This window comes from Oncorhynchus masou, chromosome 21 (genome assembly GCF_036934945.1).
Source record: "Oncorhynchus masou masou isolate Uvic2021 chromosome 21, UVic_Omas_1.1, whole genome shotgun sequence".
Classification (NCBI taxonomy): Eukaryota; Metazoa; Chordata; class Actinopteri; order Salmoniformes; family Salmonidae; genus Oncorhynchus; species Oncorhynchus masou.
Genome location: NC_088232.1, coordinates 52,480,954 through 52,553,042, shown reverse-complemented (window position 1 = coordinate 52,553,042; position 72,089 = coordinate 52,480,954). Strand labels below are relative to the sequence as shown.

Genomic DNA, 72,089 nt, shown 5'->3' with positions numbered 1-72,089 from the left:
GGGTGTAAGTCAGCTGATGTTGGGGCCATGGGATAACCAAGTGGGGGGGGGGGTCCTTCATCAGCACTCAGAGGTGTCCACAGCTCTGCCTGACTGAAACGCCAGTCTTGTATGTGTTCATGTTCCGACATTAGCCACAGGTGGCACATTAAACAGTCCTGAACAGGAAGCACAACCCCCCCCCCCCCCCCCCCCCGCGGTGTCAGATTTTAAATCCAGAAGACTGTCTATACTTGGGCAAGGGATGGGCATCCGTGAACACACCTGTGTGTGTGTGTGTCCTGTGGGATGCTGGTCTATTAGGTTGATCTGCTACATTGTTTTTTTAGTACATCCACAATGTACTAATTTATACCCACATGAACATTCGGTACCCAGCCTACGGATATCCCTGACCCTCCAAGATTCCCTCGTGTCTCTCTGTGTGTGTGTGTGTGTGTGTGTGTGTAAATGCGTATGCTCGGGGACATGTGAAGGAGCTGTTCTTGAAAGACATCACAAGATGGATTCCTCGTTCACTCTGCACTCACCAACTGATTTTTTTTTGGGGGGGGGGGGGGCTGTAATGCTTTCAACCGGCCCTGGTATGGGGGTGGGTGGGCTGTCCTGCTTTCAACTGGCTCTGGGGAGGGGGAGCTGTCCTGCTTTCAACTGGCTCTGGTGGGGGGAGGCTGTCCTGCTTTCAACTGGGGGGGTACACCAACTAAAATTGAGATTCACATTTAAAAATATTTTTAAAAATCTTCACATTTTCAAACAGTCCATATGTACGCTTTTATAACATACGGAAGTAGTGACACACCAATATGACATTTTTGTCCAATAACTGATATTTTCCTTGCCAAAAACCCCATACCGATTTTATAAAAAAATGCGTCACTACAGTCCCTGGTTTGAATCCAGGCTGTATCACATCCAGCTTTGGATTGGGAGTCTCATAGGGCGGCACACAATTGGCCCAGGGCCGTCCGGGTTTGGCTGGGTTAGGCCGTCGTTGTAAATAAGTATTTGTTCTTAACTGACAACAAATCAAAGTGTATTTGGCACGTGCACCGAATAAAACAGGTGTAGACCTTACAGTGAAATGCTTACTTACAGGCTCTAACCAATGGTGGGTGTGTGTGTTGTAAAGAAATAAAACAGTAAAAAGACTGTATATAGCCTTGCAACTGTTATTTTCAACAGACACCAGTTAGTCAGGCTGATTGAGGTAGTATGTACATGTAGATATGGTTAAAGTGACTATGCATATATGATGAACAGAGAGTAGCAGTAGTGTCAAATAGGGGGTGTTGGGACACAATGCGGTTAGCCAATGCACTGGTTGGTCGGGCCAATTGAGGTAGTATGTACACGAATGTATAGTTAAAGTGACTATGCATATAAGATAAACAGAGTAGCAGCAGCGTAAAAGAGGGGTTGGGGGGGCACACAATGCACTTAGTCTGCGAAACCATTTGGTTCATGTTCAGGAGTCTAATGGCTTGGGGGTAAAAACTGTTGAGAAGCCTTTTTGTCCTAGACTTGGCACTCCGGTACAGTTTGCCATGCGGTAGTAGAGAGAACGGTCTATGACTGGGGTGGCTGGGGTCTTTGACAATTTGCAGGGCCTTGCTCTGACACCGCCTGGTGTAGAGGTCCTGGATGGCAGGCAGCTTTGCCCCAGTGCATACAGCCCAGTACATCACTAACACTCTGTAGTGCCTTGCGGTCGGAGGCCAAGCAATTACCGTACCAGGCAGTGATGCAACCGGTCAGGATGCTCTCGATGTTGCAGCTGTAGAACCTTTTTGACTTGCCTAGTTAAATAAAGGTTACACACACACACACACACACACACACACAGACCAAACATTTATTTTGATGGCATTTACTTAAGTCCCCATTACCAGTAAAACATAACCAAAACCTCTTTTCTCTCTGTTCCATTGTTGAGTCGTTTCATTCTCAACCAGGATTTCTATGGAACTCCGTTTGGGTCTTTGCGTGTCAGAAAAGATGCACGTCAAATCAGGAACTGAATATGACTGCACATCACAATAATTTAATGTATTCATACATTTTTTTTTACACGTATTTATTACACATTTCACTTGTATTTCATACGTCACAACGATTCATCTGTATATGCTGGTAAAGTTGTCTCGCGCACCTACAGTGCTGGTCATAAATAAATAAAAAAGGTGACTAGCTGATGGATGCAAACAATGTTCTTCCCCAAAAACTACATCTGTTTCAGTAGCTATTCTTAGCTAACTATATAGTGTCATCATCTAAAGTAACCCTAGTTTATAAGATGGTTCTTATTTGATTTAATGTTGGTCGGACCCATCTATGTGACGCTAGACACACAATAAGGATTAGCCACAATAGTGGACTGCAGTTAGCCTTCAAATCACACTAGATGTATTAGACTTTAGAATTGCATTGGTGGCATACTTATTTCACTGTACAGCCTTAACCTATGGATGGTGGATCAATGACATGGGGTATTAGTTTGTGGATCAATGACATGGGGTATTAGTTTGTGGATCAATGACATGGGGTATCAGTTTGTGGATCAATGACATGGGGTATCAGTCGACTCTGTGACACCCAGAGAACATTAGCGTCGTAGCTCTTATCGCGGGACTCTGAAACAACTGTGAATTGAGCAACATTTATTGTCAACCTGTGTGTATTGAACAGTATTCCGGAGGAGAAACAATACTGCGCGGATGTTTTTGGAGTCTAAGAACTCTGAAGAGGACTTTGGGGGGGGGATATATCTTGGGTATTGAGTAGACTGTTACACAATTTCATTGATCCCCAATCCTTAGGTAGAGCTGTGCAGTACAATATGAACGTCAATACACACTGACTGTTAAATCACCTCCCCAGTTGCAGTTTGCTCTACAACGCAAATATTTACTTCTTCACAGTTGTGTTCTGTGGGTGTCACCGAGTAGACTGATCCCCCATTTCATTGCTTCACATTCCAACCTTGTTTAACATTATCTAGTCTAAATATGGCATTATTCCACCAATTTGTAACCTTCTGCATCATTTTTAAAGGCAAACCGCAAATTCCACAATTGTGCCTAATCGTTATTGTGGCTAAAGACCCAAACGGCGTTCCATAGTATGTTGTGAAGCTAATAGCAGTGACGTTACTACTGTGTAACTCTGGTAGGGCAACATCTGGTAACGTTAGTGTGTACTGGTGCTCGTACAGTCGCGAAAGCCAACCTCATCCGCGACAGAACGGTTGATTGTCAAGGGCAGTGAATTCTATTATCTTGCCGTTTAATGGATTTCGCCTTTGAGTTTGTCTCACTCAAATGTTCTTGCTCATTCAAATGACTGCTCGACTTGTTTACTACTCAATCCACACAGCAGACATTGTGGGCTAGGTTAGGAATGCTGTGTTGCACGTGTAGCGCAACATTGTACGTGCCGTCATTAGGTATGCACGTCAGCTTTGACATCTGTTTCTCACATTGTCGTTAAACTAGACATTGGGCCTATACCGACGTTGGCATTCTTAGCTAATATCGTCCGCTTCCAATATATCATGCATTCCTATACAGAAGTGCGTTGGTTATCAAGGGGTAAAGTATTGACATGTTTTTTTTTACTGAGAGAGGAGCTTGAAGTTTTCTTAACTGACCATAATTTTCACTGACCTGACTGACGAGTTTCTCACATGACTGGCAAATAGGGGTTTATATAAATAAATAGATAAATCTAAATAAATCTATTATAAATAGATGTTTTTTCTCACCTGAATGATCTGAATCTAGGATTACAGGGACTCTAACGACACTGCTCAAAAAAATAAAGGGAACACTAAAATAACTCATCCTAGATCTGAATGAATGAAATATTCTTATTAAATACTTTTTTTTACATAGTTGAATGTGCTGACAACAATCACACACAAATTATCAATGGAAATCAACTGATCAACCCATGGAGGTCTGGATTTGGAGTCACACTCAAAATTAAAGTGGAAAACCACACTACAGGCTGATCTAACTTTGATTTAATGTCCTTAAAACAAGTCAAAATGAGGCTCTGTGTGTGTGTGTGTGTGTGTGGCCTCTGTGCCTGTATGACCTCCCTACAATGCCTGGGCATGCTCCTGATGAGGTGGCGGATGGTGTCCTGAGGGATCTCCTCCCAGACCTGGACTAAAGCATCTGCCAACTCCTGGACAGTCTGTGGTGCAACTTGGCGTTGGTGGATGGAGCGAGACATGATGTCCCAGATGTGCTCAATTGGATTCAGGTCTGGGGAACGGGCGGGCCAGTCCATAGCATCAATGCCTTCCTTTTGCAGGAACTGCTGACACACTCCAGCCACATGAGGTCTAGCATTGTCTTGCTTTAGGAGGAACCCAGGGCCAACCGCACCAGCATATGGTCTCACAAGGGGTCTGAGGATCTCATCTCGGTACCTAATGGCAGTCAGGCTACCTCTGGCGAGCACATGGAGGGCTGTGCTGCCCCCCCAAAGAAATGCCACCCCACACCATGACTGACCCACCGCCAAACCGGTCATGCTGGAGGATGTTGCAGGCAGCAGAACGTTCTCCACGGCGTCTCCAGACTCTGTCACGTGCTCAGTGTGAACCTGCTTTCATCTGTGAAGAGCACAGGGCGCCAGAGGCGAATTTGCCAATCTTGGTGTTCTCTGGCAAATGAAAAACGTCCTGCACGGTGTTGGGCTGTAAGCACAACCCCTACCTGTGGACGTCGGCCCTCATACCACCCTCATGGAGTCTGTTTCTGACCGTTTGAACAGACACATGCACATTTGTGGCCTGCTGGAGGTAATTTTGCAGGACTCTGGCAGTGCTCCTCCTGCTCCTCCTTGCACGAAGGCGGAGGTAGCGGTCCTGCTGCTGGGTTGTTGCCCTCCTACGGCCTCCTCCATGTCTCCTGATGTACTGGCCTGTATCCTGGTAGCGCCTCCATGCTCTGGACACTACACTGACAGACACAGCAAACCTTCTTGCCACAGCTCGCATTGATGTGCCATCCTGGATGAGCTGCACAACCTGAGCCACTTGTGTGGGTTGTAGACTCCGTCTCATGCTACCACTAGAGTGAAAGCACCGCCAGCATTCAAAAGTGACCAAAACATCAGCCAGAAAGCATAGGACCTGAGAAGTGGTCTGGGGTCCCCATCTGCAGAACCACTCCTTTATTGGGGGTGTCTTGCTAATTGCCTATTTCCACCTGTTGTCTATTCCATTTGCACAACAGCATGTGAAATTTATTGTCAATCAGTGTTGCTTCCTAAGTGGACCGTTTGATTTCACAGAAGTGTGATTGACTTGGAGTTACATTGTGTTTAAGTGTTCTCTTTATTTTTTTGAGCAGTGTATATTCAATGTGCGGGACAAATTTGAGGCTATGATTAAAAAGTTGGAATTGAACTCAAGCTTATGGACGATGTCGAATGTGATATAGCGAAGCACCTGTGTGAGTTGGCTGCACAATTACGCAGGTACTTTCCTGAAATGATGACACAAACGACTGGATTCGTTATCCCTTTCATGCCCTGCCTCCAGTCCACTTACTGATATCTGAACAAGAGAGGCTCACTGTGACCTGTACAAGGACCGCTACTTCCATGCTAGGTACTTCATTATATGTAAATGGCAATAACTTTTTTGGTGTGTGTGTGTGTGTAACCTTTATTTAACTAGGCAAGTCAGTTGAACGTTCTTATTTACAATGACGGCCAATTGTGCGCCGCCCTATGGAACTCCCAATCACGGCCGGATGTGATACAGCCTGGATTTTAACCAGGGTCTGTAGTGATGCGGTGCGTTAGACCACTGTGTGTAGACTATTTAATTGTACTAGTATGTCTACTTTATATAGGTCTCGGTTTGTTTTGGAAAGGAAGGTATCGGCCAAAAAATGTCTGAATGGTGCATCCCTAGTATAAACTTTGCCAAGGTGCATAGAAGCTGTTCTGGCTTGTGGTGGTCCATGTTGTATTTACCAGTTACCTGTATATCCTGTCCAGGAAGTCCACAGACGTAGAGCTGATGAAACTGTGGGTTTGCCCACAACCAGTCAAAAACCATCTCCGGGAAGCTCATCTGCGTGCTCGTCGTTCTCACCCAGGGTCTTACGCCCCTCGATCCTGGAAGTGTAAACACGCCAGACGTCATCAGAAGTGTCCACTTTATTTGAGGGGATAGGGTGTGTTAAGTGTTGATCTTTATTAGCAGTTTGTCATTAAGCAGGAATGTGTCTGTCTACACGGCAGGTATGACCAGTATTAGCAAACCGGCAATACTGCATTAAAGCGAACACTGTCATACACACATTCTCACACACACACACCCCTTCTATTGAATTGGGTGATTGAGCAGCATGCTAATGTGATGATTCAGAGCAATATGAAATCAACTGATCTTGTCTGCACCAGGCTAGGGAGTGGCTCCCAGATTACACCTAATATAACCCTGGATAGGTTAGATCAGGGCTCTTACACCTTGTTTCCTCGAGAGCCTCTCCTGTTTTTAACATTTTTTTATTACATTTGTAACTAACCTTATTCAGCTTATCAACCAGCTAATTATTTTAATCCAGTGCACTAGATTAGGCTTGGAGTGAAAAAACCTACAGCAGGGTAACTCTCCAGGAACAGGGTTGGAATATAAACCTATGGCAGGGGAACTCTCCGGGAACAGGGTTGGAATATAAACCTACAGCAGGGGAACTCTCCGGGAACAGGGTTGGAATATAAACCTACAGCAGGGTAACTCTCCAGGAACAGGGTTGGAATATAAACCTATGGCAGGGGAACTCTCCAGGAACAGGGTTGGAGTCTAAACCTACAGCAGGGTAGCTCTCCAGGAACAGGGTTGGAGTCTAAACCTACAGCAGGGGAACTCTCCGGGAACAGGGTTGGAATATAAACCTACAGCAGGGGAACTCTCCGGGAACAGGGTTGGAATATGAACCTACAGCAGGGGAACTCTCCGGGAACAGGGTTGGAATATAAACCTACAGCAGGGGAACTCTCCGGGAACAGGGTTGGAATATAAACCTACAGCAGGGGAACTCTCCGGGAACAGGGTTGGAATATAAACCTACAGCAGGGGAACTCTCCGGGAACAGGGTTGGAATATAAACCTACAGCAGGGGAACTCGCCGGGAACAGGGTTGGAATATAAACCTACAGCAGGGGAACTCTCCGGGAACAGGGTTGGAGTCTAAACCTACTGCAGGGTAACTCTCCAGGAACATCCCAATTATAGGTCGCTGGTGCAAAACCAAAAAGGTGTCCTCTCTTGCTCTTCTGTCCTCATCCACTCCCCTCATGGATCTGAGATGACTGCACAGTTCAATATAGCTTCTACCGCTTTCACCTGTTCAATCATAGCAGACCTGTGAAGTAGGCTGGAGAGCAGAAGGGGGCCAGTTTAAAAGGAAAACATAATAATAATGGAATGCAGCCCTCCCTAGGTCTACGGAACAAGCTAGAACAGTCACTGAGTTCAAGAGCCGTTCTGTTGTCTGAACCGTCTTCTGAGTTGTTACAAGTGTAACGTGTCCTCATATAGCCTCCTATCGTATGTGTATCTCTATTGTGTCAGGTATTAAGGTGACGTCATCAGATTGGTATGTAGCTACAGTGTCGTGAAAGGCATCACGTCGGTCCGGTTTGGTTGATTTTCCTCCATGCTCTAATTTTATTCGTAATACTGGAGAAATCTGGTTTGGTTCAGTTGCTCTGACTCCACTTCCTGAAACACTGGCAACTGTTAAACATCAGCTAAGGTAATCTGATCTGGCTGTTTTAAGAGTATTTTGTTAGGATCCCCATTTAGCTGTTGCGCATGCAGCTCTTTATCTACTCATCCCGAGGTTCATAGTTGTAGCACAGAGTTTCTAACCCCAGAGGTGCAACATCTCCAGACTTCCACGAACGCTTGCGAAGTAGACCAGGGTTTGGGTTTTTAGAAATCAATGAATAACCCTGTCCAACATGAAGTCTGATGTGTGTTTGTGTGTATTGACAGTGAATAACCCAATCCCGTCCAACATGAAGTCCGAGGCGAAGAAAGCTGCCAAGATCCTCAGAGAGTTTACTGAGATCTCCAACCGCACTGGGCCTGACAAACTCATCCCAGGTGTGTGGGTGTGTGTTCCTGTTCATCTGAGTGTGCTCGTTTTCATCCTGCCCTTACTCTCATCTCTGACTCATACCTAATAATTTCTCTCGTTCTCAGCATGGCTTTATGGTGATGTCATCAGGGTTTTGTCAGGTAGACTCAACAGCCTTGGTTTCTCAAATTACTGCCTCGCCTGGTTCACCAACTACTTCTCAGAGTCGTCTGGATCTCTGACAGTCTCTATGGGGTGCCACAGGGTTCAATTCTCGGGACGAATCTTCTCTGTATACATCAATGACGTCGCTCTTGCTGCTGGTGTTTCGCTGATCCACCTCTACACAGACAACACCATTCTGTATACATCTGGCCCTTATTTGGACACTGCTAACAAACTTACCAACGAGCTTCAACGCCATCCAACACTCATTCCGTGGCCTCAACTGCTTTTAAATGCTAGTAAAATTAAGTGCATGCTCTTCAACCGATTGCTGCCTGCACCATCCCGCCTGACTAGCATCACTACTCTGGCCGGTTCTGACTTAGAATATGTGGACCAAATACCTTGCTGTCTGGTTAGACTGTAAACTCTCAATCCAAAATTACATCTAGAATCGGCTTCCTATTTCACAACAAAGCCTCCTTCACCCATGCTGCCAAACATACCCTCGTAAAACTGACTATCCTACTGATCCTTCACTTTGGCGATGTCATTTACAAAATAGCCTCTAACACTCTACTCAGCAAACTGGATGTAGTCTATCACAGTGCCATCTGTTTTATCATCAAAGCCCCATATACTACCCATCGCTGCGACCTGTATGCTCTCGTTTGCTGGCCCTCGCTACATATTCATCGCCAAACCCACTGGCTCCAGGTCATCTATAAGTCTTTGCTAGGTAAATCCCCGCTTTATCTCAGCTCACTGGTCATCATAGCAACACCCACCCGTAGCACACGCTCCAGCAGGTACATCTCACTGGTCACCTCCAAAGCCAACACTTCCTTTGGCCGCCTTTCCTTTCAGTTCTCTGCTGCCAATGACTGGAACCAATTGCAAAAATCTCTGAAGCTGGAGTCTTATCTCCCTCTCTAACTTTAAGCATCAGCTGTCAGAGCAGCTCACTGTACCTGTTGTACACAGCCAATCTGTAAATGGCACACCCGACTACCTCGTCCCAATATTATTACTAACCCACTTGCTCTCTTGCACCCCAGTATCTCTACTGGTACATCATCATCTGCAAATCTATCATTCAAGTGTTGTAATTTTCTCCTCTGTGGCCTATTTATTGCCTTTATCTCCCTACTCTTCTACATTTGCACACACTGTACATATATTTTTCTATTGTGTTATTAACTGTATGTTTGTTTAACTCTGTTTTTGTCACACTGCTTTGCTTTATCTTGGCCAGGTGGTAAATGAGAACTTGTTCTTAACTGGCCGACCTGGTTAAATAAAGGTGTTCTCAACTGGCCTACCTGGTTAAATAAAAAACCTTTTTTTATTTTGACGTCAGCAGGGTTTTGTCAGGTGACAGTCCTCCTTTCCGGATATGGCAGGTAATTGTGTCATAGCATGCTAGCAGGACCTGCTAATCATTGTGCTTTTTCTCCCTCCAGCCAATATATTAGCCAAATGTCAGGGCCTGGCCATCATCACAGTGATCAAGGCAGGCTTCATGATCACAGCTCGAGGCGGCAGCGGTATAGTCATCGCTCGACTGGCTGACGGACGTAAGTTCACCACCACACACACACACACTATATGGTCATCGCCAGGACATAAGTTCATTACATCCTCCCTCTCACTAGGTTGGTCTGCTCCCTCTGCCATTGGTATAGCTGGTCTGGGCGGTGGCTTTGAGATTGGAGTTGAGGTAGGTTGACCACCAGACACATGAGGGATCCAGCCTAACACTTTCCCTTGCTCTCCTCTTGGGTTAAAAGAACATGTGCGCAGTGTCACACAATAGAAAACATAGGAGTAATTCACTAAGCTCTATTAAGAGGTGTGACTACTGGTAAATAAGTTCATCCAGACATTTGGTTTGACAATTTAGCCCATTTAAAAAATAAATAAAAATCTCCCCATTTTTGTGGTATCCAATTGGTAGTTACGGTCCTGTCCCATCGCTGCAACTCTCGTACGGACTCGGGAGAGGCAAAGGGCAAGAGCTTTGTGTCCTCCGAAACACAACCCAGCCGAGCCGCACTGCTTCTTGACACAACACCCGCTTAACCTGGAAGCCAGCCGCACCAATGTGTCGGATTGCGTGATGGGACAAGGACATCCCTGCCGGCCAAACCCTCCCCTAACCCGGACGACACTGGGCTAATGGGTCTCCTGGTCATGGCCGGCTGCAACAGAGCCTGGACTTGAACCAGGATCGCTAGTGGCACAGCTAGCACTATGATGCAGAGCCTTAGACTACTGCGCCACTCAGGTGGCCAGAAAATTAGCCAATTTTGTTTTGTTAATTTACTGTCAAGCCTCCAGAATTGTTTTGTTTTTCTGGGGGTTTCAATGGTGGTTATAGGCCTAATTACCTATGCATATATTTTGTCCAGGTGGGAGAGGCTTGTGTTTTTTATTACAGAAATCATGAGGAGCCCTTTTACTGTTTGAAAAATTCATGGTCTTATTTGCCCCAGGTGGAATGTACAGATCGCACCAGTGCGACCAATACATTTTTTTGTTCTTGCCCACACAGCCAAGTCAAAGGGTCGCGAAGGGTCAGAAGGTCGCAAAGGGTCAAAAGGTCACAAAGGGCAAAATACAACTAAGTGGTCTGGTTTTCCAACTGTCCTCCTTATTCCCTCATGATTCTGTGACTATAAATCCTGTTTTATTGGGGAAGTTTGTCAAAATGAGTCAATTTAATATATTTTTGTTATCGAGTTCATGTTTCAATATGTCCATGTAGTTTCATTGATTGTTGTGAACTTCACAACTAAAACAGGATTTATTTTCTTACTCGGTTACACAAGCAGGAAGTCAGCTACTTCTTCCCAGAGTGAGCACTGGCTCAGGACATCCTCCCAGAGACGTTTGTTCTCAAGACATCAGAGTGAATAAAGGATGTTCGGATTTATTCGATTTTGAGGAAGTTACCGAAATGTTACACCCCAGACGCCGTGTTCCATCCACACCCTTATCGTGGCTGACTCCAGACGCCGTGTTCCATCCACACCCTTATCGTGGCTGACTCCAGACGCCGTGTTCCATCCAGACCCTTATCGTGGCTGACTCCAGACGCCGTGTTCCATCCACACCCTTATCGTGGCTGACTCCAGACGCCGTGTTCCATCCACACCCTTATCGTGGCTGACTCCAGACGCCCATCAGTGTTCCATCCACACCCTTATCGTGGCTGACTCCAGACGCCGTGTTCCATCCACACCCTTATCGTGGCTGACTCCAGACGCCGTGCTCCATCCACACCCTTATCGTGGCTGACTCCAGACGCCGTGTTCCATCCACACCCTTATCGTGGCTGACTCCAGACGCCGTGTTCCATCCACACCCTTATCGTGGCTGACTCCAGACGCCCAGTGTTCCATCCACACCCTTATCGTGGCTGACTCCAGACGCCGTGTTCCATCCACACCCTTATCGTGGCTGACTCCAGACGCCGTGTTCCATCCACACCCTTATCGTGGCTGACTCCAGACGCCGTGTTCCATCCACACCCTTATCGTGGCTGACTCCAGACGCCGTGTTCCTTCCACACCCTTATCGTGGCTGACTCCAGACGCCGTGTTCCATCCAGCCCCTTAAGATTTTGTTTCTGACGGGAGAATGAACCTGTCAGCAGATATACAGCACATTCGGAAAGTGTTCAGACCCCTTGACTTTTTCAACATTTTGTTACAGTACGTTAGACTTATTCTAAAATTGATTTAAATTGTTTTTTTCCCCCTCATCAATTTACACACATTACCCACATAGTGACAAAGCAAAAACAGGTTTTTAGTCATTTTTGCAAATGTATAAAAACAAATTAAAAAATATAATCATATTTACATAAGTATTCAGACCCTTTACTCAGTACTTTTTGAAGCACCATTAGCAGCGGCTACAGCCTCGTCTTCTTGGGTATGACGCTGCAAGCTTGGCACACCTGCATTTGAGGAGGTTCTCTCATTCTTCTCTGCAGATCCTCAAGTGCTGTCAGGTTGGATGGGGAACGTTGCTGCAGAGCTGTTTTAAGGTCCTTCCAGAGATGTTCGATCGGGTTCATGTCCAGGCTCTGGCTGGGCCACTCAAAGACCTTCAGACTTGTCCCGTAGCCAATCCTGCATTGTCTTGGCTGTGTGCTTTAGGTTGTTGTCCTGTTGGAAGGTGAACCTTCGCCCCAGTCTGAAATCCTGAGCACACTGGAGCAGGTTTTCTTCAACAATCTCTCTGTACTTCATCTTTGCCTCGATCCTGACTAGTCTCCCAGTCCCTGCTGTTGAAAAACATCCCCACAGCATGATGTTGCCACCACCATGCTTCACCGTAGGGATGGTGCCAGGTTTCCTCCAGACGTGACGTTTTGCATTCTGGCCCAAGAGTTCAATATTGGTTTCATCAGACCAGAGAAACTTGTTTCTCATGGTCTGAGAGTCTTTAGGTGCCTCTTTGCAAACTGTAGGTATCATTGGAGTCAACATGGACCAGCATCCCCGTGGAACTCTTTTGACACCTTGTCGAGTTCATGTCCCAATGAGTTGAGGCTGTTCTGAGGGTAAAAAGGGGGCATCTCAATATGAGGAAGGTGTTCCTAATGTTTTGTACACTCAGTATATGTGTAGGAATTAGAGTGATGTAGAGGCTTGCCTTTTCTGTCCATCAGGTGACTCACTATGTTTCTGTTTCGGTGTTTTGTAGCTTTTGATTGTTATCTGGTTGCTGCCAGGTAGCTGCCAGTCTCTCTCTCTCTCTCTCTCTCACTCACTCACTCACTCACTCGCGAATCAAAGCAGTATTGTTCTCTCTGTCCTCGGCTGTCTGAAGGGTATTCATGTGTACAGAGGTAACATGTATTAACGGACCAAATCTCTATTTTTTTATGTAAATGTCATGTGTTAGAAGGGTCAGTTCACCATTTTACTATTTCTCTTGTTCATCCAAATGTCAAATGTCAAATCACTTAGTCGTTGTGTAGTATGAACAAAACGCTCCAATAAACACAAGGGGCTTTGTGGTGTCTAAAATGACTTATTTGGAGCTTTTGTTTGTATTTCTCAGGGCCCCAATCAAACTAAATTAATAAACTAAATACTACACAAGGATGAGGAAGTGATTTGCTGTTTGGGGTTAAGTTTCTCAAAAGCAAGTGAAATCACTTATCTTGACACTCCCATAACATGCCATTTTACAGTTGAAGTTGGAAGTTTACATACACTTAGGTTGGAGTCATTAAAATTAGTTTTTCAACCACTTCACACATTTCTTCTTAACAAACCATAGTTTCGGCAAGTCGGTTAGGACATCTTTGTACATGACAGGAGTCATTTTTCCCAACAATTGTTTACAGGCGGGTTATTTCCCTTATAATTCACTGTATCAGAATTCCAGTGAGTCAGAAGTTTATATACACTAAGTTGACTGCCTTTTAAACATCTTGGAAAAATGATGTCATGGCTTTAGAAGCTTCTGACAGCCTAATTGACATCAATTGGAGGTGTACCTGTGGATGTATTTCAAGGCCTACCTTCAAACTCAGTGCCTCTTTGCATGACATCATGGGATAATCAAAGGAAATCAGCCAAGACCTCCAAAGAAAATTGTAGACCTCCACAAGTCTGGTTCATCCTTGGGAGCAATTTCCAAACGCCGGAAGGTACCACATTCATCTGTACAAACAATAGTACGCAAGTATAAACACCATGGGACCACGCAGCCGTCATACCGCTCAGGAAGGAGACTTGTTCTGTCTCCTAGAGATGAAAGTACTTTGGTGCGAAAAGTACAAATCAATCCCAGAACAACAGTAAGGGACCTTGTGAAGATGCTGGAGGAAACGGGTACAAAAGTATCTATATCCACTGTAAAACAAGTCCTATATCGACATAACCTGAAAGGCCGCTCAGCAAGGAAGAAGCCACTGCTCAAAAACCGCCATAGAAAAGCCAGACTACGGTATGCTACTGCACATGGGGACAAAGATGGTACTTTTTGGAGGAATGTTCTCTGGTCTGATGAAACAAAAATAGAACTGTTTGGCCATAATGACCATTGTTATGTTTGGAGGAAAAAGGGGGAGGCTTGCAAGCCGAAAAACACCATCCCAACCGTGAAGCACAGGGATGGCAGCATCATGATGTGGGGGTGCTTGCTGCAGGAGGGACTGGTGCACTTCACAAAATAATGTCATCATGAGGAAGGAAAATTGTGAATATATTGAAGCAACATCTCAAGACATCAGTCAGGTAGTTAAAGCTTGGTCGCAAATGGGTCTTCCAAATGGACAATGACCCCAAGCATACTTCCAAAGTTGTGGCAAAATGGCTTAAGGACAACAAAGTCAAGGTATTGGAGTGGCCATCACAAAGCCCTGACCTCAATCCTATAGAAGATTTGTGGGAGGAACTGAAAAAGCGTGTGCGTGCAAGAAGGCCTACAAACCTGACTCTTTTACACCAGCTATGTACCGCTGCATAGCCCATCTGTAAATAATCCACCCAATCTACCTACCTCATCCCCATGTTGTTTTTATTTACTTTTCTGCTCACCAGTATCTCTACTTTCACATTACCATCTGCTCATCTTTCACCCCAGTGTTAGTTTGTTAAATTGTAATTACTTCTCTACTATGGCCTATTTATTGCCTTACCTCCTTACTCCATTTGCACACACTGTATATAGACTTTCTTTTTTCTCTATTATGTTATTGACTGTGCGCTTGTTTATTCCATGTGTAACTCTGTTTGCGTCGCAGTGCTTTGCTTTATCTTGGCCAGGTCAGTTGTAAATGAGAACTTGTTCTCAACTGGCCTACCTGGTTTAATAAAGGGGAAATAAAAAATAGAAAGCTCTGTCAGGAGGAATGGGTCAAAATTCACCCAACTTATTGTGGGAAGCTTGTGGAAGGCTACCCAAAACATTTGACCCAAGTTAAACAATTTTTAAAGCAATTCTACCAAATACTAATTGAGTGTGTAACCTTCTGACCCACTGGGAATGTGATGAAAGAAATAAAAGCTGCTCTCTCCCCTTCTCCCAGTCTGCCCTTTCCTTCTCCCAGTCTGCCCGTCCTCTCTCCCCTTCTCCCAGTCTGCCCGTCCTCTCTCCCCTTCTCCCAGTCTGCCCGTCCTCTCTCCCCTTCTCCCAGTCTGCCCGTCCTCTCTCCCCTTCTCCCAGTCTGCCCGTCCTCTCTCCCCTTCTCCCAGTCTGCCCGTCCTCTCTCCCCTTCTCCCAGTCTGCCCGTCCTCTCTCCCCTTCTCCCAGTCTGCCCGTCCTCTCTCCCCTTCTCCCAGTCTGCCCGTCCTCTCTCCCCTTCTCCCAGTCTGCCCGTCCTCTCTCCCCTTCTCCCAGTCTGCCCGTCCTCTCTTTCCTTCTCCCAGTCCGGACCTAAACACTACTCTGTCTCTGTGTGTGTCTAGGTATCAGACCTGGTGGTGATTCTGATGCAGCGCAGGGCAGTGGATTCTTTCTCTAAAGGAGGGAACCTCACTCTAGGGGGCAACTGTACTGTGGCGGTAGGACCGATGGGGAGGTGAACAAACACACACACACACACACACACACACACACACACACACACTCATAATCTTGGTTCATGTTTGGCCTAAACCAGTCAGGGTCCAACCATGGCTCATCCTTCTTGATGTGTTCCAGCCCTGAGGCTGTGGGTTAGGGGCTCCCCGAGGCTGTGGGTTAGGGGCTCCCCGAGGCTGTGGGGTTAGGGGCTCCCCGAGGCTGTGGGGTTGAGGGCTCCCCGGGGCTGTGGGGTTAGGGGCTCCCCGGGGCTGTGGGGTTAGGGGCTCCCCGGGGCTGTGGGGCTCCCCGGGGCTGTGGGGTTAGGGGCTCCCCCTTATTTAAACTGGACGCTTTGTGGACACTTGAATGTCTGAGCAGGGATTGTGGAGGGGAAATGGTTTTGTGACGTGTTTTGAGTTGGGGTAGTACAGTGCCTTGCAAAAGTATTTGGCCCCCTTGAACTTTGCGACCTTTTGCCACATTTCAGGCTTCAAACATAAAGATATAAAACTGTATTTTTTTGTGAAGAATCAACAACAAGTGGGACACAATCATGAAGTGGAACGACATTTATTGGATATTTCAAACTTTTTTAACAAATCAAAAACTGAAAAATTGGGCGTGCAAAATTATTCAGCCCCCTTGAGTTAATACTTTGTAGCGCCACCTTTTGCTGCGATTACAGCTGTAAGTCTCTTGGGGTATGTCTCTATCAGTTTTGCACATCGAGAGACTGACATTTTTTCCCATTCCTCCTTGCAAAACAGCTCGAGCTCAGTGAGGTTGAATGGAGAGCATTTGTGAACAGCAGTTTTCAGTTCTTTCCACAGATTCTCAATTGGATTCAGGTCTGGACTTTGACTTGGCCATTCTAACACCTGGATATGTTTATTTTTGAACCATTCCATTGTAGATTTTGCTTTATGTTTTGGATCATTGTCTTGTTGGAAGACAAATCTCCGTCCCAGTCTCAGGTCTTTTGCAGACTCCATCAGGTTTTCTTCCAGAATGGTCCTGTATTTGGCTCCATCCATCTTCCCATCAATTTTAACCATCTTCCCTGTCCCTGCTGAAGAAAAGCAGGCCCAAACCATGATGCTGCCACCACCATGTTTGACAGTGGGGATGGTGTGGTCAGGGTGATGAGCTGTGTTGCTTTTACGCCAAACATAACGTTTTGCATTGTTGCCAAAAAGTTCAATTTTGGTTTCATCTGACCAGAGCACCTTCTTCCACATGTTTGGTGTGTCTCCCAGGTGGCTCGTGGCAAACTTTAAACGACACCTTTTATGGATATCTTTAAGAAATGGCTTTCTTCTTGCTACTCTTCCATAAAGGCCAGATTTGTGCAATATACGACTGATTGTTGTCCTATGGACAGAGTCTCCCACCTCAGCTGTAGATCTCTGCAGTTCATCCAGAGTGATCATGGGCCTCTTGGTTGCATCTCTGATCAGTCTTCTCCTTGTATGAGCTGAAAGTTTAGAGGGACGGCCAGGTCTTGGTAGATTTGCACTGGTCTGATACTCCTTCCATTTCAATATTATCGCTTGCACAGTGCTCCTTGGGATGTTTAAAGCTTGGGAAATCTTTTTGTATCCAAATCCGACTTTAAACTTCTTCACAACAGTATCTCGGACCTGCCTGGTGTGTTCCTTATGCTTCATGATGCTCTCTGCGCTTTTAACGGACCTCTGAGACTATCACAGTGCAGGTGCATTTATACGGAGACTTGATTACACACAGGTGGATTGTATTTATCATCATTAGTCATTTAGGTCAACATTGGATCATTCAGAGATCCTCACTGAACTTCTGGAGAGAGTTTGCTGCACTGAAAGTAAAGGGGCTGAATAATTTTGCACACCCAATTTTTCAGTTTTTGATTTGTTAAAAAAGTTTGAAATATCCAATAAATGTCGTTCCACTTCATGATTGTGTCCCACTTGTTGTTCATTCTTCACAAAAAAATGCAGTTTTATATCTTTATGTTTTGAAGCCTGAAATGTGGCAAAAGGTCGCAAAGTTCAAGGGGGCCGAATACTTTCGCAAGGCACTGTACTTGCTGTGTGTTGACAGAAGAAGTGAGAGCTGTAGAAGTGGTTGATGTTTTATAGGGTGTGTGTGAGAGGGGTTGCTCTTGTTGTCACAGGTTAATCATTGTCTATGAGTAGAGGTGGAATGCTGCCTGAAGCAGACTCCCTCTCAGTCTTTATTTAGAATGACACACCAGATTGGGTAATTAAAATAAGCATACAGGTATCATCAAACAAGGAGATGGGGTGATGGTGGTGGTGTGTCTGTTTTTAAATATAGCAACAATAAAACAATGAGAGGTTAATGTCAGATGGGAGTGCCTTTTCTTTGTTCAGGTGACATTAACGACATGGGACCTCCCTTTTGCACACACAGACACATGTCTGGGTTTCTTAATTTTAATTTCACCTTTTTAGTTAACTAGGTAAGTCGGTTAAGAACAAATGTCTTATTTACAATGACGACCTGAGACGTGGTCCCGTAATATTTGATTGTTTCTGATGTCAGGGAAGTTTTTTTTTAATGGTCTCCTTCAATACTCATCGCTAATTAGTGGGATTCTGATCAGTGTACCAAACTCAACACTCCAATCTTCCTCTATCTCTGTGTGTGTGTGTGTGTGTGTGTGTGTGTGTGTGTGTGTAGGAACGTGGAGGCTGATGTAGCCCTACGTAGTACCGCAGCAGTGTTTACTTACTGTAAGTCCAGAGGGCTGTTTGCTGGAGTCTCTCTGGAGGGATCCTGCCTCATAGAACGCAAAGACACCAACCGCAAGTACGTTACACCCCGTGTGTGTTGTAATATTGTGTGTGTGTTGTAATATTGTGTGTGTGTTGTAATATTGTGTGTGTGTTGTAATATTGTGTGTGTGTTGTAATATTGTGTGTTTTGTATTAATGTGTGTGTTGTATTAATGTGTGTGTGTGTGTGTTGTATTAGTGTGTGTGTGTTGTATTAGTGTGTGTGTGTTGTATTAATGTGTGTGTGTGTGTGTTGTATTAATGTGTGTGTTGTATTAATGTGTGTGTGTGTGTTGTATTAATGTGTGTGTTAGGTTCTACTCCCAGGACATCCGTGCGTCGGCCATATTGAATGGAGATGTAGAACCTCCCCCAGAAGCTGATGACCTGTACTGTGTCCTGGAGAGCTACACAGATAAATACACTACTGAGTGGACAGCCAAACACCTAGCGCAGAAGGTACTATATTATTATTATTATTATAGTACACTACAGAGTGGACAGCCAAACACCTAGCGCAGAAGGTACTATATTATTATTGTAGTACACTACTGAGTGGACAGCCAAACACCTAGCGCAGAATGTACTATATTATTATTATAGTACACTACTGAGTGGACAGCCAAACACCTAGCGCAGAAGGTACTTTATTATTATAGTACACTACTGAGTGGACAGCCAAACACCTAGCGCAGAATGTACTATATTATTATTATAGTACACTACTGAGTGGACAGCCAAACACCTAGCGCATAATGTACTATATTATTATAGTACACTACTGAGTGGACAGCCAAACACCTAGCGCAGAAGGTACTATATTATTATAGTACACTACTGAGTGGACAGCCAAACACCTAGCGCAGAAGGTACTATATTATTATAGTACACTACTGAGTGGACAGCCAAACACCCAGCGCAGAAGGTACTATATTATTATAGTACACTACTGAGTGGACAGCCAAACACCTAGTGCAGAAGGTACTATATTATTATTATTATAGTACACTACTGAGTGGACAGCCAAACACCCAGCGCAGAAGGTACTATATTATTATAGTACACTACTGAGTGGACAGCCAAACACCTAGCGCAGAAGGTACTATATTATTAAAATACACTACATGACCAAAAGTATGTGGACAGCTGCTCGGCAAACATTTCATTACAAAATCATGGGAATTAATATGGAGTTGGTTTCCCCCTTTGCTGCTGAAACAGCCTCCACTCTTCTGGGAAGGCTTTCCACTAGATGTTGGAAACATCGCTGCTATAACAGCCTCCACACTTCTGAGAATGCTTTCCACTAGATGTTGGAAACATCGCTGCAGAGACTTGCTTTTGTTCAGCCACGAGCATTAGTGAGGTCGGGCACTGATGTTGGGCGATTCGGCCTGGCTCACAGTTGGCGTTCCAATTCATCCCAGAGGTGTTCGATGGGGTTGAGGTCGGGGCTCTATGCAGGCCAGTCAAGTTCTTCCACACCGATCTCGTCAAACCCTTTCTGTATTGACCTCGATTTGAGCACAGGGGCATTGTCACGCTGAAACAGGAAAGGGCCTTCCTCAAACTGTTGCCACAAAGTTGGAAGCACAGAATCTTCTAGAATGTCATTGTATTCTGTAGCATTAAGAGTTATCTTCAATGGAACTAAGAGACCTGAATCATGAAAAACAGCCTCAGACCAAACAAACCCAGATTCGTCCGTCGGACTGCCAGATGGTGAAGTGTGATTCATCACTCCAGAGAACGTGTTTCCACTGCTCCAGAGTCCAATGGCGGCGAGCTTTACACCACAAGAAAACCCATTTTGTGAAGCTTCCTAATGAACAGTCCTTGTGCTGACGTTGTTTCCAGAGGCATTTTGGAACTTGGTAGTGAGTGTTGCAACCAAGGACAGATTTTCATGAGCTTCAGCAATTGGCAGTCCTGTTCTGTGAGCTTGTGTGGCCTACCACTTCGTGGCTGAGCCGTTGTTGCTCCTAGACATTTTTACTTCACAATAACAGCACTTACAGTTGACCCGGGGCAGCTTTAGCAGGGCAGAAATTGGACGAACGGACTTGTTGGAAACGGGCATCCTATGACGGTGCCACGTTGAAAGTCACTGAGCTCTTCAGTGCGGGACATTCTACTGCTAATGTTTGTCTATGGAGGTTGCATGGCTATGTCCTCCACTTTATACACCTGTCAGCAACGGGTTTGGCTGAAATAGCTACATCTGCTCATTTGAAGGAGTGTCCTCATACTTTTGTGTGTTTGTATATATCACAGGAGGCTGTTGGCACCTTAATTGGGGAGGACAGGTTCGCTCTCTTCCAGACATTATGAGCCACCCTCCTCTCAACAGCCTCCTCTGGAAATATACTGTCTATTATATATGGTTCTGGATACCACTGACTGAACACTGTATTTACATCACATTTGAGCTACTTACAGTTTGTTGCATTCATATTGACATAGCAGGTAGGCACGGCAACCACATCTCCCAGTCATAGTAAAACCTTCCTCAAGAAAGCGGCCATTATCAGTCGGTAAGAAACGGTCAGGAAGGTTTTCACGGCAGTAGTTTTATATTGATAAATGTACTGATGGACACTCTGCTGGATCTATAGGATTACTGCATTGTTGTGTATTATAGAATACTACTGTCTTTTATATGGCAGACCATCAAACCCGTATGTTATAGAATACTACTGACTTTTATATGGCAGACCATCAAACCCGTATGTTACAGAATACTACTGTCTTTTATATGGCAGACCATCAAACCCGTATGTTATCGAATACTACTGTCTTTTATATGGCAGACCATTTAACCCGTATGTTATAGAATACTACTGTCTTTATATGGCAGACCATCAAACCCGTATGTTATAGAATACTACTGTCTTTATACAGCAGACTAATGTCTAATGTAAATCTACTCCTAAAGAACACTCCTTACCCCCAGGACACTGTCTACCCCTTAATGTGTACCAAGCTCTAATCCACAGCACCATGTTGGTCTACCCGGCTAATTGAGGATGTGTATGGTTGGTGTGTACCCTGCTAGTTGGGGATGTGTATGGTTGGTGTGTACCCTGCTAGTTGGGGATGTGTATGGTTGGTGTGTACCCTGCCATTTGGGGATGTGTGTGGTTGGTGTGTACCCTGCCGGTTGGGGATGTGTGTGGTTGGTGTGTACCCTGCCGGTTGGGGATGTGTATGGTTGGTGTGTACCCTGCTGGTTGGGGATGTGTATGGTTGGTGTGTACCCTGCTAGTTGGGGATGTGTATGGTTGGTGTGTACCCTGCTAGTTGGGGATGTGTATGGTTGGTGTGTACCCTGCTAGTTGGGGATGTGTATGGTTGGTGTGTACCCGGCTAGTTGGGGATGTGTATGGTTGGTGTGTACCCGGCTAGTTGGGGATGTGTATGGTTGGTGTGTACCCTGCTCTTTGGGGATGTGTATGGTTGGTGTGTACCCTGCTCTTTGGGGATGTGTATGGTTGGTGTGTACCCTGCTCGTTGGGGATGTGTATGGTTGGTGTGTACCCTGCTGGTTGGGGATGTGTGTGGTTGGTGTGTACCCTGCTAGTTGGGGATGTGTGCCCGGCTAGTTGGGGATGTGTGTGGTTGGTGTGTACCCTGCTGGTTGGGGATGTGTGCCCGGCTAGTTGGGGATGTGTGTGGTTGGTGTGTAACCTGCTTGTTGGGGATGTGTGTGGTTGGTGTGTACCCTGCTGGTTGAGGATGTGTATGGTTGGTGTGTACCCTGCTAGGTGGGGATGTATACACTGCTAGTTGGGTATGTGTGCCCGGCTAGTTGGGGATGTGTATGGTTGGTGTGTACTCTGCTAGTTGGGGATGTGTATGGTTGGTGTGTACCTGGCTGGTTGGGGATGTGTACCCTGCTAGTTGGGGATGTGTGCCCGGCTAGTTGGGGAAGTGTATGGTTGGTGTGTACCCTGCTGGTTGGGGTTGTGTGTGGCTGGTGTGTACCCTGCTAGTTGGGGATGTGTATGGTTGGTGTGTACCCTGCTAGGTGGGGATGTGTATGGTTGGTGTGTACCCCGCTAGTTGGGGATGTGTATGGTTGGCGTGTACCCTGCTTAGTCGAGGATGTGTGTGGTTGGTGTGTACCCTGCTAGTCGAGGATGTGTACCCTGCTATTTGGGGATGTGTATGGTTGGTGTGTACCCTGCTGGTTGGGGATGTGTATGGTTGGTGTGTACCCTGCTAGTTTGGGATGTGTGTGGTTGGTGTGTACCCTGCTAGTTGGGGGTTGGTGTGTACCCTGCTAGGTGGGGATGTATACACTGCTAGTTGGTGATGTGTATGGTTGGTGTGTACCCTGCTAGTCGAGGATGTATACACTGCTAGTTGGGGATGTGTGTGGTTGGTGTGTACCTGGCTGGTTGGGGATGTGTATGGTTGGTGTGTACCCTGTTAGTTGGGGATGTGTATGGTTGGTGTGTACTCTGCTAGTTGGGGATGTGTATGGTTGGTGTGTACCTGGCTGGTTGGGGATGTGTACCCTGCTAGTTGGGGATGTGTGCCCGGCTAGTTCGGGAAGTGTATGGTTGGTGTGTACCCTGCTGGTTGGGGTTGTGTGTGGTTGGTGTGTACCCTGCTAGTTGGGGATGTGTATGGTTGGTGTTTACCCTGCTAGGTGGGGATGTGTATGGTTGGTGTGTACCCCGCAAGTTGGGGATGTGTATGGTTGGTGTGTACCCTGCTAGGTGGGGATGTGTATGGTTGGTGTGTACCCCGCTAGTTGGATGTGTATGGTTGGCGTGTACCCTGCTAGTCGAGGATGTGTGTGGTTGGTGTGTACCCTGCTAGTCGAGGATGTGTACCCTGCTATTTGGGGATGTGTATGGTTGGTGTGTACCCTGCTGGTTGGGGATGTGTACCCTGGTAGTTGGGGATGTGTACCCTGGTAGTTGGGGATGTGTACCCTGCTAGTTGGGGATGTGTATGGTTGGTGTGTACCCTGCTAGTTGGGGATGTGTATGGTTGGTGTGTACCCTGCCAGTTGGGGATGTGTATGGTTGGTGTGTACCCTGCCAGTTGGGGATGTGTGTGGTTGGTGTGTACCCTGCTAGTTGGGGATGTGTGTGGTTGGTGTGTACCCTGCTAGTTGGGGATGTGTGTGGTTGGTGTGTACCCTGCTAGTTGGGGATGTGTATGGTTGGTGTGTACCCTGCTAGTTGGGGATGTGTATGGTTGGTGTGTACCTGGCTGGTTGGGGATGTGTATGGTTGGTGTGTACCCTGCTAGTTGGGGATGTGTGTGGTTGGTCTCATGCTTCTCTTCTCTCTCTCCTTCCATTCCTCTGTTTCTGGGTTGGGGATGTCCCTGTTAGTTGGGGATGTGTATGTGGTCCTCCAGCTAGACCCCTGGTTGGGGATGCTCCTTGGTGTGTACCCTGCTAGAGGGGATGTGTATGGTTGGTCTGTACCCTGCAGTTGGGGATGTGATGGTTGGTGTGTACCCTGCTAGTTGGGGATGTGTAAATATGTGTACCACACACATGTGTAGTGCCCTGCTGGTTGGGGATGTATGGTCGGTGTGTACCCCTTGATGTGTATGGTTTGTGACCTTTTGCCACATTTCAGGCTTCAAACATAAAGATATAAAACTGTATTTTTTACCCTGTGAAGAATCAACAACAAGGTGGTTTGACACAATCATGAAGTGGAACGACATTTATGGTGGATATTTTGGGGATGTGTATTTTTGTAACCTCAAATGGTTGGTGTGTACTGGCTGGTTGGGGAAAATGGTTGGTGTGTACCCTGCTGGTTGGGGATGTGTATGGTTGGTGTGTACCCTGCTAGTTGGGGATGTGTATGGGGTACCTGTGGTTGGGGATGTATGGTGGTGTGTACCTGGCTGGTGGGGATGTGGGGGTGTGTACCTGGCTGGTTGGGGATGTTGGTTGGTGTGTACCCTGTGGTGTGTACCCTGCTGGTTGGGGATGTGTATGGTTGGTGTGACCCTGCTCTGGGGATGATGGTTGGTTGTAGCTAAATGACTAATGATAAATACAATCCACCTGGGGATGTGTAATCAAGTCTCCGTATTGGGGATGTGTATGCACCTGGCTGTGATAGTCTCAGAGGTCCGTGAAACCGCAGAGGCATTATGAAGAATAATGTGAACACACCAGGCAGGTCCGTGATACCCTGTTGTGAAGATGTGTAGTTTAAACCCTGGTTTGGGATGTGTTTGGTTGGTGTGCACCCTGCTAATGGAGGATGTATACACTGCTAGTTGGGGATGTGTGTGGTTGGTGTGTACCCTGCTTGTTGGGGATGTGTGTGGTTGGTGTGTACCCTGCTAGTTGGGGATGTGTACTTGGTGTGTACCCTGCTAGTTGGGGATGTGAATGGTGGTGTGTATCAGTTGGGGATGTATGGTTGACCCTGCACTCTGGGGATGACCTGGTTGTGTGTACCCTGCTAGTTGGGGATGTGTCCCGGACTCAGTTGGGGATGTGTGCAAGGTGTGTACCCTGCTGGTTGGGGTTGTGTGTGGTTGGTGTGCCCATGGTCCCTGCTGGTTGGGGATGATGGTTGGTGTGTACTGCAGTTGGGTATGTGTGTGGTTGTTGTGTACCCTGCTAGTTGGGGATGTGTGGGAGACCCTCTGTGGGGGTTGGTGTGTACAATGCTAGTTGGGTATGTGTGTGAAGTTGTGTACCCTGCTAGTTGGGGATGTGTATGGTTATGTGTACCCTGCTAGTTGGGGATGTGTGTGGTTGGTGTGAACCTGGCTGGTTGGGGATGTGTATGTTTGGTGTGTAAAGATAGTTGGGGATGTGTGTGTTGTTGTACCCTGCTAGTTGGGGGTTGGTGTGTACCCTGCAGTTGGGGATGTGTGTGTGGTCACCAAACATGTGGAAGGTGGTACCCCACTGGTCAATGTGTGTGGTTGGTGTGTACCCTGCTAGTTGGGGATGTGTTTGGTGTGCCCTGCTTTGGGGATGTGTATGGTTGGTTTGTACCCCGCTAGTTGGGGATGTGTATGGTTGGTGTGCCAAATGGGGATGTGTATGGTTGGTTTGTACCTGCTAGTTGGGGATGTGTATGGTTGGTGTGTACCCAGCTAGTCGAGGATGTGTTTGTGGCCTGTGTACCCTGCTAGTCGAGGATGTGTACCCTGCTAGTTGGGGATGTGTATGGTTGGTGTGTACCTGCTGGTTGGGGATGTGTACCCTGGTAGTTGGGGATGTGTACCCTGTTAGTTGGGGATGTGTATGGTTGGTGTGTAAAGCTGGTTGGGGATGTGTGGTTGGTGTGTACCCTGCTGGTTGGGGATGTGTGTGGTTGGTGTGTACCCTTCCAACTGGTTGGGGATGATGTGTGGTTGGTGTAAACAAAATCTACAATGGAATGGTTCAAAAATAAACATATCCAGGTGTTAGAATGGCCAAGGGATGTGTAGTCCAGACCTGAATTGGGGATGAGAATCTGTGGAAAGAACTGGGGATGTGTACTGCTGTTCACAAATGCTCTTGGGGATGTGTATCACTGAGCTCGTAGCTGTTTTGCAATGGAGGAATGGGAAAGAATGTCAGTCTGGTTGGGGATGTGTATGGTTGGTTTGTAAACTGCTAGTTGGGGATGTGTGTGGTTTGTCATACCCTCAAGCGACTTACAGCTGTGATCGCAGCAAAAGGTGGACGCTCCTGCCACAAAGTATTAACTTAAGGGGGCTGAATCATTTTGCACGCCCAATTTTTCAGTTTTTGATTTGTTAAAAAGTTTGAAATAACCAATAAATGTCGTTCCACTTCATGATTGTGTCCCACTTGTTGCTGATTCTTCACAAAAAAATACAGTTTTATATCCTTATGTTTGAAGCCTGAAATGTGGCAAAAGGTCCCAAAGTTCAAGGGGGCCGAATACTTTCGCAAGGCACTGTGTGTATATATATACACACACACACACACACACACACACACACACACACACACACACACACACACACACACACACACACACACACACACACACACACACACAGTAGTGGTTTTATACCAGTAGCAGCATGCCTGCTTTGTAGTCAGTGACACCTTGTCTGTGTGGTTTGGCTACAATTCTTTGTCCATAAGGAAATTTCTATGACTTTGACTGATATGTAACTGTCTGTGATGTGTTACAGCAGTGAAGCCCTCCCTCTATCCAAGCGTCTCTGCTTTCAAATCTGGTAGCACAGGTGAGTGACCCTTTCCCTAAACCCTTCATCACCAACGTCCTCACCACCCTCTCTTGTTGGAACACAGTCAGTGCACCTCTTCTCTAGATCTTTACTGTCATGGAGATTGTGTTCTCCGTTAACTTAGTTTCTAAACCAGGAATCTGCAACCCTGTTCCTGGAGAGCTAACCTCCCCTTGTTTACACTACAACCCTAATCTAGCGCAAAAAAAACAACAAATCCACCATGCGGATCTAAGACTAACGTGCTTCTGTGCAGGTTGAATCAGGTTACTGACGGGTTGAGTCAGGTTACTGACAGGTTACTGACTGGTTGAGTCAGGTTACTGACTGGTTGAGTCAGGTTACTGACTGGTTGAGTCAGGTTACTGACGGGTTGAGTCAGGTTACTGACTGGTTGAATCAGGTTACTGACGGGTTGAGTCAGGTTACTGACGGGTTGAATCAGGTTACTGACTGGTTGAGTCAGGTTACTGACTGGTTGAGTCAGGTTACTGACTGGTTGAGTCAGGTTACTGACTGGTTGAGTCAGGTTACTGACTGGTTGAGTCAGGTTACTGACTGGTTGAGTCAGGTTACTGACGGGTTGAGTCAGGTTACTGACGGGTTGAATCAGGTTACTGACGGGGTTGAATCAGGTTACTGACTGGTTGAATCAGGTTACTGACTGGTTGAATCAGGTTACTGACTGGTTGAGTCAGGTTACTGACTGGTTGAGTCAGGTTACTGGTTACTTGAGGGCTGGAATTACTAGTCAGGTTGAGTCAAATTACTGGGTTGAGTCAGGTTACTGACGGGTTTACTGAGGGTTGAGTCAGGTTACTGACGGGTTGAGTCAGGTTACTGACGGGTTGAGTCAGGTTACTTAGGATGGAGAAGTGTGTGGGAGGGGTGATTATTTTCTTAGTCTTTCTCCCTCTTTCTCTCCCTTTGTCTGTTACTCTCTCTCCTTTCTTCCCTTTTTTCTCATCTCTCGCTCTATCGCCAGGGCTGTCATTACTCCTTCTAATGTCTGTGGTAGTCTTGGGCTGTGGCCCATTGACTGTATGGCAGTAGCTGCCCCCATTCTGGTTGGTGTTTGATCATCCTTCAGTGACCAGGGGAATGCTTTCATTTACACAGTGGCCGACCACCATGCCAAAACACACCACTGTTGACACGGCACGAGATAAGTGTGTGTGTGTGTTTTCGCTGCAGGTGAAGTGTGACATGAGGGGAAGATGGGTAGAGATTGTTTGTTTTCTTGGTGATGTATTAAACTGTGACCTCAAGTCCAGCCAAAATAAACATACTGGCTTCACAATGCACCCTGGGTAATAAGACCAGCTGTGTGTGTGTGTGTGTGTGTGTGTGTGTGTGTGTGCAGAGCACACTTCAAACGCAGTCGTCACACACCCCTCTAGTTAACGAGTGAGTGAGTGAGTGAGTGAGTGAGTGAGTGAGTGAGTGAGTGAGTGAGCTAACTAGAACTGCTACTTGGGAGGGTGTGTGACGACTGTGTTTGAAGTCTGCTCCGCACACACACAGCTGGTCATATTACCCAAGGTGCATTCTAGTTAGCTTGCGCTCTCTCTCTCTCGTTATCTTTCTCACGCTCTCTCTCTCTCTCGATCCTTCTCTCGCGCGCTCGCCCGTTTTCATTCGCTCGCTCGCTATCCCTCCCTCGCTCGCTGCCATCAGTCAGGATGTGGCCTAGAAGTTAATTGACAGCATGCCAGGGCAGATTGCAGAGGTCTTGAAAAAGAAGGGTCAACACTGCAAATATTGACTCTGCATCAACTTCATGTAATTGTCAATAAAAGCCTTTGACACTTATAAACACTTATAAAATGCTTGTAATTATACTTCAGTATTCCATAGTAACATCTGACAAAAATATCTAAAGACACTGAAGCAGCAAAGTTTGTGGAAATTAATATTTGTCATTCTCAAAACTGTACATAGTCAAAGCTTTCCTTCATTTTGGCTCAGTCACAGTGGTCAGGTATTCTGCCACTGTGTACTCTGTTTTAGGGCCAAATAGCATTCTAGTTTGCTCAGTTTTTTTTGGTTGATTCTTTCCAGTGTGTCAAAATAGTTAATTTTGTTTCATCATCATTTGGTTTGGTCTAAATGTGTTTCTGTCCTGAGGCTCTGTGGTGTCTGTGTTTGTGAACAGAGAATCAGCTGGCTGACGGGACTCTTCTATAGGTTCATCTCTGTAGGTCAGGGCTTTGTGGTGGAATGTGTGGGCATTCCTTTTAGGTGGATGTAGAATTGAACAGCTCTTTTCTGGATGTTGATCACTATAGGCCTAATTCTGCTCTGCTTGGTGTTTTGTGTTGTACACCAAGTATATTTTTGCTGAATTCTGCATGCAGATTGTGTTTGGTGTTTGTCCAATTTGGTGAATTATTGGTTGATGAGTGGACCCCAGACCTCACAATCATCGAGGGCCATGTGTCCTAGAACTGATTGAAGTATTTTTAGCCAGACCCCCTCTGCCATATCCTCTGTCTCTGCCTGCGCTCTCTGCCTGCGCTCTCTGCCTGCGCTCTCTGAGCTCTCTGTCTCTTGTCTCTCTGCGCTCTCTGCCTGCGCTCTCTGCCTGCGCTCTCTGCCTGCGCTCTCTGCCTGCGCTCTCTGCCTGCGCTCTCTGCCTCGCTCTCTGCCTGCTCTCTGCCTGTCTCTCCTGCGCTCTCTCTGTCTCTGCCTCTGCGCTCTCTGTCTCTGCCTCTGCGCTCTCTCTGTCTCTTGTCTCTGCTCTGCGCTCTCTGAGCTCTCTGTCTCTGCGCTGTCTCTCTGCGCTCTCTGTCTCTGCGCTGTCTCTCTGCGCTCTCTCTGTCTCTTGTCTCTGTCTCTGCGCTCTCTGCGCTCTCTGAGCTCTCTGTCTCTTGTCTCTCTGCGCTCTCTCTGTCTCTTGTCTCTGTCTCTGCTCTCTCTGTCTCTTGTCTCTTGTCTCTCTCTCTCTCTCTCTGTCTCTTGACTCTTCTCTCTCTTCTCTCTCTCCCTCTCTTCTCTCTGTCTCTTCTCTGTCTCTTCTCTCTCTCTCTCTCTCTGTCTCTTCTCTCTGTCTCTGTGTCTCTTCTCTCTCTCTGTCTCTTCTCTCTGTCTCTCTCTCCTCTCTGTCTCTTCTCTCTCTGTCTCTCTCTCTCTCTCTTCTCTCTCTCTCTCTCTCTCTCTGTCTCTTCTCTCACTCTCTGCGCAGGTATTGCCCTCTGGTGACAGTCGCTGTTGTATTTCTGTTTCAGAATCCTATAAGAGAAGTCCAAGTAGCACAAGGACAGTCCAAAGCGATTATGGTATTTATTATTAGGATCTATGTGGTCTGACACAACAGAAAATACGTTAAGACAAAAATACTTCACAATTTACATTTAAAGACAGTTCTAATACCTGAAAGGTAACATTTAATGTGGGAAACCGTTGAATCGTATCCGTTTTCACGCTCAAGTCTGCCGCATTGTATGTGCAACATTCCCTCAGTACAGGTTGATTTGAGAATGTTGCATGTAATGACTTGGATGTGCATTCAACAAGGCCTGCTGTTCACTGAATACACCTGTGATCATCTGACTGTTCCTAGGCGGGGTCGGGCCGTGGGACGCGGGGCCTGTCGTCGTGACGGCGGTACACCCGTTCACAGGGCAACAGCCTGGCGACCTGAGCTTCAACCCTGGCGACCGCATCACTGTGGTTACCAAGACAGAGTCGCAGTATGACTGGTGGGAGGGAACGCTGAACGGACGGACCGGAATCTTCCCCGCTAACTTCGTCTCCTACCCCTGAACGAACACACACACACGGACACACACAGACACACACACACACACGGACACACACACACACACACGGACACACACACGGACACGGACACACACACGGACACACACACACGGACACGGACACGGACACACACACACACGGACACACACACACGGACACACACACACGGACACACACACACGGACACACACACACACACACACACGGACACACACACACACACACGGACACGGACACACACACACACGGACACACACACACGGACACACACACACCGACACACACACACACGTACACACACACACACGTACACACGGACACATGGACACTTATATTGTTGGGAGTAATGTTTTCAACACACTACATGGACACATGATGTCCCACACTCCCAAACACGAACATTCTCCACAATGTTCAAGACTCACCAACTGACTCTGTTTACTGCAGTTCAGGGGAAGGTCTTCCTATAGGACGGTATGTGTAGCCACGCTGTCTTCCTATAGGACGGTATGGGTAGTCACGCTGTCTTCCTATAGGACGGTATGTGTAGCCACGCTGTCTTCCTATAGGACGGTATGCTGTCTTCCTATAGGACGGTAGTCACGCTGTCTTCCTATAGGACGGTATGGGTAGTCACGCTGTCTTCCTATAGGACGGTATGGGTAGCCACGCTGTCTTCCTATAGGACGGTATGGGTAGCCACGCTGTCTTCCTATAGGACGGTATGGGTAGCCACGCTGTCTTCCTATAGGACGGTATGGGTAGCCACGCTGTCTTCCTATAGGACGCTGTCTTCCTATGGACGGTATGTAGCCACGCTGTCTTCCTATAGGACGGTATGGGTAGTCACGCTGTCTTCCTATAGGACGGTATGGGTAGCCACGCTGTCTTCCTATTGGACGGTATGGGTAGCCACGCTGTCTTCCTATAGGACGGTATGGGTAGCCACGCTGTCTTCCCATAGGACGGTATGGGTAGCCACGCTGTCTTCCCATAGGACGGTATGGGTAGCCACGCTGTCTTCCTATAGGACGGTATGGGTAGCCACGCTGTCTTCCCATAGGACGGTATGGGTAGCCACGCTGTCTTCCTATTGGACGGTATGGGTAGTCACGTTGTCTTCCTATTGGACGGTATGGGTAGTCACGCTGTCTTCCTATAGGACGGTATGGGTAGCCACGCTGTCTTCCCATAGGACGGTATGGGTAGCCACGCTGTCTTCCCATAGGACGGTATGGGTAGCCACGCTGTCTTCCTATAGGACGGTATGGGTAGCCACGCTGTCTTCCTATTGGACCGTTCCTACCTGAACTTTACTCTTTGGCTCGCTATAGTCCAGTTCATTAAGGTCAGCCTGCTTTTGAAACCGTTCAAAACAGGGAGGGACCTACCTGAATTTGACCAATAGAAACTCTTGTTTTCATTGCAAAAAAAAAATGTTTTTCTACAGTGTTTTGATTAATGAATACACCCCCAGATGTTACCAGCCAGCTCTGTTAACTTCTAGAGACCCGAACCACGCTGGAAAGGGTGATGTAGAAAGACTATATATATCCGAGCCAGTGCAGTTTGGGTCGGCAAGATCGTGTGAATAAGGTGCCAGTTTTAGAGCAGTGAACAGAGTAAAGCTATCACCGACGCTGCTACTCTTGTTACTGTTATATTCTCACTCACTATTTTATATGCCTTACGTCAAGTCACAAATTGGTTTGACAAGGGTGTTTGACATATATTACAATGAAGTCAATAGATAATTAGATTTTTTTGTTTCTATAAAATGCATTATAGATCATCTGTGCCTGCGGGTTATTTTATGTTCTGAAGTTTCTGGGTTTATGTACAGTATTTTTCTCCGTACTGCCGTTTTGTATGATGCTGGATCAAAAGTATTTAATATAAAATAATCTGTTTTATTTTAACATCTGTATGTAATGATAGTTTGTACGGATTTCTCTCTGAATGTGTGTGTGTGTGTGGATATCTATTAAAGAACCTTGTCTGTAAGAGGTGTAGTTTGTCTTCTGGCCACAGGAGGGCGATGTACTCCTGTCTCTACTGCCAATCAGGGTGCTGTCAAATCAAATTGTATTTGTCACATACACATGGTTAGCAGATGTTAATGCGAGTGTAGTGAAATGCTTGTGCTTCTAGTTCCGACAATGCAGTAATAACCAACAAGTAATCTAACTAACAATTCCTAAACTACTGTCTTATACACAGTGTAAGGGGATAAAGAATATGTACATAAGGATATATGAATGAGTGATGGTACAGAGCAGCATAGGCAAGATACAGTAGATGGTATCGAGTACAGTATATACATATGAGATGAGTATGTAAACAAAGTGGCATAGTTAAAGTGGCTAGTGATACATGTATTACATAAGGATGCAGTCGATGATATAGAGAACAGTATATACGTATGCATATGAGATGAATAATGTAGGGAAAGTAACATTATATAAGGTAGCATTGTTTAAAGTGGCTAGTGATATATTTACATTTCCCATCAATTCCCATTATTAAAGTGGCTGGAGTTGAGTCAGTGTCAGTGTGTTGGCAGCAGCCACTCAATGTTAGTGGTGACTGTTTAACAGTCTGATGGCCTTGAGATAGAAGCTGTTTTTCAGTCTCGGTCCCAGCTTTGATGCACCTGTACTGACCTCTGACCTCGCCTTCTGGATGATAGCGGGGTGAACAGGTAGTGGCTCGGGTGGTTGATGTCCTTGATGATCTTTATGGCCTTCCTGTAACATCGGGTGGTGGTAGGTTTCCTGGAGGGCAGGTAGTTTGCCCCCGGTGATGCGTTGTGCAGACCTCACTACCCTCTGGAGAGCCTTACGGTTGTGGGCGGAGCAGTTGCCGTACCAGGCGGTGATACAGCCCGCCAGGATGCTCTCGATTGTGCATCTGTAGAAGTTTGTGAGTGCTTTTGGTGACAAGCCGAATTTCTTCAGCCTCCTGAGGTTGAAGAGGCGCTGCTGTGCCTTCTTCACGATGCTGTCTGTGTGAGTGGACCAATTCAGTTTGTCTGTGATGTGTATGCCGAGGAACTTAAAACTTGCTACTCTCTCCACTACTGTTCCATCGATGTGGATAGGGGGTGTTCCCTCTGCTGTTTCCTGAAGTCCACAATCATCTCCTTAGTTTTGTTGACGTTGAGTGTGAGGATATTTTCCTGACACCACACTCCGAGGGCCCTCACCTCCTCCCTGTAGGCCGTCTCGTCGTTGTTGGTAATCAAGCCTACCACTGTTGTGTCGTCCGCAAACTTGATGATTGAGTTGGAGGCGTGCGTGGCCACGCAGTCGTGGGTGAACAGGGAGTATAGGAGAGGGCTCAGAACGCACCCTTGTGGGGCCCCAGTGTTGAGGATCAGCGGGGAGGAGATGTTGTTACCTACCCTCACCACCTGGGGGCGGCCCGTCAGGAAGTCCAGTACCCAGTTGCACAGGGCGGGGTCGAGACCCAGGGTCTTGAGCTTGATGACGAGCTTGGAGGGTACTATGGTGTTAAATGCCGAGCTGTAGTCGATGAACAGCATTCTCACATAGGTATTCCTCTTGTCCAGATGGGTTAGGGCAGTGTGCAGTGTGGTTGAGATTGCATCGTCTGTGGACCTATTTGAGCGGTAAGCAAATTGGAGTGGGTCTAGGGTGTCAGGTAGGGTGGAGGTGATATGGTCCTTGACTAGTCTCTCAAAGCACTTCATGATGACGGAAATGAGTGCTACGGGGCGGTAGTCGTTTAGCTCAGTTACCTTAGCTTTCTTGGGAACAGGAACAATGGTGGCCCTCTTGAAGCATGTGGGAACAGCAGACTGGTATAGGGATTGATTGAATATGTCCGTAAACACACCAGCCAGCTGGTCTGCGCATGCTCTGAGGGCGCGGCTGGGGATGCCGTCTGGGCCTGCAGCCTTGCGAGGGTTAACACGTTTAAATGTTTTACTCACCTCGGCTGCAGTGAAGGAGAGACCGCATGTTTCCGTTGCAGGCCGTGTCAGTGGCACTGTATTGTCCTCAAAGCGGGCAAAAAAGTTATTTAGTCTGCCTGGGAGCAAGACATCCTGGTCCGTGACTGGGCTGGATTTCTTCCTGTAGTCCGTGATTGACTGTAGACTCTGCCACATGCCTCTTGGGTCTGAGCCGTTGAATTGAGATTCTACTTTGTCTCTGTACTGACGCTTAGCTTGTTTGATAGCCTTGCGGAGGGAATAGCTGCACTGTTTGTACTCGGTCATGTTACCAGACACCTTGCCCTGATTAAAAGCAGTGGTTCGCGCTTTCAGTTTCACGCGAATGCTGCCATCAATCCACGGTTTCTGGTTAGGGAATGTTTTAATCGTTGCTATGGGAACGACATCTTCAACGCACGTTCTAATGAACTCGCACACCGAATCAGCGTATTCGTCAATGTTGTTATCTGACGCAATACGAAACTTGTCCCAGTCCACGTGATGGAAGCAGTCTTGGAGTGTGGAATCAGCTTGGTCGGACCAGCGTTGGACAGACCTCAGCGTGGGAGCTTCTTGTTTTAGTTTCTGTCTGTAGGCAGGGATCAACAAAATGGAGTCGTGGTCAGCTTTTCCGAAAGGGGGGCGGGGCAGGGCCTTATATGCGTCGCGGAAGTTAGAGTAACAGTGATCCAAGGTTTTCCACCCCTGGTTGCGCAATCAATATGCTGATAAAATTTAGGGAGTCTTGTTTTCAGATTAGCCTTGTTAAAATCCCCAGCAACAATGAATGCAGCCTCCGGATAAATGGTTTCCAGTTTGCAAAGAGTTAAATACCCCATTTTTTACCTTCTGGCTGTAATATCAGTTATCAATATATATATATATATATATATATTACTGATATTACAGCCAGACCAGCCATGCTTGCACCAATCCAATGCTTTTAAAATGCATGACACGGGCATATTAGGTGAAGGTAGAAAATGGGACAGCACCCTGATTGGCAGTAGAGACAGGAGTACATCGCCCTTTTTTTTATATATATATATTTTTTAAAGTCAAATTTCCACTTGCCAACACACCACTCACAAACACGGTCATCCGTGTGTGTGTAATGATTGTCCAGGGTGAGTAATGTTCTACTTTGGAATAGTAGATTATTGCCCTGGGGAAAAGACACATGCATTCTTATGAAATTGAGAATTCCATATTTTTTTAATTTAATAGCAAAGAACAGAACATCTGTACAGGATAACATTCCTCGCCGTCATGGGCCGATAAGACAGCAGAGACAGGCATAATCTGTCATATCACGTCTGGCTCTGACACCGGACAGGACAACGTTCCTACACACAACTACAGACGCATGCTGTTATGGCACAGTGATGCCATCTGTTGGTAAACGTTCATTACTGCAACTCTTGTGTTTTACCGGGGTACTTGAGATACCCGGGTGTGTTGTGATGTACTGAACAAGACTGGTTACTCGCAACAATGCCTCTGTCTCGTCATTTAACATTCAAACACATGCGTTCGATACCGAACACGGCAACAAGACCACACCCCCTTTTAACAATAAGACGGCCTCCATCTCCCGTCAACTCAACATCCCTTGCACCTTAGTGACATATTTTCCACACTGTGTTTCATGTTAACGCAGTAGGAATGTCTGCGAGGGAAGTTAACAGTGTAGAAACGACGGTAAGGTAAGGAATAGTTGTAAAAGAATAACACTAAACATTAACACACACACGGAACCTCCCTGTTTATCCAAAGGCCCGTTTGGTACGTTTCCTCGCATCAGAATCACACATGCTTTGTTCTCTTGCAAGTTGGAACCAAGGAACTGGCATTTTCTAACTGTTTGTAGTTATTCGCGTTCAAACCAATTAGCAAGTTTACCATTTCGGAATATCCTAGGCCACGATACACACACACACGCACACAGATACACACACACACGCACACAGATACACACACACACGCACACAGATACACACACACACGCACACAGACAGACACACAAACAGACAGACAGACAGACACACACAAACAGCTCTGTGTTAAGTCCAATGCAGCAGTCTTTCAATGTCAAATCATTTCTGGTTAATTAATTATATTACCGTAATAAAAATTGTTTTATTTTTTTGCAACAAAAAAATTGTCAACCAAGAATTTTGCTAGGACTGTCTTGAGTGTGAAGAGGAAAACTGAAAACTACAGTAGCTGTTATTGGCAGAGAGGTTTGGAACTCTCTCTTGTTATTGGTCAATTTACCGCATGGTGATGTCACCATGGAAAGCCAAAACTCCCGCCCATACAAAACTGCTGATTTAGGTCATAACACTGATAAAACATAAACACTGTAAAAGTGTGAATGTGTTTCATAAACTGTTATACTATATGATGCAAAACACAGGGAAAACTGAATTTTTGACACCACTGGGCCTTTTAAAGAAAGTAGGGCCCTATAAAATCTGCCTTGCAGATGGAATCACGGAATCCAGACATTTTAAAATGGAATTCAACAATATTCAAGCATTTCTTGAATTTATTTTATTTGCCCAAGTCAATATGGATCGGCGTTCCATCAACGGGACAAAATCATTCCGCGCGTTATATCAAGATCGCAGATTTTAGAGGAACAACAAATGTCGGAACATAGAAGTGTCTTATATCGGCTGAAAACTTAAATTCTTGTTAATATAACTGCACTGTCTAATTCACAGTATCTATTACTGTGGAAAGAAATGCCATACTATTGTTTGAGAGCTCCAACAAAAGACTTTCTTCAACGTGATAGGTTTGATAAATTCACCACTGAATGTGAAATGTGGACTTACATTCTGAAATCTTGCTCTGATTTATCATCTAAAGGGTCCCAGAAATTTTACATGAACATGAAGTGTCAATGTCTTAGATAAAATCCTTTTTCATATCCTAAAAAGGTCCATACGCACAATCAATTTATTTGTATTTCCACTCGTTTTTTGCAAAGAAAGTCATCTGTGAAAATCTCACTCTAAACGTAGTAAAAAAAACACTGGTATTTGTATATTTTCTTCTACCAGATCTATTGTTTTATATTCTTTGTTTTATATTCTCCTACATTCATTTCACATTTCCACAAACTTCAAAGTGTTTCCTTTCAGATGGTTTCAATAATATACATATCCTTGCTTCAGGTCCTGAGCTACAGACAGATAGAGTTGGGTATGTTATTTTAGGTGAATTATTTTTTAAAGGGGCTGTCCCTAAGAAGATTTAAAATATATGACATTAACAAAGTTCATCAATGATTGGTATTTTCCTGCAATTGTCTGAAAGGGCACAGGAAAGCCCCTGTGTGTGTGTGTGTGTGTGTGTGTGTGTGTGTGTGCTCCTTAGTGCAGCCGTTAGCGATGATGCTAATAATAACCATCTGCTGATAGATCGGAAGGCTTTTCCGAAAAGAAAAAAAAAACTTCACAACTAAATGTGAACTACAATGCAGCCTCTGCCGATCTGGCAGAATGATCTCATGGTTATGTACATCAATCCAGTAGCCATTTTGTTTTGTAAACTGCATCACATGAGCGCTACAGAAACACAGCTAACCAAACAAAGGCTGTTCTTAGATTTTTCACAGACCTCAAAAGTGGTTTTAAGCTTTGTTGTGGCACTTAGAACATCACATGTTGTTATTTTCCTATTTTAAAAAGGTGTGATTTGAGAGAGAACTATTGAAAAATTCTATGAAATTTGGGGAAAAATAAAACAAAATCAAGCAAAGGAGAATGCAGATTTTTATAGGGAGCTAAGAATGTTCTCCACAGGCTGGGACAGACCAGATCACACAGATTTAAGGTTTAAACAGTAAAACCAGGGTCATGTTCATTTGGGCACAACGTGACAAAAAAAAAATGATTAGAACTTATTGGAAACTGTTCGGCTAGTATCTCAGTGCTCCATGGACCTTTTAAATACATGTATCAACAGCGTGTGTGTGTGTGTGTGTGTGTGTGCAGAGTGTTTTAATTTGAGTTGGGTTCCTGTGGGTGGTGGGAGGGTTTCTCGGGGTCTGTGTCTCCCAGGAACGGACAGGCCTTGTCAGCTGGGGTGTCCACTGAGCGCCTGTCAGGAAATACACATCTCAGCTGGAAAGACGTTCACATGTGTCTCTATTGAACATATTTCTTGGTCCAGGACTCTCTGAGTAGCAGGTCGCAATACACGCTGGACACAAATTGGTTGAATCATGTTGTTTCCACATAAAACAAAATTATTAAATGTAATGAGGATGAATCAATGTGGAAAACTAATCGAATTTGCAAAAAAGTAAAACGTCCAATATATATATATATTTTTAAAACATTTAAACCTGAAATGAAATGACGTGATTCACATTTAGTTTGATTTCATGTAGATTTCACGTTAAGTTGACAACTCAATTAAATGTAAATACAAATGTGATGTTTAACTGGTGTCTGTGCCCAGCTGGTAGGGACTGAAACAGGTCATTACACATGGTAGAAGGGAAGGGGGGAGTGGAACGAGAGAGGTGGGGAGGGGGTAAATAGTTAACCTAAAATAAGAAGTTATGTAACACTGAGATATACACACACTGACAGACACACCAGCTTTCTGAACTCTTGAGTATAGGTCATAGCATTTCATGCCAGCTGCTGTTGACAAACTGAAGAGAGCTAGACGACTTCAAGTGTGTAACACTCACACTCAAACACACACCATTTCGCTCCACAGTAGCAAGCAAGGTATGTGTATGGCTACATGTGTTTGTGTTAGTGTGCGCACAACTTGTGCATTTGGGTGTGTGTGTGTGTCAAAGGTCTCTTACCTTGTGAAGCATGATGACCAGGCTAATGGGAGGTGAAGCCTGGGTTGTCTGTCACAGTCCTCCAGCGAATCAGGGAGCGGCACACCGCTGGTCTCCGGTAGCAACAGACACAGTCCCGCTCCGACAATGGGGCCACTCCCATAAAGAATCATAGCGGCCAATGGGATGGTTTCTCCTCTAGGACTGATTACCGCATTGAGGATACACCCCACTCTGTAACACAGACACACCAAGCCCACACACTTCTGTCTGAAACACACACACACACACACAGTTAAGATACAGCTTGCCCGTACAACTCAAACATACACATATTGCACAAACAGAGATACACACACATACACATCAGGTATTACTCAAGCATGGAGATAAGATGACCTTTGACCCAGGCGAGTGTGTGAGGTCAATAGATACGTGCTGTGTGTCTGCTGGGTTGCGATAGGGACTTGTCCTGTCAGGGGTCAGACACAGACACACTCCGTACCTGATGAGCGTAGGGAAGAGCTCGATGCCGTAGAGTATACACACAAACACACTGGTCTGCATACACAGCTTCCCCACCAGGGCCAGAGCCATCACCAACCCTGGGACAGCTACACACACACACAGTGTTGGATCACTGGAGGTCGTGTCGATGTGTTTGTTGTGTGTGTGTGTGTGTGTGTGTGTGTGCGTGTGTTTACCGTAGAAGCGTGATGCGAGCAGGGACAGCAGGCAGAAAGAGCCACTGAGGAGCAGGGACAGCATGCTGATTGGGCGTCTGCCACAGCGGGCCAATAGGAATGGGACGAGCAAGCAGGGTGCCTCTGATAGGCCGCTGAAGAACTGAGACAGGAAGACATCCACCCCGAAACGCCCGACATTCAGACAGATACCGTAGTACGTCAGGGCTGACGTTAGCCTAACACACACACATACACAGTGGGGAGAGACAGCATCATACACAGTGGGGAGAGACAGCATCATACACAGTGGGGAGAGACAGCATCATACACAGGGCGGAGAGACAGCATCATACACAGTGGGGAGAGGAAGCATCATACACAGGGCGGAGAGACAGCATCATACACAGTGGGGAGAGACAGCATCATACACAAGGCGGAGAGACAGCATCATTCACATGGCGGAGAGACAATCAGACACAGTGGGGAGAGACAGCATCATACACAGGACGGAGAGACAGCATCATACACAGGGCGGAGAGACAGCATCAGACACAGTGGGGAGAGACAGCATCATACACCGTGGGGAGAGACAGCATCAGACACAGTGGGGAAAGACAGCATCAGAAACAGCATCAGAGACAGCATCATGCACAGTGGGGAGAGACAGCATCATACACAGTGGGGAGAGACAGCATCATACACAGTGGGGAGAGACAGCATCATACACAGTGGGGAGAGACAGCATCATACACAGTGGGGAGAGACAGCATCATACACAGTGGGGAGAGACACATCATACACCGTGGGGAGAGGAAGAATCAGGGGCATCATACACAGTGGGGAGAGACAGCATCATACACAGTGGGGAGAGACAGCATCATGACACAGTGGGGAGAGGAAGAATCAGAAACAGCATCAGAGACAGCATCATACACAGTGGGGAGAGACAGCATCATACACAGTGGGGAGAGACAGCATCATGCACAGTGGGGAGAGACAGCATCATACACAGTGGGGAGAGACAGCATCATACACCGTGGGGAGAGGAAGAATCAGAAACAGCATCAGAGACAGCATCATACACAGTGGGGAGAGACAGCATCATACACAGTGGGGAGAGACAGCATCATACACAGGGCGGAGAGACAGCATCATACACAGGGCAGGAGAGACAGCATCATACACAGTGGGGAGAGACAGCATCATACACAGTGGGGAGAGACAGCATCATACACAGTGGGGAGAGACAGCATCATACACAGTGGGGAGAGACAGCATCATACACAGTGGGAGAGACAGCATCAGACACAGTGGGGAGAGACAGCATCATACACAGTGGGGAGAGACAGCATCAGACACAGTGGGGAGAGACAGCATCATACACAGTGGGGAGGAGAGACAGCATCATACACAGTGGGGAGAGACAGCATCATACACAGGGCGGAGAGACAGCATCATACACAGTGGGGAGAGACAGCATCAGACACAGTGGGGAGAGACAGCATCAGACAAATGCTGTAGAACAAATGGAGTACAGCGGTAGAACACATGGAGTACAGCGGTAGAACAAATGGAGTACAGCGTTAGAACACAGAGGTAGAACACAGCGGTAGAACACATGGAGTACAGCGGTAGTACACAGCGGTAGAACACAGCGGTAGAACACATGGAGTACAGCGGTAGTACACAGCGGTAGAACACAGCGGTAGAACACATGGAGTACAGCGGTAGTACACAGCGGTAGTACACAGCGGTAGAACACAGCGGTGGCTGTAGAACACAGCGGTAGAACACAGCGGTAGAACACAGCTGTAGAACACAGCGGTAGAACACAGCGGTAGTACACAATGGTAGAACACAGCGGTAGAACACAGCGGTAGAACACATGGAGTACAGCGGTAGAACACAGCGGTAGAACACGTGGAGTACAGCGGTAGAACACAGCGGTAGAACAGAGCGGTAGAACACATGGAGTACAGCGGTAGAACACAGCGGTAGAACACAGCGGTAGAACACAGAGGTAGAACACAGCGGTAGAACACAGCGGTGACCTGACAACCTCTCTTTTTTTCTACACACTTTCAGTGAGCTACAAAAGTGACACATGTTGTTTTATCTCTGTACTCCAGCACTTTGGATGTTAAATGATACTATGACTATGAGGTTAAAGTCCACTGACAGCTTTAATTTGAGGGTATTTTCATTGTGATAGTTGTGCTAGGAATATGGGACCAAATACTAAACTTTGGGCACTTTTTAATACACAGAATTGAATTCGTCCCAATTACTTTCCATCTCCTAAAATGGAGGTACTGTGTACAAAAAGTGCTGTAATTTCTAAACAGTTCACCCAATATGGATGAAAATACCTTCAAATTAAAGCTGACAGTCTGCACTTTAACATCAGTCATTGTATCATGTTGTTACGGTCCCATAAGACAAACTATAAATGTAAATAACTGACAAACAATACAAAACGGAATCAGGTGGATTTTAGGAGGGGTTCTCAACGACACTACTGGGGGTGTCCACCGAAAAGTTGACAAGCAAAAAGAGTCTGGGTCCTAAAAGACACCCACCATGAATGCCCATTAAATTTGCCCCATAAAACACAAACCAAAATAAACCCCTACAAACCAACTTTGAATATGGAGCTAAAAGACAGTGGGGCAAACCAAAAAGGGGAGAAAACAAGATTAAAGGCTTTGTTTTTATCACACTCAAAAAGGAGGCGCTAAACCGTGGTCAAGCACTTCCAACATCTCTCAAGAACTAACTGGAGCAGTGGGCCACTCTTCAATATCACCTGGGCTAGCGCAGGTGATACACCTTCCCACTAACGAGATGGACAACCCAGCGCAGGTGATACACCTACCCACTAACGAGATGGACAACCCAGCACAGGTGATACACCTTCCCACTAACGAGATGGACAACCCAGCACAGGTGATACACCTTCACTAACTGGACAACCCACAGGTGATACACCTACCCACTAACGAGATGGATAACCCGGCACAGGTGATACACCTACCCACTAACGAGATGGACAACCCAGCACAGGTGATACACCTTCCCACTAACGAGATGGACAACCCAGCACAGGTGATACACCTTCCCACTAACGAGATGGACAACCCAGCACAGGTGATACACCTTCCCACTAACGAGATGGACAACCCAGCACAGGTGATACACCTTCCCACTAACGAGATGGACAACCCAGCGCAGGTGATACACCTTCCCACTAACGAGATGGATAACCCGGCACAGGTGATACACCTTCCCACTAACGAGATGGACAACCCGGCACAGGTGACACCTACCCACTAACGAGATGGACAACCCAGCAATGATACACCTTCCCACTGGAGTACAGATGGACAACCCAGCACAATACACCTTCCCACTAACGAGATGGACAACCCAGCGCAGGTGATACACCTACCCACTAACGAGATGGACAACCCACCCAGGTGATACACCTTCCCACATGGATGGACAGGCCCAGAACAACCCAGGTGACTACTCTTGTCCTAACAGATGGAAACCCAGTGGTGATACACCTCCCACTAACGAGATGGATAACCCGGCACAGGTGATACACCTTCCACTGGACAACCCAGCACAGGTGATACACAGTGTGTCTGTGTCCAGGGGGACCCAGCACAGGATCCCTTCCCACTCTGTCTGGACAACCCAGCACAGGTGATACACCTTCCCACAACATGGACCCAGCACAGGTGATACACCTCCCACTAGGATGGACAACCCATAGGTGATACACCTTCCCACTAACGAGATGGACAACCCAGCACAGGTGATACACCTTCCCACTAACGAGATGGACAACCCAGCACAGGTGATACACCTTCCCACTAACGAGATGGACAACCCAGCACAGGTGATACACCTTCTGTAACGAGATGGACAACCCAGCACAGGTGATACACCTTAACGAGATGGATAACCCAGTGGTGATACACCTTCCCACTGTGTGTGATGGACAACCCAGCACAGGTGATACACCTTTGTGATGGACAACCCAGCACAGGTGATACACCTTTAACGAGATGGACAACCCAGCACAGGTGATACACCTTCCCACTGAGATGGACAACCCAGCACAGGTGATACACCTTGTGATGGACAACCCAGCACAGGTGATACACCTTTGTGATGGACAACCCAGTGGTGATACACCTTCTCACTAACGAGATGGATAACCCAGCACAGGTGATACACCTGTAACGAGATGGATAACCCGGCACAGGTGATACACCTTCCCACTGAGATGGATAACCCAGCACAGGTGATACACCTTCCCACTGAGATGGATAACCCGGCACAGGTGATACACCTGTAACGTGATGGACAACCCAGCACAGGTGATACACCTTCCCACTGCAACCCAGCACAGGTGATACACCTTCCCACTGAGATGGACAACCCAGCACAGGTGATACACCTTCCCACTAACGTGTGGACAACCCAGCACAGGTGATACACCTTCCCACTAACGTGATGGACAACCCAGCACAGGTGATACCCTTCCACTAACGGTGATAGACAACCCAGCACAGTCCCTTCACACTAACGAGATGGACAACCCAGGATGTGTCTCCTGTACTCCTCCAGAGTGTCCAGCCTCTTCTTCAGGAGCAACCAGTGAGGAGACTCAGGAATGGAGCTGAGAAGGGGAGATTCATGGCTGAGAAGGGGGTGATTCATGGCTGAGAAGGGGAGATTCATGGTTGAGAAGGGGGAGATTCCTCAAAATATAAATGGCTGAAAAACCTGTAACACTGGAGTACAGAGCCAAAACATGGCTCAGAAGGGGAGACCCACCCAATGTAACTCATGGTGACCAGAGAGTAGAATGGGGGATTCATGGTCCGCAGTGGGAAAGTGTGTTTCCCTCCTGGGTTTGCGTGTCTGCCTTTGGTATGTGTGAGTGCCAGTCTCAGTGTGTCTGTGTCCAGGGGGACTTGTTGAGGTCCTTCCCCTCTGTCTCCAACAGCTGTGACAGAAACACATGGACCTGAGTCTGCGTCTAGGAACACTGATTAATACAGACATGGTGTGAGAAGGGGTGTGATTCATGGTGTGAGAAGGGGTGATTCATGGCTGAGTGGGGTATTTGTGTGGGTGTGATTTGTGGCTGTGTGTGTAAGTGTGTGTATTTGTGTGTGTGTGTGTGTATTTGAGTGGGGTGTGTATTTGTGTGTGTGTGGTGTGTGTGAAGGGGGAGATTCATGGTGTGAGAAGGTGTGTGGGTGTGAGTGCGTGGTGCGTGCGTGCGTGCGTGGTGTGTGTGTTCATGGCGTGAGAAGGGGTACTCCTCCAGATCTTCTCATGGCTGAGAAGGGGGAGATTCATGGCTGAGAAGGGGGAGATTCATGGCTGAGAAGGGGAGATTCATGGCTGAGAGGGGGAGATTCATGGCTGAGAAGGGGGAGATTCATGGCTGAGAAGGGGGAGATTCATGGATGAGATTCATGGGAGAGATTCATGGCTGAGAAGGGGGAGATTCATGGCTGAGAATGGGAGATTCATGGCTGAGAAGGGGATTCAGATTCATGGCTGAGAAGGGGGATTCATGGCTGAGAAGGGGGAGATTCATGGCTGAGAAGGGGAGATTCATGGCTGAGAAGGGAGAAGATTCATGGCTGAGAAGGGGGAGATTCATGGCTGAGAGGGGGAGATTCATGGCTGAGAGGGGGAGATTCATGACTGAGAAGGGGGAGATTCATGGCTGAGAAGGGGGAGATTCATGGCTGAGAAGGGGGAGATTCATGACTGAGAAGGGGGAGATTCATGACGGAGAAGGGGGCTGAGATTCATGGCTGAGAAGGGGAGATTCATGGCTGAGAAGGGGAGATTCATGGCTGAGAAGGGGGAGATTCATGGCTGAGAAGGGGGAGATTCAGATTCATGGCTGAGAAGGGGGAGATTCATGGCTGAGAAGGGGGATTCATGGCTGAGAAGGGGAGATTCATGGCTGAGAAGGGGGAGATTCATGGCTGAGAAGGGGAGATTCATGGCTGAGAGATTCATGGCTGAGAAGGGGAGATTCATGGCTGAGAAGGGGGAGATTCATGGCTGAGAAGGGGGAGATTCATGGCTGAGAAGGGGAGATTCATGGCTGAGAAGGGGAGATTCATGGCTGAGAAGGGGGAGATTCATGGCTGAGAAGGGGGAGAAGGGGAGATTCATGGCTGAGAGAGGGGGAGATTCATGGCTGAGAGGGGGAGATTCATGGCTGAGAAGGGGGAGATTCATGGCTGAGAAGGGGGAGATTCATGGCTGAGAAGGGGGAGATTCATGGCTGAGAAGGGGGAGATTCATGGCTGAGAAGGGGGAGATTCATGGCTGAGAAGGGGGAGATTCATGGCTGAGAAGGGGGAGATTCATGGATGAGAAGGGGGAGATTCATGGCTGAGAAGGGGGAGATTCATGGCTGAGAAGGGGGTGATTCATGGCATTTCAGTACAGGTTCACTCACACTCTCTCACCTGGTTTCAGAGGAGACTTAGGGTTGTGTGTGTTACTCACTAGTAGAGAGGCAGACAGAGGATCTGTGGTATGGCCAGTGCCAGGTGTAGCTGTGTCCAGGTGTGTGTTACTCACTAGTAGAGAGGCAGACAGAGGATCTGTGGTACGGCCAGTGCCAGGTGTAGCTGTGTCCAGGTGTGTGTTACTCACTAGTAGAGAGGCAGACAGAGGATCTGTGGTATGGCCAGTGCCAGGTGTAGCTGTGTCCAGGTGTGTGTTACTCACTAGTAGAGAGGCAGACAGAGGATCTGTGGTACGGCCAGTGCCAGGTGTAGCTGTGTCCAGGTGTGTGTTACTCACTAGTAGAGAGGCAGACAGAGGATCTGTGGTATGGCCAGTGCCAGGTGTAGCTGTGTCCAGGTGTGTGTTACTCACTAGTAGAGAGGCAGACAGAGGATCTGTGGTATGGCCAGTGCCAGGTGTAGCTGTGTCCAGGTGTATGTTACTCACTAGTAGAGAGGCAGACAGAGGATCTGTGGTATGGCCAGTGCCAGGTGTAGCTGTGTCCAGGTGTATGTTACTCACTAGTAGAGAGGCAGACAGAGGATCTGTGGTATGGCCAGTGCCAGGTGTAGCTGTGTCCAGGTGTATGTTACTCACTAGTAGAGAGGCAGACAGAGGATCTGTGGTACGGCCAGTGCCAGGTGTAGCTGTGTCCAGGTGTGTGTTACTCACTAGTAGAGAGGCAGACAGAGGATCTGTGGTATGGCCAGTGCCAGGTGTAGCTGTGTCCAGGTGTGTGTAAGGTACGCCAGTGGTGCCAACGCCATCATACCCAGGCTGAAGGAGAAGGACAGGAGGGCCGGGGGCCAAATACGATACCTGGGAAGACTCCATTCCACACCTACACACACACACGCACGCACGCACGCACACACACACACACACACACACACACACACACACACACACACACACACACACACACACACACACACACACACACACACACACACAGTTAAATCCATGCCCACAGCCGCATGGCACGATGCACACACACACACACACACACACACACACACACACACACACACACACACACAGTTACGGTAGGGTAGATGTGTTACCCAGGCTGAAGCTGCAGATATTGATACAGCAGCAGGAGACCCCGGCCAGACAGCGCAGGGTGAGGAAGAGGATGGCGTGAGGAAGGACTGCCGGCAGCACAGCAGCCACAGCATGGACACACACACACACCAGCAGTACCACTCGCTTACCGTACCTAGTCACACACAGACACACACACACACGACATCCATGTGTTACAGTGTATAATTTACTGTGTGTGTGTGTGTGTGTGTGTGTGTGTGTGTGTGTGTGTGTGTGTGTGTGTGTATACTACCATTCAATGTCCTTGTTTTTGAAAGAAAAGCACATTTTTAGGTCCATTAAAATAACATCAAATTGATCAGAAATACAGTGTAGACATTGTTAACGTTGTAAATGACTATGGCTGATTTTTAATGGAATATCTACATAGGCGTACAGCTGCCCATTATCAGCAACCATCACTCCTGTGTTCCAGTGGCACGTTGTGTTAGCTAATCCAAGTTTATAATTTTAAAAGGCAAATTAATCATTAGAAAACTATTTTGCAATTGTGTTACAGTAGCACAGCTGAAAACTGTTGTTCTGATTAAAGAAGCAATAAAACTGTCCTTCTTTAGACTACGTGAGTATCTGGAGCATCAGCATTTGTGGGTTCGATTACAGGCTCAAAATGGCCAGAAACAAAGAACCTTCTTCTGTATCTCGTCAGTCTATTGTTGTTCTGAGATATGAAGGCTATTCCATGCGAGAAATTGACAAAAACTGAAGATCTCATACAACGCTGTGTACTAGTACTCCCTTTACAGAACAGTGCATACTGGCTCTAACCAGAATATAAAGAGGAGTGGGAGGCCCCGGTGCACAACTGAGCAAGAGGACAAGTACGTTAGAGTGTCTAGTTTGAGAAACAGACACCTCACAAGTCCTCAACTGGCAGCTTCATTAAATATTACCCGCAAAACACCAGTCTCAACATCAACAGCGAAGAGGCGACTCCGGGATGCTGGCCTTCTAGGCAGAGTTGCAAAGAAAAAGCCATAACTCAGACTGGCCAATGGAAAGAAAAGATTAAGATAGGCAAAAGAACACAGACACTGGACAGAGGAACTCTGCCTAGAAGGCAGAAGTTGCCTCTTCACTGTTGACGTTGAGACTGGTGTTTTGTGGGTGCGAGACCCTGTGGCTTGTAGGCCTCTCCAGGTCTTGCACCCACGTTGAAATTTGGTTGAGGATCGGTGATGATCTGAGGTTGTGAAGGATGCATACATCAAGCCAAGTACAAGCTTTGTCCTGGAAGAAAACTTGCTTCCTTCTGCTCTGACAATGTTACCCAACTCCGAGGATTGGTTTTCCCAGCAGGACAATGCTCCATGCCACACAGCCAGGTCAATCAAGGTGTGGATGGAGGATCACCAGATCAAGACCCTATTATGGCCAGCCTCCAGACCTGAACCCCATTGAACCCGACTTCAACTGTATATATACACTGTGTGTGTGTATATGTGTACTGTGTGTGTGTGTATATGTACTGTGTGTGTGTATGTAACCACCTGTCAGAGAGAGATCCTCCAAAGAGAGATCCCAGCAGAAGGCCGGCCATGTACATGGTCTGACTGTACGACAACACCACTGGATCCAAACACACTTTGCCCTGTAACACAAACGCACATGCACGCACGCACAGATGTTTGTGCTAGATAATGTTCTAGTAATCTAGTTGCAACACTGACTATTTATTGCCACACACACCTAATAATGAAATGTGTTGTTTTACAAGTTCAGTCATAGCAGTACTCAGGGTCAGTCATAGCAGTACTCAGGGTCAGCCATAGTAGTACTCAGGGTCAGCCATTATAGTACACAGGGTCAGCCATAGTAGTACTCAGGGTCAGCCATAGTAGTACCCAGGGTCAGCCATAGTAGTACTCAGGGTCAGGCATAGTAGTACTCAGGGTCAGCCATAGTAGTACTCAGGGTCAGCCATAGTAGTACTCAGGGTCAGCCATAGTAGTACCCAGGGTCAGCCATAGTACTCAGGGTCAGCCATAGTAGTACTCAGGGTCAGCCATAGTAGTACTCAGGGTCAGGCATAGTAGTACTCAGGGTCAGCCATAGTAGTACTCAGGGTCAGACATAGTAGTACTCAGGGTCAGCCATATTAGTACTCAGGGTCAGCCATCGTAGTACTCAGGGTCAGCCATAGTAGTACTCAGGGTCAGCCATAGTAGTACCCAGGGTCAGCCATAGTACTCAGGGTCAGCCATAGTAGTACTCAGGGTCAGCCATAGTAGTACTCAGGGTCAGGCATAGTAGTATTCAGGGTCAGCCATAGTAGTACTCAGGGTCAGCCATAGTAGTACTCAGGGTCAGCCATAGTAGTACTCAGGGTCAGGCATAGTAGAACTCAGGGTCAGCCATAGTACTCAGGGTCAGCCATAGTAGTACTCAGGGTCAGCAATAGTACTCAGGGTCAGCCATAGTAGTACTCAGGGTCAGCCATAGTACTCAGGGTCAGCCATAGTAGTACGGCACACTGGAGTAAATTAGGGTTAAGATTTGCATGGTTCTGATAACGGTTCCGACTGACATTTTAGCTTATAAATTGATCTGTGGACACTGTAGATCGAAATGGCATGAATTGAGCAGTAGCCCTGATAGTAATGGGAGCCCTGATAGACCTGGTAGCCCTGGTAGCAAGTTAGCCCTGGGAGCCAAGGTAGCCAAGTTAGCCCTGGTAGCCCTGGTAGCAAGTTAGCCCTGGGAGCCAAGGTAGCCAAGGTAGCAATGGGAGCCAAGGTAGAAATGGTAGCCCTCTGAGCATGGTAGCCCTGGGAGCCATGGTAGCCCTGGGAACCAAGGTATCCCTGGGATCCGAGGTTGGCATGGTAGCCATGGTTACCAAAGATAAATCTAGACTTGGTTTCCTCTATCGTAATCGCTCCTCTTTCACCCCGGCTGCCAAACTAACCCTGATTCAGATGACCATCCTACCCATGCTAGATTATTTTATTTTTCACCTTTATTTAACCAGGTAGGCTAGTTGAGAACAAGTTCTCATTTGCAACTGCGACCTGGCCAAGATAAAGCAAAGCAGTGTGACACAGACAACAACACAGAGTTACACATGGAATAAACAATAAACAAGCCAATAACACAATAAACAAATCAATGACACAGTAGAAAAAAGAAGGTCTATATACAGTGTGTGCAAAAGGCATGAGGAGGTGGGTAATAAATAGGCCATAGGAGCGAATAATTACAATTTAGCAGATTGACACTGGAGTGATAAAAGAGCAGGTGATGATGCGCAAGTAGAGATACTGGTGTGTAAAAGAGCAGAAAAGTAAATAAAATAAAAACAGTATGGTGATGAGGTAGATATATTGGGTGGGCTATTTACAGATGTACAGTGCCTTGCGAAAGTATTCGGCCCCCTTGAACTTTGCGACCTTTTGTCACATTTCAGGCTTCAAACATAAAGATATAAAACTGTATTTTTTTGTGAAGAATCAACAACAAGTAGGACACAATCATGAAGTGGAACGACATTTATTGGATATTTCAAACTTTTTTAACAAGTCAAAAACTGAAAAATTGTTGGTAGATTTGCAGTGGTCTGATACTCCTTCCATTTCAATATTATCGCTTGCACAGTGCTCCTTGGGATGTTTAAAGCTTGGGAAATCTTTTTGTATCCAATTCCGGCTTTAAACTTCTTCACAACAGTATCTCGGACCTGTCTGGTGTGTTCCTTGTTCTTCATGATGCTCTCTGCGCTTTTAACGGACCTCTGAGACTATCACAGTGCAGGTGCATTTATACGGAGACTTGATTACACACAGGTGGATTGTATTTATCATCATTAGTCATTTAGGTCAACATTGGATCATTCAGAGATCCTCACTGAACTAATGGAGAGAGTTTGCTGCACTGAAAGTAAAGGGGCTGAATAATTTTGCACGCCCAATTTTTCAGTTTTTGAAAAATGATTGTGTCCCACTTGTTGTTGATTCCTCATAAAAAAATACAGTTTTATATCTTTATGTTTGAAGCCTGAAATGTGGCAAAAGGTCGCAAAGTTCAAGGGGGCCGAATACTTTCGCAAGGCACTGTACTATGTACAGCTGCAGCGATCGGTTAGCTGCTCAGATAGTTGATGTTTAAAGTTGGTGAGAGAAATAAAAGTCTCCAACTTCAGCAATTTTTGTAATTCGTTCCAGTCACTGGCAGCAGAGAACTGTAAGGAAAGGCGGCCAAATGAGGTGTTGGCTTTGGAGATGATCAGTGAGATATACCTGCTGGAACGTGTGCTACGGGTGGGTGTTGTTATCGTGACCAGTGAACTGAGATAAGTCGGAGCTTTACCTAGCATAGACTTATAGATGACCTGGAGCCAGTGGGTCTGGCGACGAATATGTAGCGAGGGCCAGCCGACGTGCGCATACAGGTCGCAGTGATGGGTGGTATAAGGTAATTTGGTATCAAAACGGATGGCACTGTGATAGACTGCATCCAGTTTGCTGAGTAGAGTGTTGAAAGCTATTTTGTAGATGACAATGCCGAAGTCGAGGATCGGTAGGATAGTCAGTTTAACGAGGGTAAGTTTGGCGTCGTGAGTGAAGGAGGCTTTGTTGCGAAATAGAAAGCCGATTCTAGATTTGATTTTTGATTGGAGATGTTTATTATGAGTCTGGAAGGAGAGTTTACAGTCTAACCAGACACCTAGGTATTTATAGTTGTCTACATATTCTAGGTCGGAACCGTCCAGGGTGGGTATGTTAGTCAGGCGGGCGGGTGGGTGCGGGCAGCGAACGGTTGAAAAGCATGCATTTGGTTTTACTAGTGTTTAAGAGCAGTTGGAGGCCACGGAAGGAGTGTTGATTACGGAGATGTAATTTAGAGATCGGCAGGTAAGGATGCTCCCACTGGTTGATGCTTATTTCTAAAACCCTCTTAGGCCTCACTAACCCCTATCTGAGATACCTGCTGCAGCCCTCATCCTCCACATACAACACCCATTCTTCCAGTCACATTCTGTTAAAGGTCCCCAAAGCACACACATCCCTGGGTCGCTCCTCTCTTCAGTTCGCTGCAGCTAGCGACTGGAACGAGCTGCAACAAACACTCAAACTGGACAGTTTTATCTCCACCTCTTCATTCAAAGACTCAATCATGGACACTCTTACTGACCATTGTGGCTGCTTTGCGTGATGTATTGTTGTCTCTACCTTCTTGCCCTTTGTGCTGTTGTCTGGGCCCAATAATGTTTGTATCCTGTTTTGTGCTGCTACCATGTTGTTGTTGTGTTGGAACCATGTAGTTTTACTGCCATGTTGTGTTGCTACCATGCTGTGTAGTTATGTGTTGCTACCATGCTGTGTAGTCATGTGTTGCTGCATGATATTTTGTTGTCATATGTCTCCCTTTATGTAGTGTTGTGTTGTTTCTCTTGTTGTGATGTGTGTTTTGTCCTATATTTTTATTTATTTTATTTATTTTATTTTTAATCCCAGCCCCCGTCCCTGCATGTGTCCTTTTGCCTTTTGGTAGGCCGTCATTGTTTCATTTTTTATTTATTTTTTACCTTTATTTAACTAGGCAAGTCAGTTAAGAACAAATTCTTATTTTCAATGACGCCCTAGGAACAGTGGGTTAACTGCCTGTTCAGGGGCAGAACGACAGATTTATACCTTGGGGATTTGAACTTGCAATCTTCCGGTTACTAGTCCAACACTCTAACCACTAGGCTACCCTTGTAAATAAGATGTTGTTCTTAACTGACTTGCCAAGTTAAATACAGTTTAAATAAATGAAATCATGATTTATGAGTGTATCTCTTCCGCCTGTGTGACGTTGGTGTGAAACCTGACACCACTTGAATCTGGGATGTCCCTCCTACCATTTAATTCGCTCTTCCAACTGTCTATCAACTCCTGGCTAACCCCTACATTACAGCCACTGACAAAGTACGGGACTCTTCACAGGTTAGGAGAGCATTTTCACAAACCCTAACCATTTCCCTAACCTTAACCTCAGTCTCCTAACCTGCAATGCTAATTCTCCTAACCTGCTATGAAAATGTATCGAAGTGGAGTTTCCTGACAAAAGAGCACATGCTTGCAATCCTTACATCATAGCGCAACAGGCTGGTTTCGTTGCTCTAACACAGGATTATGCGCAATAAATGTGATTCACATTATTTTTTTAAATATATATATATTTTAAAGTTAAAAACAGTGTAACGAGTGCGCTGAGAGTCGGGAAGCAAGTTCATGGAGATTTAGAAATAAAACAAACAATGAACACAAAACACAAACAATGCACCGAAATGACAACAGAGTCAATAACACCTGAGGAAAGAACCAATGGGAGTGACAGATATAGGGAAGATAATCAACGTGATGGAGTCCAGGTGAGTGTCATGAGGCACAGGTGAGCGAGACGATGGTGACAGGTGTGCGGGATAATCAGCAACCTGTTGACCTAGAGGCTGGAGAGGGAGTAGACGTGACAAACAGTCCATTTATATTTTCCAACGGGGCTATACATTTGGGAGAGGTGTTTTTCTCGCCTGAGTAGCCTCGTTTCACTGCCAGAAATAAAATGAAACCATCTAGTGTTCAGTGAAATAACAACACAATGTAAAATACAGGAAGTCTAGTCAAGTAATTAACATCCAATCACATTAACCGTTACTCTCTCGCGGGAATTCCACTAACGGTCCTTATGAAGCCAAACGTATCTGCTGCTCATGTTGGTATCTGCACTGATGGCGAAAAAGCCATGACAGGGAGACATAGTGGAGTGGTAACGTGCGTGCAAGCAGTTGCTCCCGACACCACTTGGGCACACTGCAGCAGTCACCGAGAGGCTCTTGCTGCCAAGGGAATGCCTGACAGCTTGAAAGATGTTTTGGACACTACAGTAAAAATGGTTAACTTTGTTAAAAAAGCAAGGCCCCTGAAATCCTGTGTATTTTCTGCCTTATACGACAAGCTTAAAGTTTTCTTTACTGACCATAATTTTCACTTGTCTGACCGCATGATGACGAGTTTCTCACACGACTGGCAGATAGGGGTGATGTTTTTTCTCACCTGAATGATCTGAATCTAGGATTACAAGGACTCTCCACAACTATATTCAATGTACGGGACAAAATTGAGGCTATGATTAAGAAGTTGGAGCTCTTCTCTGTCTGCATTAATAACAAGGACAACACACAGGTCTTTCCATCATTGTATGATTTTTTTGTGTGCAAATGAACTCAAGCTTATGGACAATGTCAAATGGAGTCTGACAATTTAGGGCCTTCCTCTGACACCACCTGGTATAGAAGTACTGGATGGCAGGAAGCTTGGCCCCAGTGATGTACTGGGCCGTATGCACTACCCTCTGTAGTTCCATGCTGTCAGAGGCCGAGCAGTTGCCATACCAGGCAGTGATGCCTCCCTATAGGCTGTTTCGTCACTATCGGTGATCAGGCCTACCACTGTTGTCATTGGCAAACTTAGTGATGGTGTTGGAGTCCTGCCTGGCCGTGCAGTCGTGAGTGAACAGGGAGTACAAGAGGGGATTGAGCACGCACCTCTGAGGGGCCCCTGTGTTGAGGATCAGTGTGGCGGATGTGCTGTTACCTACCCTTACCACCTGGGGGCGGCCCGTCAGGAAGTCCAGGATCTAGTTACAGAGTGAAGTGTTTAGTCCCAGGGTCCTTAGCTTAGTGATGAGCTTTGAGAGTGCTATGGTGTTGAACGCTGAGCTGTAGTCAATAGATAGCATTCTCACATATGTGTTCCTTTTGTCCAGTTGTGAAAAGACCGTGTGGAGTGCAAAAGAGATTGCATCAACTGTGGGTCTGTTGGGGCGGAATGCAAATTGGATTGGGTCTAAGGTTTATGGGAAAATGGTGACCATCCTTTAAAAGCACTTCATGGCTACAGATGTGAGTGATACTGGTCGGTAGTCATTTAGGCAGGTTACCTTAGTGTTCTTGGGCACAGGCTCTATGGTGGTCTCCTTAAAACATGTTGGTACTACAGACTCGGACACGGAGAGGTTGAAAATGTCAGTGAAGACACTTGCCAGTTGATCAGCGCATACTCACAGTACACATCCTGGTAATCCGTCTGGCCCTGTGGCCTTGTGAATGTTGACCTGTATGAAGGTCTTACTCAAATCGGCTAAGGAGAGCATGATCACACAGTCTTGAAGAACAGTTGGTGCTCTCATGCATGTTTCAGTGTTATTTGCCTCAAAGCGAGCATATAAGTAGTTTAGCTCATCTGGTAGACTTGTGTCACTGGGCAGCTCTCGGCTGTGCTTCCCTTTGTAGTAATGGTTTGCAAGCCCTGCCACATCCGATGAGAGTCAGAGCTGGTGTAGTATGATTCGATCTTAGTTCTGTATTGACCCTTTGCCTGTTTGATGGTTCGTCGGAGGCCATAGTGTGATTTCTTATAAGCTTCCCTGGTTAGAGTCCCGCTCCTTGAAAGCAGCAGCTCTAGCATTTAGCTCAGTGCGGATGTTGCCTGTAATCATTGACTTCTGGTTGGGGTGTGTACTGTCACTGTGGGGATGACGTCATCGATGCACTTATTGATGAAGTCAATGTCTGATGTGGTGTACTCCTCAATGCCATCGGAGGACTCCTGGAACATATTCCAGTCTGCCAGCAAAACAGTCCTGTAGTTTAGCATCCACTTTCTTTATTGATCTCGTCACTGGTGCTTCCTGTTTTAATTTTTGCATGTAAGAAGGAATTAGGAGGATATAATTATGATCAGATTCGCCAAATGGACGGAGAGCTTTGTTCGTACTCTGTGTGTGGAGTTAAGGTGGTCCAGAGGTTTTTTTTCTCCTCTGGTTGCACATTTAACATGCTGATAGAAATTTGATAAATAGATTTAAGTTTTCCTGCATTAAAGTCCCCGGCTACTAGAAGCGCCGCCTCTGGATGAGTGTTTTCCTGTTTCCTGCTTTTGCTTTTGCTTTTATTCTCCTGCTTTTATTTTCACATTTCCACAACCTTCAAAGTGTTTACTTTCAATTGATACCAATAATATGCATATCCCTGCTTCAGGGCCTGAGCAACAGGCAGTTGAATTTGGGTCATTTTAGGCAAAAATCTAAAAAAAAGGGGTAGATCCTGAGCAAATAGTTATTTACAATGACGGCCTACCGGGGAACTGTGGGTTAACTGCCTTGTTCAGAGGCAGAACGACAGATATTTACTTTGTCAGCTCGGGAATTCAATCCAGCAACCTTTCGGTGACTGTTCCAACGCTCTAACCACGAGGCTACCTACCTCATCTCAGTACCCCACACATACAATGATCAGTTAGGTCCCCCAGTCGAGCAGTGCATTTCGAACACGGATTCAACCACACAAAGCAGGGACATTTTCCAACGTCTCACAAAGAAGGGCACCTATTGGTAGATAAAAAAAGCAGACATTGAATATCCCTTTGAGCACGAAGATATTCATTACACTTTGGATGGTGTGGATGGTGTGGATGCAACCAGTCACTACAAAGATACAGGCGTCATTCCTAACTCAGTTGCCGGAGAGGAAGGCAAACACTCAAGGATTTCACCATGAGGCCAATGGTGATTTAAAACAGTTACAGTGATGGTGTTGGAAAAACTGAGGGGGGATGAACAGTAGTAAGTTCACAACACCTAATTGACAGTGAAAAGAAGGAAGCCTGTACAGAATAAAAATATTCCAAAACATGCATCCTGTTTGCAACAAGGCACTAAAGTAAAACTGCAAAAAATGTGGCAAAGCAATTCACTTTTCTGTCTTGAATACAAAGTATTATGTTTAGGGGAGTACCACTCAGACTTCATCATGTAATGGGTATCCTTGAAATCGTTAAAGACTGGTGAGTTTTTCAGAATAAAAATAAATGGAATAGAGCTAAGCACAGGCAAGATTCTAAAAGAAAACCTGGTTCAGTCTGCTTTCCATCAGACACTGGGAGATGAATTCAACTTTCAGCAGGAGAATAACCTAAAACAAAAGCTCAAGTCAATACTGGAGTTGCTTCTTAAGGCTAGGGGGCAGTATTCAGAAGTTTGGATGACTGATGTGCCAAAAGTAAAGTGCCTGTAACTCAGGCCCAGAAGCTAGGAGATGCATATAATTGGTAGCATTGGTCAGAAACCACTCTGAAGTTTCCAAAACTGTTAAAATAATGTCTGTAAGTATAACAGAACTGATATGGCAGGCGGAAACACGAGGAGAATCCATCCAGATTATTGTTTTAGGTCACAGTCCATTCAAATGCTTGTCTATGGGATATTCATAGGAATTCCTCCCAGATTGCACTTCCTATGGCTTCCACTAGATGTCAACAGTCTTTAGAAAGGGTTTCAGGCTTGTTTTTTGAAAAATGAATTAGTAGTTGTAGTTTTTCAAGGTGGCTCTCATTTGGACTGCAGTCTTGTGGCGCTCATGGATGAGGGTGTGCACCTCGTTATTTATCTCTGGTATTGAACATTCAGTCTTAACTTCTTCGATATAGGGGCGCTCTTTTAATTTTTGGATAAAAAAAACGTTCCCGTTTTAAACAAGATATTTTGTCACGAAAAGGTGCTCGACTATGCATATAATTGACAGCATTGGAATGAAAACACTCTGACGTTTCCAAAACTGCAAAGGTATTGTCTGTGAGTGGCACAGAACTAATGCTACAGGTGAAACCAAGATGAAATTTCATACAGGAAGTGCCCCAGATTTTGAATGCGCTGTGTTCCAATATCTCCTTATATGGCTGTGAATGTGCCAGGAATGAGCCTACACTTTCTGTCGTTTCCCCAAGGTGTCTGCAGCATTGTGACGTATTTGTAGGCACATCATTGGAAGATTGACCATAAGAGACTACATTTACCAGGTGTCCGCTTGGTGTCCCCCGTCAAAATTATTGCGCAATATCCAGCTGCGTGCACTTTTCCATTTGGTTCAGAGGAGAAAGGCAACTGCCACGAATGATTTATCATCGAATAGATATGTGAAAAAACACCTTGAGGATGATTCTAAGCAACGTTTGCCATGTTTCTGTCGATATTATGGAGTTAATTTGGAAAAAAGTTCGGCGTTGTAGTGAATGAATTTTCGGGTTTTTTTCTTAGCCAAAAGTGATGAACAAAACAAAGCTATTTCGTCAACACAAATAATCTTTTGGGAAAAATGAACATTTGCTATCTAACTGAGAGTCTCCTCATTGAAAACAAACCCGAAGTTCTTCAAAGGTAAATTATTTTATTTGAATGCTTTTCTTGTTTTTGTGAAAATGTTGCCTGCTGAATGCTAGGCTTAATGCTATGCTAGGCTATCAATACTCTTACACAAATGCTTGTGTAGCTTTGGCTGTAATGCATATTTTGAAAATCTGAGATGACAGTGTTGTTAACAAAAGGCTAAGCTTGTGTTTCAATGTATTTATTTCATTTCATTTGCGATTTTCATGAATAGGAAACGTTGCGTTATGGTAATGCGCTTGAGGCTATGATTACGCTCCCGGATACGGGATTGCTCGTCGCTAGAGGTTAAAGGACTTTATTGAACAAAACAAACATTTGTTGTGTAGCTGGGACCCTTGGGATTGCAAACAGAGAAAGATCTTTAAAAGTAAGTGATTTATTTTATCGCTATTTCTGATTTTTGTGACGCCTCTGCTGGTTCGGAAAACGTTTTTAATGCTGGTGTACCCGGGGCGCTGTCCTCAGATAATCACATGGTATGCTTTCGCCGTTAAGCCTTTTTGAAATCTGACAAAGCGGCTGGATTAACAAGAAGTTAAGCTTTTAAATGATGTAAGACACTTGTATTTCCATGAATGTTTAATATTACGAGTTTTGTATTTTGAATTCCACGCTCTCCAATTTCACCGGATTTTGACAAGGTGGGTCACTAGTTTCCCACCTAGCCCAAAGAGGGTATTACAAATAAGACAGTGAATGTTCCTGAGTGACCAAGTTACAAGACCTAGAAATGGTTGTCTAGCGATGCTCAACATCCAATTTGACAGAGCTTGAAGAATTTTGAAAAGAATAATGGACAAATTTTACACAATCCCGGTGTGGAAAGCTCTTAGACACTTACCCAGAAAGACTCACAGCTGTAATTGCTGCCAAAAGTGCTTCTGCAAAGTATTGACTCAGGTGTGTGAATACTTATGTAAATGAGATATTGCTCTATTTAATTTTCAATAAATTTGCAAACATTTCTAAAAAACTTGTTTTCACTTTTTCATCATGGGGTTTTGTGTGTAGATGGGTGAGAAAATCCAGTCAAGGTGTATCAATACCTTTTGCCGGCACTGTAGCTGCTGTGATTGGCTGGTGTCTTGGGGGTGGCACACAGTCTGGGAAACAGTATGCTAACATTCTAACTTATAAAACTGATAATGAGCTCCGAATGTAACAGTATAACTTTAGACCATCCCCTCGCCCATACCCGGGCGTGATTCAGGGACCCTCTGCACACATCAACAACAGTCACCCACGAAGCATCGTTACCCATCGCTCCACAAAAGCCATGGCCCTTGCAGAGCAAAGGGGAACCACTACTTCAAGGTCTCAGAGCGAGTGACATCACCGATTGAAACGCTATTTAGCGCCGCACCACCGCTAACTAAGCTAGCCGTTTCACATCCGTTACACAAACACAAATGAAAGCATGACGTTAGCGTGAAACGTACCATCTCGCAGCTTAGCAATCAGTGAAAATGTATGTTCTTATCCACCATGGGCTTTATCATCAATGCATCCACTCCATACATACCCCACAAGAGATGCCACAAGAGGTCTCTTCACAGTCCTCAAGTCCAGAACAGACATTGGGAGGCACACAGTACTACATAGAGCCATGACTACATGGAACTCTATTCCACAGTACTACATAGAGCCATGACTACATGGAACTCTATTCCACAGTACTACATAGAGCCATGACTACATGGAACTCTATTCCACAGTACTACATAGAGCCATGACTACATGGAACTCTATTCCACAGTACTACATAGAGCCATGACTACATGGAACTCTATTCGACAGTACTACATAGAGCCATGACTACATGGAACTCTATTCCACAGTACTACATAGAGCCATGACTACATGGAACTCTATTCCACAGTACTACATAGAGCCATGACTACATGGAACTCTATTCCACATCAGCTAACTGATGCAGCAGTAGAATCCTATTTATATACTTTATCTCTTGATCTCGACAAAAACAACTTTGTCATGTTGATCATAATCATGAGATAATCAAGGGGGGGGGGGAAATCATTCTCTTCATTCTCTTCATATGTCCTCTCTGGACCAGACCCAGCTGCTATCGCATTGGTGTCAATGGGAGACACTACTGGTTAAGTAGATCGGTCTGGAACAGAGGAATGTTTTCAATTGTAAAAGGCCTGAGTGACGCCCATACATACCCCACAAGACATGCCACAAGAGGTCTCTTCACAGTCCCCAAGTCCACAACAGACATTGGGAGGCACACAGTACTACATAGAGCCATGACTACATGGAACTCTATTTCACATCAGGTTAGCTGATGCAAGCAGTAGAATCAGATTTTAAACAACAGATAAATATACACCTTATGGAACAGCGGGGACTGTGAAGAGACACACACAGGCACAGACACACACACACATTACATGTTTACTCACATTATCTCTATCGGTGTCGTTCCCCTGCGTGATCTCATCCTGTGTCGGTAATAATATCGATATAAGTGACACGTTCATCTCGCGCACCTCCCCGGTAGTGCGGTTCTGTTTGCGCGCACTACTAGAAGAGACTTCATCTCCTCCGGTTCGACTCTTGGTCGGTAACTGACTGGGGACGTTAGCGCACGAGGAGGCTGCTCTGCTGACAGTGAAGACATCGAGGAAGAAAAGAAACGCCGTGAAGAAGAATATGAGAGCGAGCCGCAAGTACACCGCGAGCTGCAAAGGAGCCATAGGACTCTTCTATTTCACTCTCTCTCTCTCCGCTCACCGCCTATCTCACCAGACAGCGGAGCTGAAGGGACTGTTACACCCGTAAAGTTCTGGAACTCTTGTCTTGTTAGCGCAATAAGTACTGTAAAAGCAAAGTCTAATCATTACAAATCGCGACAAAGTGGTCAGGGGTGAATAAATACCTAACCCACAGTCCTCTGCATGAGACTTCCTCCCCATTGCCTGGGGGTCGAGTTGACCTGAACCTAGAAATTCTATTGAACTACTTTACCACTTCTCTCTCCCCCCTCTCTCTTTTCTCCCCATTCCTTCTCCCCCTCTCTCTTTTCTCCCAATTCCTTCTCTCCCCCTCTCTCTTTTCTCCCCATTCCTTCTCCCCCCCTCTCTCTTTTCTCCCCATTCCTTCTCCCCCTCTCTTTTCTCCCCATTCCTTCTCCCCCTCTCTCTTTTCTCCCCATTCCTTCTCCCCCTCTCTTTTTCTCCCCATTCCTTCTCCCCCTCTCTCTTTTCTCCCCATTCCTTCTCCCCCTCTCTCTTTTCTCCCCATTCCTTCTCCCCCTCTCTCTTTTCTCCCCATTCCTTCTCTCCCCCTCTCTCTTTTCTCCCAATTCCTTCTCTCCCCCTCTCTCTTTTCTCCCCATTCCTTCTCCCCCCTCTCTCTTTTCTCCCCATTCCTTCTCCCCCCTCTCTCTTTTCTCCCCATTCCTTCTCCCCCTCTCTCTTTTCTCCCCATTCCTTCTCCCCCCTCTCTCTTTTCTCCCCATTCCTTCTCCCCCTCTCTCTTTTCTCCCCATTCCTTCTCCCCCTCTCTTTTTCTCCCCATTCCTTCTCCCCCTCTCTCTTTTCTCCCCATTCCTTCTCCCCCTCTCTCTTTTCTCCCCATTCCTTCTCTCCCCCTCTCTCTTTTCTCCCAATTCCTTCTCTCCCCCTCTCTCTTTTCTCCCCATTCCTTCTCCCCCTCTCTTTTTCTCCCCATTCCTTCTCCCCCTCTCTCTTTTCTCCCCATTCCTTCTCCCCCTCTCTCTTTTCTCCCAATTCCTTCTCCCCCTCTCTCTTTTCTCCCCATTCCTTCTCCCCCTCTCTCTTTTCTCCCAATTCCTTCTCCCCCTCTCTCTTTTCTCCCCATTCCTTCTCCCCCTCTCTCTTTTCTCCCCATTCCTTCTCCCCCTCTCTTTTCTCCCCATTCCTTCTCCCCCTCTCTCTTTTCTCCCCATTCCTTCTCCCCCTCTCTCTTTTCTCCCCATTCCTTCTCCCCCTCTCTCTTTTCTCCCCATTCCTTCTCCCCCTCTCTCTTTTCTCCCCATTCCTTCTCCCCCTCTCTCTTTTCTCCCCATTCCTTCTCCCCCTCTCTCTTTTCTCCCCATTCCTTCTCCCCCTCTCTCTTTTCTCCCCATTCCTTCTCCCCCTCTCTCTTTTCTCCCCATTCCTTCTCTCCCCCTCTCTCTTTTCTCCCCAATCCTTCTCTCCCCCTCTCTCTTTTCTCCCCATTCCTTCTCTCCCCCTCTCTCTTTTCTCCCCATTCCTTCTCTCCCCCTCTCTCTTTTCTCCCCATTCCTTCTCTCCCCCTCTCTCTTTTCTCTCCATTCCTTCTCCCCCTCTCTCTTTTCTCCCCATTCCTTCTCCCCCTCTCTCTTTTCTCCCCATTCCTTCTCCCCCTCTCTCTTTTCTCCCAATTCCTTCTCCCCCTCTCTCTTTTCTCCCCATTCCTTCTCCCCCTCTCTCTTTTCTCCCCATTCCTTCTCCCCCTCTCTCTTTTCTCCCCATTCCTTCTCCCCCTCTCTCTTTTCTCCCCATTCCTTCTCCCCCTCTCTCTTTTCTCCCCATTCCTTCTCCCCCTCTCTCTTTTCTCCCCATTCCTTCTCCCACTCTCTCTTTTCTCCCCATGAGTTGTCTCCCCCTCTCTCTTTTCTCCCAATTCCTTCTCCCCCCTCTCTCTTTTCTCCCCATTCCTTCTCCCCCTCTCTCTTTTCTCCCCAATCCTTCTCCCCCCTCTCTCTTTTCTCCCCATTCCTTCTCCCCCTCTCTCTTTTCTCCCCATTCCTTCTCCCCCCTCTCTCTTTTCTCCCAATTCCTTCTCCCCCCTCTCTCTTTTCTCCCAATTCCTTCTCCCCCTCTCTCTTTTCTCCCCATTCCTTCTCCCCCTCTCTCTTTTCTCCCCATTCCTTCTCCCCCTCTCTCTTTTCTCCCCATTCCTTCTCTCCCCCTCTCTCTTTTTCTCCCCATTCCTTCTCCCCCTCTCTCTTTTCTCCCCATTCCTTCTCTCCCCCCTCTCTCTTTTCTCCCCAATCCTTCTCTCCCCCTCCTCTCTCTTTTTTCCCCAATCCTTCTCTCCCCCTCTCTCTTTTCTCCCCATTCCTTCTCTCCCCCCTCTCTCTTTTCTCCCCATTCCTTCTCTCCCCCCTCTCTCTTTTCTCCCCATTCCTTCTCCCCCTCTCTCTTTTCTCCCCATTCCTTCTCTCCCCCTCTCTCTTTTCTCTCCATTCCTTCTCCCCCTCTCTCTTTTCTCCCCATTCCTTCTCCCCCCCTCTCTCTTTTCTCCCCATTCCTTCTCCCCCTCTCTCTTTTCTCCCCATTCCTTCTCCCCCTCTCTCTTTTCTCCCCATTCCTTCTCCCCCTCTCTCTTTTCTCCCCATTCCTTCTCTCCCCCTCTCTCTTTTCTCCCCATTCCTTCTCCCCCTCTCTCTTTTCTCCCCATTCCTTCTCCCCCTCTCTCTTTTCTCCCCATTCCTTCTCCCCCTCTCTCTTTTCTCCCCATTCCTTCTCCCCCTCTCTCTTTTCTCCCCATTCCTTCTCTCCCCCCTCTCTCTTTTCTCCCCATTCCTTCTCCCCCCTCTCTCTTTTCTCTCCATTCATTTTCACTCCCTTTTCATTCTCTCTCTCCCCCTTAGTTCTCTCCTTCTTTCTCATACACACAAACCCACACCAACTACTGTTGTCCTGTCAAAGGCTCAGAACCCCTCTGTGAGAGAGTAATGAGGCATGCAATATTTATTTTGTTACAGTTTTTCCCAATTGTTAACACAGGGTTGATAAAACTACATCTCAGGTACTTAAAGCTTTAAACATAAAAACTCAAAACAGTTAGCATATTTACCCAAAACCCCACAGACATCTTGGAAAATGAAACACACCAATCAAAAATCATGTATTCCCTGCTCAAAATGAAACACACCAATCAAAAATCATGTATTCCCTGCTCAAAATGAAACACACCAATCAAAAATCATGTATTCCCTGCTCAAAATGAAACTCTGCTTTCAAATGAGACACACATCAAATTAATCTAACTTAGTGACAACAGAGATCACACTAATGGGACATGTTCAAAACACTACTATCAGAATCTATTTTCAGTGTAAAGACAAAGATGTTGTTATACTGTAAATTATTTGTATGTACTAAAATAAATAAAAATGTAAGTTTTATATTTCAACGTGACTCATTACACGACAGCATACTGTAAACACACATACAATCAAAATACAAACAAACAGTAAATATATATTGGAACATGCAAAGGAAGACAAATAGTCCTATTTGTACTACTGTACTGTATGTTAGATCAATAAACTGTCAAAATATAGTATCTAAATCATAAGTCAAGAAACAAATACTCCAATACTCCATGTCTGTTGTTTTGGTCCAGCCACAGATGCTCAGGTTCACCTGGTGTCTCTCTGCTCAGGGTCACCTGGTGTCTCTCTGCTCAGGGTCACCTGGTGTCTCTCTGCTCAGGGTCACCTGGTGTCTCTCTGCTCAGGGTCACCTGGTGTCTCTCTGCTCAGGACCACCTGGTGTCTCTCTGCTCAGGGTCACCTGGTGTCTCTCTGCTCAGGGTCACCTGGCCCTCTCTCTGCTCAGGGTCACCTGGTGTCTCTCTGCTCAGGGTCACCTGGAGTCTCTCTGCTCAGGGTCACCTGGTGTCTCTCTGCTCAGGGTCACCTGGTGTCTCTCTGCTCAGGGTCACCTGGTGTCTCTCTGCTCAGGTTCACCTGGTGTCTCTCTGCTCAGGGTCACCTGGTGTCTCTCTGCTCAGGATCACCTGGACCGTCTCTGCTCTGGCTGAAAAAGATGGTCATGTAAGGTGTCCAGGAGAGGGTGGTGTGGCAGTGTTGTATGGTCCAAGGGTGGCGTGGGGGTGTTGTATGGTCCTAGGGTGGCGTGGCAGTGTTGTATGGTCCAAGGGTGGCGTGGCAGTGTTGTATGGTCCAAGGGTGGCGTGGCAGTGTTGTATGGTCCAAGGGTGGCGTGGGGGTGTTGTATGGTCCAATGGTGGCGTGGGGGTGTTGTATGGTCCAAGGGTGGCGTGGCAGTGTTGTATGGTCCAAGGGTGGCGTGGCAGTGTTGTGTGGTCCAAGGGTGGCGTGGCAGTGTTGTATGGTCCAAGGGTGGCGTGGCAGTGTTGTATGGTCCAAGGGTGGCATGGCAGTGTTGTATGGTCCAAGGGTGGCATGGCAGTGGAGGATCCCATTGTGGCTCATAGCTGTGCATATGGTGACATTTCCCCCTGCGCTGGCCAGGTACCTCTCTCTGATGCTATGAAAGATGGCAGGGTTTTCAATCCTCTGTTGTTGGATTTCCCGCCGTCTTATGGCATTATGGCAGCTTTCCTGTTCGTGGTGGTCGTCTTTCAGTTATACTACAGTTTTTTTAATGAATGTTTAAACACTAGCAGTGATTCATGAAGCACTATCTCTGAAACCATTAACACTTGTAGCCAATGCATTTACCAAGTGTGCCAGACTGAATGCACATTCTCTGCTTTATACTGAATTTTTAATTTTATAACATACTTTCTGCAAAACTGTGAACATTTGTCCCTACGTTGATAAACTATTTCACCAATTGCCTTTCCACATTGACACATGAAAACACTTTTAGATAAGGAGTTCACTTACAAATCAGAGCTTGAGCTCTATAAATAGGCCACAAGTAAACATTTGGTTTGGACAACAATGGAGGGCAATATTGGACAGAGAGTAAGAGGGGTGAGAACTAGAGGAGGACGAGGAGGAAGAGGAGGTGAAGAAGTAGGAGGAGGATGAGGAGGAGGAGGAAGAGGTGAAGTAAGACCGGAGAGAAGGAGAGGACGGGGAAGAGGAAGAAGAGTCAGGAACACAACAACTGATGAAATCAGAGCGACTGTGGTTGGCCATGTTGTCATCCATGGGATGAGCATGAGGGAGGCTGGGCAACGGGCTCAACCACATCTGAGCCACTATACTGTTGCAGGTATCATTAGGACATTTCTAAATGAGAACGGGTAAGTAACTGTAAGGGCTGTAGTCTGACTGGTACAGTAAGATGTACTGTACTTTCATAACGAGAAGGATCTATCACTGAAACCATTCAGATGGTTTTACAGAACTGCAAGAAAACCAGCATCTGGTGGAAGAGGTTGACTGTTCACCCCAGAGCAAGAGACCCACATTGTAAATATGGTCATTGCAAATAACTGCATCAGACTCAGAACTGCAGGACAACTTAATGGCAGGTAACATCATATTCCAAACAGAGTGAGTCTCTCTGCACTGTCTCGTCTACTGAAACAGAGTGAGTCTCTCTGCACTGTCTCGTCTACTGAAACTGAGTGAGTCTCTCTGCACTGTCTCGTCTACTGAAACAGAGTGAGTCTCTCTGCACTGTCTCGTCTACTGAAACAGAGTGAGTCTCTCTGCACTGTCTCGTCTACAGAGTCCTTTTCGAGAGAAACTCAGACCGTGTAAAACAACTGAGATATGAATATGTGCAGGTAAGCTATACAATCCTATCATTGGTACTGGATCTGGGAGTGTTTGGTGCCACATCATATTGACTGATCCCTGTCTTTTCCTACTGTGCTACATTGTTTTGTTTTGTCTCTTTTCAGAGAGTCATGGAGCTGGAAGCACATGCAGTGCATCATGACCTAATAAATGTGGAACGAAGCAGGTTTGAACCTTGCAAAAAACAAAGGGCCGTGGCAGAAATACCATCGGACACCGTGTCATCATCAACGTCCTGGGACAACGTGGTGGCATCATAACAATGTGTGCGGCTATTAGTCAAAACGGCGTCCTTCACCATCACGCAATCCAAGGCCCATACAACACGGCACACATTTCTGGACACCCTCCACAACAGACTAAGACTAAGCCCTGATGACCAGGGACTCTGAGCAGACCAGGTACGTTATCATCTGGGACAATGTTAGTTTCCACCGGGCTGCTGAGGTCCGCGATTGGTTCACAGGACTCAATCCCCCCCCCCCCCCATACTCTCTGTTCTTGAATCCTATTGAATAATTCTTCTCTGCATGGCGTTGGAAGGTGTACGATCGCCAGCTCCACCAACACATACCCGTTCTACAGGCAATGGAGGAGGCTTGTGGAGACATGGATCAGGGGTCACGCCAGGCCTGGATACGGGACTCCAGGCCATACTTCACACGCTGCCTTGCTCAAGACAACAAATGATGTGGATGAAGTCTTCTGGCCAGACCCACAAAGAAGGTCAGATGTTGTCACGCCCTGGTCGAAGTATATTGTGTTTGTCTGCATTTATTTGGTCAGGCCAGGGTGTGACATGGGTTTTTTTGTGGTGTGTTTTGTCTTGGGGTTGTGTGGGGTGTATAGCATAGTCTATGGCTGCCTGACGCGGTTCTCAATCAGAGTCAGGTGATTATCGTTGTCTCTGATTGGGAACCATATTTAGGCAGCCATATTCTTTGAGTATTTCGTGGGTGATTGTTCCTGTCTCTGTGTTTGTTGTCACCAGATAGGCTGTATAGGTTGGTCCGCTTCTCCAATCAACAGACGAACGCCGTTACAGATGTAGACAACATTTTTTTTTCAGCTTTTTTTTTTCGAGCACAAATGTTTTGGTTTTCCTTCTTCTGCGCTTTTGTTGTTTATTAAGGAGTGTTAGAACATTTAGAGAAATAAAATATGATAATAATTTCAACCTTATTTGTATTGATAGTGTGTTATGTTTGGAATACACATCCATACTTTACACATGTGGATACCTGTGTGTTTATTACATGTGTGACAACACTGTATTGCAAACTGCTATGCCCTGCACACAGAACAAACAACAGCCTCAACTGTTTTAAATGTATACAATCAGTTCCCAGTTGGTGCTTCGTGTGCTTATTCAAATGATGCTTTGTGTCTACTATATTGACACACAAAATAGTTTTGCAAGAATTGTTGGTTTTTGCAAGAGATGTCTAATGGTTTGGTGTAAGGTTTTGGGATTAGTGTGTAGAGTTTTTCAAAAATAGTCTGTAATTTTAAAGATAGTGGTTAAGCAACCAGAAAAAAACGGTAAAACTAAATAGCATACAGTACTGTAAACACTACAGTAATACAGTAATACAGTAACACAGTAATACAGTATACAAGATTAACATGCTACAAAGTAGTATAGCTCCCAATTTTCATACATGCAGTAATATATTAAACATTTCCTTTGTTTCCCCTTACAGTATGCGTTGTAATCTACAGTCTTTACTGTGCTTTAAGTTTGTTCTACTGGCAAGTAGTAAAAGTAGTAGAGGTCCATTGCGGCGGCAGGGTAGCCTAGTGTTAAGAGCGTTGGACTAGTAACCGAAAGGTTGCAAGTTCAAATCCCCGAGCTGACAAGGTACAAATCTGTCGTTCTGCCCCTGAACAGGCAGTTAACCCACTGTTCCTAGGCCGTCATTGAAAATAAGAATTGGTTCTTAACTGACATGCCTAGTATAATAAAGGTTCATTTAAAAAATTGTCTGCAGTACAAACCTCTTGTCATTCTGGAATGTCCGGAAGATGAATGCTACAGTGAAGCAGCTCTCTCTGCCCAGCCTCTCTCAAGGTCAAACCATGGTTGACCCCTCCCTCCGCCATAGTGGCCAGAATTTAATCAGAGATTACTCTCCTTGTTCTTGGTTCACCTCTCACTCTACCTCCATCTCTACCTTTACACCTCTACAGGTTTGGGTCATTGGGCCTCATGGGCCAGTTTTAGTGTGTAAACAATTGGGGGAAGCTATAATACCAATTAGCAGCATCTGTTTCCTAAATAAGGAGGGAGTGTAAAATGCAGGATGGTCTATAAAACACAGGATGGTCTATAAAACGCAGGAGGGTCTATAAACACAGGATGGTCTATAAACACAGGAGGGTCTATAAAACGCAGGATGGTCTATAAACACAGGAGCGTCTATAAACACAGGATGGTCTATAAAACACAGGATGGTCTATAAACACAGGACGGTCTATAAAACGCAGGATGGTCTATAAACACAGGAGCGTCTATAAACACAGGACGGTCTATAAACACAGGACGGTCTATAAAACACAGGATGGTCTATAAACACAGGAGGGTCTATAAAACACAGGAGGGTCTATACAACACAGGACGGTCTATAAAACACAGGAGGGTCTATAAAACACAGGACGGTCTATAAAACACAGGATGGTCTATAAAACACAGGAGGGTCTATAAAACACAGGACGGTCTATAAAACACAGGATGGTCTATAAACACAGGAGGGTCTATAAAACACAGGAGGGTCTATACAACAGGAGGGTCTATAAACACAGGAGGGTCTATAAAACACAGGATGGTCTATAAAACACAGGATGGTCTATAAACACAGGAGGGTCTATAAAACACAGGAGGGTCTATACAACAGGAGGGTCTATAAACACAGGAGGGTCTATAAAACACAGGATGGTCTATAAAACACAGGATGGTCTATAAACACAGGAGGGTCTATAAACACAGGAGGGTCTATAAAACGCAGGATGGTCTATAAACACAGGAGGGTCTATACAACACAGGAGGGTCTATACAACAAGAGGGTCTATACAACAGGAGGGTCTATAAAACACAATCTGTATGTCCGTTCTTATACCTGTAAATGAAAAGTTCATTCACACACACACGCACACGCACGCACGCACACACACACACACACGCACACACACACATGCACGCGTGCACCCACACGGTGATGGAATACGATAAGGAGGCCTTCAACATGGTTTGAAATGAAGTTGATATGTATTTTCCACAGTGACACAGAAGCAGTAGCGTACATGTTTCACTATGACAGCTGTCAACACACTGCAGGACCAAGACAAGAGTCCACATGTACTGTACCATTTAGATCTCTAAACCTCCAGCACCACCACCCTCCTGTGGCAGACTGTTGTGTCTTACACGTCTCTCTCGACATCCAGGTTGCCTCCACACAATGTTCAACCATCTCGTTTCCTCTACAGTAGTTGATTCACTCTGGGACTGCACGTGATATCGTAGAAGTTCCTGTTTAGAGCAGATATCCTTGTCTGTCAGGTAGGAATAGGGTGTCGTCTCAGGTCAATTTTTCTGCATTTCTATCTTTAAAGTTGCTATATACTGTAACTGTTTGGTGTGACCCGACCAAATTCACATTGAAATGTATGTCATAGATCTGTCATTCTCATTGAAAGCCAGTCTAAGGAGTGGTAGATCTGTTCTATGTGTTATAGATCTGTCATTCTCATTGAAAGCCAGTCTAAGGAGTGGTAGATCTGTTCTATGTGTTATAGATCTGTCATTCTCATTGAAAGCCAGTCTAAGGAGTGGTAGATCTGTTCTATGTGTTATAGATCTGTCATTCTCATTGAAAGCCAGTCTAAGGAGTGGTAGATCTGTTCTATGAGTTATAGATCTGTCATTCTCATTGAAAGCCAGTCTAAGGAGTGGTAGATTTGTTCTATGTGTTATAGATCTGTCAATCTCATTGAAAGCCAGTCTAAGGAGTGGTAGATATGTTCTATGTGTTATAGATCTATCATTCTCATTGAAAGCCAGTCTAAGGAGTGGTAGATCTGTTCTATGTGTTATAGATCTGTCATTCTCATTGAAAGCCAGTCTAAGGAGTGGTAGATCTGTTCTATGTGTTATAGATCTCTCATTCTCATTGAAAGCCAGTCTAAGGAGTGGTAGATCTGTTCTATGTGTTATAGATCTGTCATTCTCATTGAAAGCCAGTCTAAGGAGTGGTAGATCTGTTCTATGTGTTATAGATCTATCATTCTCATTGAAAGCCAGTCTATGGAGTGGTAGATCTGTTCTATGAGTTATAGATCTGTCATTCTCATTGAAAGCCAGTCTAAGGAGTGGTAGATTTGTTCTATGTGTTATAGATCTGTCAATCTCATTGAAAGCCAGTCTAAGGAGTGGTAGATATGTTCTATGTGTTATAGATCTATCATTCTCATTGAAAGCCAGTCCATGGAGTGGCAGATCTGTTCTATGAGTTATAGATCTGACATTCTCATTGAAAGCCAGTCTAAGGAGTGGTAGATCTGTTCTATGTGTTATAGATCTGTCATTCTCATTGAAAGCCAGTCTACGGAGTGGTAGATCTATCATTCTCATTGAAAGCCAGTCTAAGGAGTGGTAGATCTGTTCTATGAGTTATAGATCTGTCATTCTCATTGAAAGCCAGTCTAAGGAGTGGTAG

At 46.0% G+C, this 72,089-nt stretch overlaps 2 protein-coding genes across 2 annotated transcripts in view; one reads left to right on the top strand and one right to left on the bottom strand.

Moving 5' to 3' along the window:
• Positions 1-31,130, top strand: part of sh3yl1 (SH3 and SYLF domain containing 1) — a 47,768-nt gene extending 16,638 nt beyond the window's left edge. The window contains exons 2-11 of the mRNA XM_064927043.1: positions 8,030-8,140; positions 9,743-9,856; positions 9,935-9,999; positions 15,713-15,825; positions 18,492-18,620; positions 18,901-19,045; positions 23,963-24,020; positions 26,741-26,794; positions 30,025-30,075; positions 30,360-31,130. Of these exons, the coding sequence (XP_064783115.1) occupies positions 8,030-8,140; positions 9,743-9,856; positions 9,935-9,999; positions 15,713-15,825; positions 18,492-18,620; positions 18,901-19,045; positions 23,963-24,020; positions 26,741-26,794; positions 30,025-30,075; positions 30,360-30,562 (1,043 nt within the window). The 3' untranslated portion in view covers positions 30,563-31,130. The remainder of the gene's footprint in view (positions 1-8,029; positions 8,141-9,742; positions 9,857-9,934; positions 10,000-15,712; positions 15,826-18,491; positions 18,621-18,900; positions 19,046-23,962; positions 24,021-26,740; positions 26,795-30,024; positions 30,076-30,359) is intronic.
• Positions 31,131-38,284: 7,154 nt separating this feature from the next.
• On the bottom strand, positions 38,285-61,838 carry LOC135507533 (solute carrier family 22 member 13-like). The gene is made up of 10 exons (XM_064927041.1): positions 61,316-61,838; positions 49,175-49,275; positions 47,642-47,796; positions 47,250-47,418; positions 44,614-44,709; positions 41,555-42,108; positions 40,038-40,340; positions 39,839-39,947; positions 39,355-39,603; positions 38,285-38,630 (listed from the first exon to the last, which is right to left on the bottom strand). The coding sequence occupies exons 1-10, from the start codon at positions 61,607-61,609 to the stop codon at positions 38,531-38,533; spliced, it is 2,130 nt and encodes a 709-aa protein (XP_064783113.1). The 5' UTR covers positions 61,610-61,838; the 3' UTR covers positions 38,285-38,530.
• Positions 61,839-72,089: the final 10,251 nt, after the last annotated feature.

Coding starts and splice junctions, on each gene's coding strand:
- LOC135507533 (XM_064927041.1), bottom strand. CDS start 61,609: ATGGCTCCTTTGCAGCTCGCGGTGTACTTGCGGCTCGCTCTCATATTC. Junction 42,109..44,613: donor CTGGGTTGTCCATCTCGTTA/GTGTGAAGGGAC, acceptor TCACTTTTGTAG/CTCACTGAAAGTGTGTAGAA. Junction 39,948..40,037: donor GCTCGCATCACGCTTCTACG/GTAAACACACGC, acceptor GTGTGTGTGTAG/CTGTCCCAGGGTTGGTGATG.